This window comes from Prunus dulcis, chromosome 1 (genome assembly GCF_902201215.1).
Source record: "Prunus dulcis chromosome 1, ALMONDv2, whole genome shotgun sequence".
Taxonomy (NCBI): domain Eukaryota; kingdom Viridiplantae; phylum Streptophyta; class Magnoliopsida; order Rosales; family Rosaceae; genus Prunus; species Prunus dulcis.
Genome location: NC_047650.1, coordinates 42,633,976 through 42,703,320, shown reverse-complemented (window position 1 = coordinate 42,703,320; position 69,345 = coordinate 42,633,976). Strand labels below are relative to the sequence as shown.

The following is a 69,345-nucleotide window of genomic DNA, read 5'->3' as shown; positions in this document are numbered from 1 at the left end:
ATCAATTAGATCAAATTACAAGACAGTTTTGCACTGAGGCAGTTCCAAGACATATTTGCATTGGAGCAGTTACCTTTGTTCGTGCATTGGGCTTCGTTGGGCCGCTTTGTGCAACATTTGCTCATTGTCTATTGAACCACATTTGCCTGGTTGTTGTTGCTGATGAGCAAGTTTTACTGTAGTACTCTTTTTTCTTAACCGAATATTCCTCAATTTGGGAGTTTTTAAAGGCAAAATTTTAATGAGGCCACAATTGCTTCATCATTGGATCTAGTCATTCATATATTTTTTTACTCCTCATTATTTTACGCCGTGGATCTTTTTAAGATCACGTTCTTGTTTCTGGCTTTCTCGTTGGGTTTTGGATGTTTTCATCATCTCCGCTGTTTACTCTTGGTGTTCTAATAAAGCATCTTTTCCAAAAAAAAAAAAAGAAAAAAGAAAAAAACAGTTGCTCTGTTGCAGCCCGATCCGAGAGTCGAACTTGGGCTCAAAATCAGCGCCGAAGCCTGACGAGTAGCGAGCCTATAACGAATGGCCACGTTACGTACTCAGAACGCCATGCAATCACAGAACACCATGTCATACTATGACGTGGCGACCAACACTCAATTACCAGAAAAGCCCTTGGACATTTCAGACAAAGACCAATAGAACCGTTAAAACAGTCTCCTTACTCTCACAGACACAGAGTCGTCTTCTTCGTCAGTCTTCGCTCTCAGCCGAAAAACCTAAAACGAACAAAAGGAAAATCCCACATGACCTTCGTTCTCTGATTCATCAATGACGGATCTGTTTGGACTCGCATGCCTTTGAAGGATCACAACTCTTTCTGTTTCATTTGGTAACTGCAAATGGGGACCCGTTTTAAATTCGTGTTTTGTGCTGTGACCATCGTGATTTGTTTGGGAGTGTTTGGAATTGGTTCGGTTTCTGCTCAGAATCGAAGACCTAAGAATGTTCAAGCTGCGGTTCGGGCCAAGTGGTCCGGTACTCCATTGCTCCTAGAAGCTGGGTAGGTTGCATATGCATTTAAGAATGTGAATGCTTGCTCATTATTCTCATTTTTTAAGTCTGTTAAAGTTTGCGTAAGTTTTTCTTTCCATGATTTAATGCAAAGCGCATGCTTTGACGAATAGGAATCTGCTTGCCCTTATTCAAAAGAAAGGGAAAATGATGGTTGAATAGGAGTGCGTTTTGGCAACCATGGAATGAGCAATGCCTCAACAGATATAATTCCAACATGGTAAAAGGAAGTTAAAATGGCGAGAGTTAGGCGTCGAAATGTTAGAAAGCAGAAGAGTAAATGATAGCTAACAGTTTTTTTTTGTATGGAGATAGTCAATCTTAAACTGATTTGGACACTTTTCTTTATTCTTTCTAGTATATGTAGAAATTTAAAGAATTCATTAATTTTATGTAGTTTAGACGGTAATTGTTGTGACATTATTCAAAAATCAATTTTTTTCCCTATAGATGACCAAAAGTATGAGTCCTTTAATGGAGAAACTAGCATTGGGGCTGTGAAATGTGTCCCATGAGTTTTCCACAATCTTTCCAAACAGAAGGAGTCACTGAATCTTGAAGGGGATCATGGTCTTGAATGTAAGTTTAGGCCAGAATAAACGTGTCATAAACACAAGTGCTTTGCTCCCTCTGGAAATTCTAGAAGGGACGAGAGTTTTGAGGTGGTTTTGAGTTTTGGGATATAATTTTGTCTTGGAACTTGGAAATGCATGCATGTTCAAGTAGGATTCATCATAATATTGTGCTCATATGATGGTCAGAACAGAATCATATCTTTCTGATGATTATTTGTTAGATAAGTTAAAATTTGGTGTTGAAATGTAATTGAAATCAGTAAATTAAATTTCCCCTGAATTTTGTAAGTACAGTTTATTTTCCTATGTTGTGCCTTTCTTAAGCTATTGTTAGCTTCCGTCTTTTGTCTTATGCAGTGAATTACTATCAAAAGAACAGAAAGACCTTTTTTGGGACTTTGTTGAGGTCTGGCATCAGAGTGAGAAGGATGATGTTAATTCTCATAACGCTAAAGATTGCTTAAGAAAAATTGTAAAACATGGCCTCTCTATTTTAAGTGAACCACTGGCATCTCTGTTTGAATTCTCTCTTATGCTGAGATCTGCATCTCCAACATTGGTGCTTTATCGACAACTAGCTGAGGAGTCTCTATCTTCTTTTCCTCCGGTTGATGAAAGTAATTCGAGCGAGCATGCAGAAGGTAAAAGGTCAGATCCCTTGAATGTTGGTCTAAACCCAAAAGGCCCTAATGGCAAATGTTGTTGGGTGGATACTGGAGGTGCACTGTTCCTTGATGCTGCAGATTTGAAAATTTGGCTTCACAGTCCCAGAGAGTCGTAAGAACTGCTCTTTCATTTTGCTTTGTTATCTATCTCTGCCTATCACTCTAAAAAAGAAGCCATATTGTGCGCAATTCCTCACTTTATATTTCTTGGCTTTCAGTTCTGGAGATTCATTTCAGCAGCCTGAAATTTTCGAATTTGATCACATCCATTTTGATTCAAGTGTTGGAAGTCCGGTTGCTGTTCTTTATGGAGCTCTTGGAACTGATTGCTTTAGGGAGTTCCACCTCACCCTAGTTGAAGCTGCAAAAGAGGTTCGCAACTTGTGTTATCCACTTTAATATCCTCTTGGACATTAGAGTGATTACTCATACTACGTTAGATTTTTCTTTGTTTTCAATTTGGAATAATTGTATTAGAAGTCGCAAACGTGGGTTAGGCGAGTTGGCCAGGGCAGTGAGGCCATCCCCTTGCACCCAAGTTCGAATTCCCCTCCATGTATGTTAGATTAATTTAGAGCAATTTAGACTACCGCTGGTGTTCAAAGAAAAAAAAATTGTATTAGAAATCTAGAAATGGCTATCAATCATATTATAATACATCAGGGAAGGTGAATATAGCCCAATATATTTAGGTGTAGCAAGGTAAAAATAATTTTGGATTCTTAGAATTTTTTTTGGTCACTTGAGCAACATATATTGCTTACATACCAACTGGTTATAGAAATTAGAGGCTTATATTACCACGTAGCTTTCTTTTGTTTTTTGACCTGCATTTCATTTAAGCTTATAAACCATAGGGCAGATTTAAAAATGTTTCTAATAGAGGCGGTAGGCGTTAGACATTTGAAGCAGTGACTGAATCTACACTTCTCACCAACAGAAACACTTTTTGCAACATAAGTGTAGTGTATTTTGTTTCTGATCTTGCTACAAGCGTAGAACTAATGTAATAGCATTGGCAAATACCAATTTTTCTGTTAATTGTAGGGATACTCTTTGAAACACATAACGCCTGGATGTATGGTAGTGAACATGAGGGAGATAATTGACTTAACGTGTCAGCTTTGTGTTCTTTTTGTTCATTTTCTACTTCTTCCTTTTTTACACAGTACGTACTAACTTGTCGAAGTGTAATGTGCCACTAATATTACCAAATTATCATGATGCTGTCATGTTTTCCAGCTGTGTACTAGCTCTCTAATATGCATACATTTATATGTATATATATATTAGGTGAGTGTTGCATGCATCATTTTATGCACATCATACATACCTTTGATTGTTTGCTAATTTTTTCGTGTGATTTTATGCTATATTTGCTCATACATTGGCTAACTTCCAGGGAAAAGTTAAGTATGTTGCTAGACAAGTATTGCCTTCTGGCTGTGATGCGGAGATTGACCATTGTGGTGCTGTTGGTACAAGAGATTCGGTAAACTTGGGTGGTTATGGAGTAGAACTTGCTTTGAAGAATATGGAGTATAAGGCTATGGATGATAGTACTATAAAGAAAGGTTAGAATAATTGATCTAGCTCTTGCCCTTGAGCACCCCTGCTGTGCTTAATCTTTAGAAGTTAAAAGTTAGTTTTCTCTCGGGAAAGCTGATGCTGGTGAAGAGTTTCTCTGTTCAATCTTTTACAACTTAATTTGTGTATTAGTCTACTGCCTTTTGGGATAGTTATTTTACTGCATGAGTAAACACTTTAATATTTTTAAGCGTCTTAATCTCAGAAGTTATTTTTGATAATTTTTCCTTAATTTCTGTTTGCCGAATTACAGTTTCTCTTTCACTTGATTTTATTTACCGACTTTTTCATGGGTTGTAGAAACAGTTCCAGTTCTTTCAATTGGGTTTGTACATGCATTACGCATCATTTTGGTTTCATGATGTTGAGTTCAGTTGGAGTCAATTCTCAAGGTGGGGGATTTCTAATTTCTTCCATTTTGGTCCTCTTCCCACTATCCAGTGGTACATGAGTTGGACATCTTTCATTCATTTATTCTCCACTTTTCATGTGGCTCTTTAATTTAGAATAGCTTTTGCTTTTAGGCAAGCCTTAGAATATGTCATCTTTTTTTCTTTTCTCAAAAGTTAGATAGCAAGTGAGTTGAGTTGCATGACTTTGAGAAGAAAACTTTTGGACTTAAGTATATAACATAGAAAAAAACTAGGCTAATCCATGAGCGTGTTCTCTGCGTGTATAGGGTCTTTGTTGTTATAGTTGTGGATATGTGATAAAAAAATTCAAATTAAATTAAATGTTCAAGGTTGTTGGAACTCTTTTTTTTTTAAAAAAAAAAAAAAAAAACTATTTAGATCACTAAAGAATTCTATTCGAAATTTCTATGCTAAAAAATCTAAATTTCCATTTTCATAGAAAGATAGATTTTGTTAATCACACTCAAAGAGTATATGAATGGGGGCAAGATGTCCACTACAATGACCTACAAAACCTAATCTGCTGATTTACAAAGAACTGCCACATCCAATAACTCCAAAGTTATATTTGCAGAAACAAATTCAACAGAACATCAATAACTGAAACCAAATTGAATTTGATATGTGGAAGGTATGCTTTTTTATTTATTTATTTATTTTATATTATAGGATTATTCATGATTTGGTGTGGAGCTGTTGCAGAGAGTTTGAGGGCATTTGATTTTCAGGATGTTTCCTTCTAAGATATTTTATATGGTTGGAAAGCAGTTGCTTTTTTATTTATCAATACGTACTTTGTTGGTAGGAAGTGTTATTGAGTTTCATATGTAGAATTGTTAGTACTGATCTGTTGAAGGGGATTGTTTCTTTGTATTGTTTTGTGTCTATTATCTTTGGTGGGTTTGTTACGGTATCAGTAAAACTCTTACTGATACAACACCAACTCATTGCGATATGTTTATTAGAAAAATAATACGACTATGAATAGCTTAATTCTCACAAAGTCAATCACAAAAGTGAGTCAGTGCAAGAAGGTTTCTAAAGACTTAGTAAACTCTAAGAAACTCAGACATGTAGTAGTCTTATAAAAAATAAAGAGAGACATTGGAATGCGTGAATAAAAATAATATATAATTTTTTGGGGAACAGAATCACATGATCCCCTCGAGCAGTTTCAGAACAACTGATACAGTTTTACTCTTTATAAACCAATGCTACACTCTTCCAGAAACTGCTCGAGTGGAATTTGATTCTGCTTGAGTGAATTACAGAAAACCATTAATTCTGCCTGAACGAATCGCAGAAAACCATTTCTTTGTTTGGTTTTCAAGATAAATCAACACTTATTTGAAAGGCTACACATCTTTATTTACATGCACAAATGTGTACCAAAGTCATACTGCCCCACTTAAGACTTGAGATTCGTCCTTAGTTACCTCCACATCCACACACATGATGTAAGCTTGATTCATTTGTAGCTTGAAGGCTGTCTTGAGTAGTAGCTTGCACACTAATTGCTCAACTCGGCTTGAATAGCCTTGACTCTATTTACAAAGACTTAGGTTTAGGATAGAAAATTGCAAAGTTCCAGTAATATGAATTGTACACTATTTTGTATAGTTTATTTTTCTCTTTTTTTTCCCTCACATCTTTATATTATTCTGTTTTGTTATTGTACCAAGTAAAATCTTTTTTGTGCTTTTACTCATGTGTTTTAGGTGTTGGAGTCTTTTTAATTTCTTTTGTGGTTAAGAACCTCATGAGTTTGAGGTTTATGCTGCAGGGGTCACTTTAGAAGATCCGAGGACTGAAGATCTAAGCCAAGAAGTCAGAGGGTTTATATTCTCCAAAATTCTGGTTTGTTATCCTTTATATAATAGCACAAGTTACAGTAACTTTGTGTTTGTAATATAAGATACATAAGTCTATGCATGGTTGGTGTGCTTCCTCGCTATCTTTTTGTACATATTGATCGTTGTGGATGGGAAACACTGCAAAGTTATTGAAAGCAAATAGTTTCACATGGAAGCCCTTGTAATTTTTCCACTGAAAGACTGATTTCTAGACAATTCCCAACCTATAAGGGTATGGAGCCACCATCGAGTTTAGTGTAGCATGTCAAGTGGAAAAGGCTGATAGGGGTCACCATTCCACGAATGAGAAAAATGGAGCGTAAGAATGTTCAGTCTTATACTGGAACAAAAAATTGAAAATTTTCCTTTTTTGTCCCCTTTATAGAAAGCAGAAAAAGATGGAACAAAATAATGTTTGGATTTATCTGATTTGCTACGCCCTTGCTTTTGGTGAGTTTTGAAATTGAGAATGAAATTAAGTTGCAATTCAGATTAGGGATAAGTGATATATATATATATATATATATATATATCATGCACATGTGCATTTTTTATTAGTAAAAGTGGAATGTGTATATATGAATAGTATGTATATTTGTCATTAGATACGATCGTGGTTTTAAATGTTTTACACACATATTGTGAATATTATGCTTGAATTTTCATGATCCACAGATATACCATCTGTTATTAACTAAGTTAAAAGAAGTTATGAGGAAGATGAGTAGTAAAGGCTACTGGACTCAACTGAAATTTGAGAAAAGAAACTAGTGGACACATAGAAAATTAATCTGGGATTGAGAAATTTATTGGATGGTCTTGATGACTTATAAATTAATAGGGTTGGTTGATATGTTTAGCAAGCTCTAGAGGATTAGTAAAACCCAGCATCATGATACTTATAGACAGATATAAGCATAACCGAAGGCTGCACCAACTGCTCTTTATTAAGCTTGTGAGTTTTATGATGTTGTATATTCTGAAATAAAGCATATGGTTTTGTGTTTTAACCCATGCGGGCAACATCAGGGTATGACCAACGGATCACTAAACATGTGAAAAAAGAAATTGAACTAATTTTGTTCCAAGAAGATTAATTGCAAAGCCCTCTTCAAAAGGTTTGATTGATAATTTGAGAGAAGGGGACCTCACATGCTTTTAATTTTGTAGAAAAATCATTTTATTGACATTCTTTAGGAAAGATGATTGATTCTGTGACTAAAGCTGGAGTAGTGATTAAAATCAGAAGTTAAGGTAGATACCATTAACAAGAAGCAAAGTTTCTCAAAGATGGTGCAATTTTCATATGAAGATTATTGCACCAATTTGGAGAGGTAATGGAAGGCACCTTTGACTTGCTGCTTCTGAGTGAGTTTGTGCTGACTTGCCATTAACTGATGCTGTATTTAACAATTCAATTTTATCAAAAAATGGAATTCTATAACTTCGTATGGAATTGTTGTAATGTGGGGAATGGATAATTTGAAGTTCAGAACTTCCGCCCAGTCACCATAAAGGATGACATTATTTTGCTCCATCTACTTGCAGGAACGCAGACCTGAACTCACATCAGAGATAATGGCATTCAGGGATTATCTGTTGTCTTCAACAGTATCTGATACACTTGATGTTTGGGAACTAAAAGGTATCTGCAAATTAAGGCTTTAGTCTTTGTTTCTGATGAAGTGCAGTATGCTAAATAGTACTCTTTTGAACAGATTTAGGACATCAAACTGCACAGAGGATAGTTCATGCCTCTGATCCCTTGCAAGCAATGCAGGAAATTAATCAAAATTTTCCAAGCATTGTCTCTTCCTTATCTCGCATGAAGGTAAAGCATTTTTGTACAGTTTGAATTTGACATGAATCTTATAAAATTTCTTCTTCCTCATGGTGAAAATATTTCCAGAATAGATATTTTGTTTTTGCTGTTGTCATCAATTCACCAAGCCTTTTGCTTTACAGCTCAATGATTCAGTTAAAGATGAAATAAGTGCAAACCAGAGAATGATCCCACCTGGCAAGTCCTTAATGGCTCTGAATGGTGCTTTACTCAATATTGAAGATATTGACCTTTATCTGTAATGTTTTTTCTCTTACTGATTTTCTTTTTATCATTTCACACTGAAGAACTTGCGTAATTCTCACAATTTGTATTATCACACTGATGGTGATGCATGTGGTTGTCTGTTTTAACCAATTTAGATGTATAGGATTTCTTTTGACTTGACAAATGTTTGTGTGATCTAGAGAGACTTTAAGTTGCTTTAATTGTATTATGAGCTTGAGGAGGGTGACAGGATAGTTTTTCAATCGTACATGATATGGTTTAATATTATTTTGTAATCTTTCTTTCTTTTCTTTTGTTGTGAAAAAAAAAAACTTCTTGCAGATTTCAATTACCATTAGGTGTCTAATTTTGTTTCAAAAGTTTTATATTATGACTCAATGGATAAACATAACCCATACTCCCGTCATTATGATGTAAAAAGGCCCTATAAGAACCCTAGAAAATAGATATATAGAGCCCTTCTTGCAGCTGTAGGATGAGTAACTGCTACTAAGATCACTGCTGGAGCCTGGAGCCTAGATTTTCTAAAGGCAAATCAAGGAAAGTCTGTAGGATAGTTTAGAAACTGAAAACTCTCTCGCCTTTAAAAATAGTGCCATGTTAAATTGCTCTTCCATCTACTTCTGCTGCTGCTGAAAATTTTCCAAATCTTCTCTTAACCATATTGCCTGCAATTCCTTGATTCGTCTCTGAGTTCTCACGAGTCCACTCTGGATTATTTCCTTTCCAGCCATGGACCCACAACAAGCACAGATCTGAAATGGCCCCTGATTCCACCTCATGTACACAGACCCAATAAGAAAAACAACCCCAAAAAATAGATATAAATATAACCCTTCTTGCAGCTGCAAGATAATTAAATGTTACTCCAATCACCGTTGGAGCCTAGATTTTCTAAAGCGAAATCAAGAAAAGCATGTAGGATAATTTAGAAACTGAAAATTCTCCCATATAAAAACAGTCCTAGGTGAATCTGCTATTGCATCTCATTACCAGTATGAATACATCTTATTATGTTCTACTAACCATGTATCTGATAATAGATTACCTTCATAAGAAATCTCACCACATTAAAATTTCACATCATTCACCATTAGCTTGTTCAAAATTGTATTCATCAACCCTTTTAAGAGTCTTGTGATGTTGTCCTATTCGAGTCTGTCTTTCATGCTTGTGCTGATCTTTATGATCCTCCGTGGGTATATTTCGTGTTGCATGTACCATTTTAATCTGTTTGGATGCAGAAATGCTTTGTAATATCAGTGAAATGATGCAAAACATGGAAACATCAACTCATGGAAATGTCACAATTTATTAGTAATGAAATTCAGTTGTATGACATGTTTTGCCTTTTAGATGAAGAGAAGTTTTTGGGGGTTATGGTCTTGCCTTCTGAAGGTGCTTTTGTGAAAGATAGGCAAATTTTAGATGCAGTATAGGTGGGTAGATTGTGTAGTACTTCACTGTAATTGATTTGCTTGTTGCTCATAAAATAAACTCTTGAAATTGCACTCCTAACCTTGCCTGAGTATTTTCTGTTAAAGCAGACTACTTGTATTGATTGAATTTACCTTTTTCTTTGCCTATAGATTGTCCAAAATCTTGAGAAAACCATGCATTGTTGTAAATTTGAATGTCATTTATCAATTTTAGTGGAGAACGTTTGATTGAAAATGGTATCAATTGTTATTACAGTAAGAGGTGCTTGAGTTGGTATCTATATGTCCAGCTCTGTTCCTGTCACCTTTATACTTTTCTGTTGTTCATTTGACACGACTGTTTACAAGTTTAATGCTCAACTTAGTCTGTTCAACCACTGACATTGCATTTCCTTAATATTTCGTAGGTTGGTTGACTTGGTACATCAGGATTTATCATTGGCGGATCAGTTTTCAAAATTGAAGGTGAATGGAGTTAAATCTTAGCTATGATTAGCTGGAAGAGTGCACATCATGGGCTCATATGTGGTTAATTCATGCAATTGACCTGTTCACTCCCATAAAATGAAATGCTAAACCTTCAATTTTAGGATTCACACAATATTAGTTTTTATGTCTTAAATCGGAGCATCTTTTTAAATTATTATTATTTTTTTTTTGAAGGGGGTATGAATTTGTGTTATTGGCCCCCTTTCCCTCCCTTTTTTACAAACTATTTGTCTTATGGAAGCAATTTTTGTTTTTATATTTTTATATCTTTGTGAAATGTGATTAAAAGAATGGTCTGGTGCTTCTAGATTAAAATGTTATTTAAAGGTGATCTGAGTTAGGGATATCACCTTCACTTTCATCAATCTTCTTTTTCAGTCAGTTTGCTACTTTTGAATAGAGTACATTGCTGGGGATCCTTGGGTTGGTATGACACTCATTTGTACTATTTGTTCCTACTTCTGGATGGCTAAAATATTTAACGTGGTTGAGGCTGAGATGGGCAGATGCACATCCAATTCATGGGTTAATTCCAACTCAGATATTAATTTTGGGCTGGGTTGGGCTTTGTCTAATGTCTTTGTATATCTGACTTTGAGCTGACTAAGCTCCTGGTGTAGTCCTGTAGGTCTTCTTTCAAATTTGATATATAGTAGTGTTGAACAGTGTTGTTCAATGAATTATACCATAGATTTGAAGTTAGCTTGATATATTGTTACTATCAATTATCACAGATTCCTCATAGCACTGCAAGGAAACTCCTGTCGACTGTGCCTCCTCCAGAATCTAATATGCTCCGTGTAGATTTTCGTTCAAATCATGTTCATTATCTAAATAACTTGGAAGAAGATGCTATGTATAAACGATGGAGGAATAATCTAAATGAGGTGGATATATTGCTTCTTTCAGCCCTTCTGTCTCAACTTTGGATGACATCATATGCCTATGTTTTTCTGGAAATATGATCTCTACAATATATTTGGGTGTAGATTTTGATGCCAGTGTTCCCTGGACAGCTACGTTATATCCGTAAAAACCTTTTCTATGCAATTTCTGTTATTGATCCAGCAACTGTTTGTGGTCTTGAGGTAAGTTTTATTCTCTGCGACGTGATAAGTGATATTCGGGTTTCATATTATCTTGCTGGGTTGTACTTATTGGATGATCTTTTTTTGTTCAAATCTTGCAGTCCATTGACATGATTACGTCTTTGTACGAGAATAACTTCCCTATGAGATTTGGGGTTGTACTGTATTCTTCTAAGTTCATCAAGCAGATTGAAACTAGCGGCGGTGAAGATGACAGTAAAATTGAGGAGGATATATCCAGCTTGGTAATTTCTTCTCTACCTTTCTTATTTTGTCACTCTTTTGTGTATTTAATTTCCTCCTATGCTTTAGCTGTTGAGAGTATTATCCCAAATCGTGGAATTAAAGACTTGCATAATACCTTAAAAGATCTTGTTCCTTTCAACCCATTGACAATTGGTCACACATTCTAGCATGATATTAGAGCAGACTATCCACGTGTTGGCTAACAGCCACATGTGCTCTCACGTCACCAAATAACATGTGTTGTCCATGTGTTAGTCTTAAGAGATGCTACATGTGAGGGCGTGTGTTGAGAGTATTATTCCACATCAGAAATAGAAGCCTTGCCTTGGTGGTTTAAATGATCTCCGGTGTCTCCACACATTGCCAATTGGTTTTGGATTGGATGCTCACATTCTAATATTAGCAACCTTCCGTATGCCCCTATCATACAAACTACTTTTCATGTCTTACAGTAGCGATTCTTGAAAAAGGTTTTCCTTGCAGAGGCTCCTGGATTATAAAGAAACACTTTTTTGTGTGTGCAGATTATACGTCTCTTCATTTATATCAAGGAGAATCATGGAATTCAAACAGCTTTCCAGTTTTTGAGCAATGTAAGTGTCTGCTGTGATGCTTCTGTCAATTTGTCTCCATATTAGTTAATAATAATTGCACTAAAAAGATATTTCAATTGAGATATAATAATTGCTTCTCATATAATGCTTTTTTGTAGCTTTTTTTGCTGTCATAATGTCACAGTATTTCAACTGTTGTCATCTTTTATTGCATCCTTTTGTTTCACGTGTTCATTGCATTGTTTTGTTTTCTTGTGTTGTGCTGTGTGCTAAGTCTGCTCAAATGTTCCTACTGCTTAATTGACTAAAGCACCTGATCCCTGTCTTGATGTGTTATTTTCAATTTTTTAATTTTATCTCTACTCCTTACTTCTTTGTATTCTGGACTGGTTATTAGAAATAGGCTTACTTTATACAGTATTGCATATGGTGGAGTTACTTCATCCTTAGAAAAAGAGGCACATTGTATCCTGTACCTGGACACAGTGCCACATTCTTTTTACCACTAAATAAGATTTTACATCTTAATATGTTTGTATAAGTAGGCCTCATGTTGGACTAATTCGGAGGGACAAATTAGATATAGAAAAGTGCCATGAAGAACTTCTCTTGTAACTTGAATGATTTTAGATGGTCCCTGTATTCTCTGGGCATCTTTGCGTTAATGTTGCTTCTTGATGTGCACTAACATCTTCGCACACTTTTTTTGACTTGTAAGATAATGCCATGTGAAGCAATACTCCTTAATTTTATGCCTAAACAAGACTGTTTCGTTTATTCTGCATGTCAGATAAATAAATTGCGGATTGATTCTGATGGTTCTGATGATGATGCTCTTGAAATGCACCATGTCGAAGGAGCATTTGTAGAAACTGTATTGTAAGTGTTTATACATATTTTTTACGGCTGATTTGAATTCCAATACTAGTATGTTAATCATGATTTCCTGTTAAACAAATATATGTATTCCTTATTTTATTTCTGGGTGAGCTGAAATCTGCTCTTATTCTCCTTTTGTAGATCCAAGGCAAAATCTCCACCTCAAGATTTATTACTGAAGCTGGAGAAGGAGCAAACTTACAAGGAACTTTCTCAAGAAAGCTCCATGTTTGTCTTTAAGCTGGGTTTGGCTAAGCTGCAGTGTGGCCTGTTGATGAATGGGCTTGTGGTGGATTCTAATGAGGTATTGTTTAGAAAAAACAGCGTTTGTCAACGAATACAATATCATTTTTACCGTTTTGATGTTAGATAAGCTGAATAATGCACTTAGAAATTGAGGGCAACATAGTAATTAAACTCTATTTTCACTAGCTCCCTAACCTTCTCTATCCTACTTCTATCTACAATAACTTATTTTGAAACATCCATAGCATGTGTAGCCTCTTCTAGTTCTTGAATATGTCCACTGTTCCTAGATGGTATAAACCTTAAGTCTTTTTGGTTTACATTGATCAGGAGGCCCTTATAAATTCCATGAATGATGAGCTACCCAGAATACAGGAGCAAGTTTACTATGGGCATATAAATTCTCGAACAGATGTTCTTGATAAATTTTTATCGGAAAGTGGTACTACTCGCTATAATCCACAGGTGAGCATTTTAGAATAATTGTATTCAAAATTTAGAAAGCTTTAATTAGAGTCATGATTGTCTATGTATTGCAATGATTTAACATGATGTATATTTTTTTCTTTTATTTTATTTTTGTTTTTGATTTATGTAGATTATTGCTGGTGGAAAACCAAGGTTCGTTTCTCTGTCTACATATGTTCTTGGAGGAGAAGGTGTCTTAAATGATATTAACTATTTGCATTCTCCCGAAAGTAAGCTGTTTCTAAGTAAAAACCTTTAGTTCGTGCATACAATTTTGCTCAGTTAATTCTAACTGGTGGGTCATTTGATTCCACCCAGCTATGGATGATTTGAAGCCTGTGACTCATCTTCTAGCTGTTAATGTTGCATCAAAGAAAGGGATGAAGCTGCTTCATGAAGGCTTATACTATCTGGTTAAGTTTTGAACACTTGCATAATTTAAATTAATATTATATCTTTGCTGTCATAATTTCACCCTAAACGTGTTCATCACCATCATCATAATTATAGATGTTGTTTTCTGTTTTGTATTTATTTATTTCATTGTAATTCAGATGGATGGGTCTAATGCTGCTCGAGTAGGTGTGCTTTTCATCGTCAATCAGCATGCTGATGTTTCTAGTCTTCTTTTCGTGAAGGTGTTTGAAATCACCGCATCCTCGTATAGGTTTGTATGTTTATCAGAGCATAATGGGAATGTTATATCAAAGCTTAATGGGCAATGAATAGATAACTCATGTTAATTTTTCATGCTTCTTGTGCAGCCATAAGAAAAAGGTGTTAAACTTTCTGAGTCAGATGTGCACCTTATATGAGCATAATTACTTGCTTGCACCATCTAAAGCTGCTGAGAGCACTCAAGCATTTATAGATAAAGTCTGTGAGTTGGCTGAGGCTAATGAGTTATCATCAAAGCCCTACAGATCTGCTCTTTCTGAATTTTCTGCTGACAAATTGAGAAAATATGTGAATAAGGTATACAATTATCTGTGTGGTTTGGCTTTTTATCTTTAAATTCTAGTGTGTATAAGTTCACTGCTTTCATCAGATGCCTACTGACTTCTGATAGACATTGGCCTGCTGTAGGTCCTCGCAAATAGTTCTGTGTATAGGGTTCTTTTGATGCTTTTGCCTTTTTTTTTCATCCTTTTTTCCTTTTTTGGCCTTGCAAGTTATTAAGAAATTATTTTGTCTTTATCTGTTCAGACATTGGTAATCTACTGTGAGAATGTTCTTGTGATAGCTGTGCATGATGGTTTTCAGGTAGCACAATTTTTATATAGGGAACTTCGCCTTGAATCTGGTGTTAATGCAGTCATTACAAATGGAAGGGTGAGTCTTCTATGTTGACATTCTACTTAGTTGGAAGTCATATTAAATGTTATTTCAGCTCTTTTACTTAAACATAGTATGAAGTTTCAATATTTAAAAAAAAAATAATTATCTTTACAATTAGATTCCATGTCTAGGCAACTATCCCTATATTAATGAAATCGTTTTGTGTGATGATATAGGTGACACCTTTAAATGACGAGAGCACCTTCTTGAGCCATGATTTACGTCTTCTAGAGTCTCTGGAGTTTGCACAGAGAATAAAGCACATAGTGGAAATTATTGAAGAAGTGAAGTGGCAGGATGTGGATCCTGACACCCTAACAAGGTTTTTTAGTCAAGCTTCTTTACTTTTACTGTGCAATGCGCTCTGCTTACATCCTAAATTAGCTGCAAGTTTTTAACCCAACCATTGTGGAGACCAAAGATAATTATGCATCGTTTTTTGGCTTGATCCTGTGTATTTGAATTTAAGATGTCTAAGCATGTTCCAGTAGTTTTCTTGTAAGTCAACAAATTTTAATTATTTCTATATGAACGTAAACTAGAAATTCATTCTGAAAGAGAGATATTGGCTTTCTGCTTCTGCCTTCTTGCATAGGATACCTAGTGAGGAAGTTTGTTGGTTTCCCTTTGCTGCCAAAAGCTTAAGCTGTTAGGACGTGGGCCAACAATTACTTTATATTCTAAGACATATTTTATATGACATGCTCTCCAAGGTGGCAAACAATTTTACAGATTTCAAGTTTCTTTTTAAAATTTATTTATTTATTGTTTTTGAATCTCAGTTATTGCATGCCATATTCACAAGTTTGGTCCATGACCAGTTCTCCTTGAGGATTGTATTACATGTATTCAGTTTTGAGTTTTGGGTATTGGTACAAGTCCTGATCTTGGATTTCCCTATTTTGTTGGACTTTCCATATATTTGGATGATCCAGTGCAAATGAATTTGATATAAGGGAGCCGTCCATATAATTGGGGTGACTGGGGATGACTGATAATGTCGATAATGACTCTCAGTAGGGATCACTGATAAATTTTGGCCATTTGTAACTGACATCAATCTTTTTCGTTCACCATCTTATCTTTTATTCGGGTAATGACTAATTGTGATTTTTCAAATCGTACTTGCAGCAAATTCATTAGTGATACTATCATGTGTGTGTCATCTTCAATGGCTATGCGGGATCGAAGTTCTGAAAGTGCACGCTTTGACATTTTGAATGCAGAATATAGGTAAACAGATAACTGGTTCTTTGAGTGTATGTATAGTATGGCACAATGACAACTAGATGTCTCATTGTAATTTAGTTTCATAATACCATGTAAACAACTTTAATATTGTCTTTAGATATCTAATATTTAAGAAAAAGCATGAGTGAGTGTGGTCTTTAGTGGCAGTTCACCTGGATATTTGATGTTGGGTGCAAATTTTATGGGCTTGTTTGGGAGTGATTCTGAATAGGCCAATAATCACTTATAGAATTGCTTATCCATATAGTCACTTTAAGTGGTTTTAAGTGATTATATAAAGAAGCACGTGGGAGGTGCTTCTCCCTATAAGTGATTTTGGGCCAGAATCACTCCCAAACGAGCCCTTATTGTGAACAAAGAGCCCAACTAGTACACAATTGATATTAGATTTGCAGCCCAACTCCTTAAAACTTAAAAGTACACAATTGATGTTAGATTTGCAGTTTAGATTTGTAGAAGGACCTTGATTTGCAGCCTAGTGGTCTTAGGTTCAAACCCCAATGGCACCTTGGTACTGTGTGTGTGAGAGAAACCCCCCTCCTCCTTGTAGTTTAGATTATCGCTTGTATTAAAATAAAAAAGTAAGCAATTCATTGTAGTTTCTAATATTTAGTGAAAACGGAAATAAAAGGAGGCATCTTTTGTAACTTTCCCATATTTGTATCTGATTGTAGTCTTAGTTTCTGTTGTGTACAAAAGTATAGCTTTTGAAATATATGAACCATAGTTAAGAGAGAAGCGCCTTGGTATAGTTTGTAGTGGTGATTCTCATGGATATGTTGGGGTCTGTAAAAAGTTAGATTATGTATTTTGTTGTTCCATTATATCTTACACTCCTTTTTTTCTTTATCCTTTACAGTGCCATTGTTTTGAACAATGAAAATTCTAGTATTCATATCGATGCAGTTTTTGATCCTTTAAGTCCATATGGCCAGAAGCTATCATCAATTCTTCGCGTTCTTTGGAAATACATTCGGCCCAGCATGAGGATTGTACTAAATCCAATGGTGAGATAATACTTGCTCAGTTGCTTAAACTTCATAAATGTGATACATGAATGCCTTTACCTATTATGTGTTCTTTCCATTCTACAGTCTTTGGTACAGAAACTCATACATATAGAGTTAAATTTTCAAACACAAACTAGCATGCAACTTAATACGGAACAAACCACCCTTTTGGAGTGCACCTCACAATCGGATTTCATGATCCGAACCATTCATTTTTCTAGAAATCTGAATGAATCGAATGATTTTATTCTTCTCATTCTGAGGTATTTATAAGATGTACAAAGTATACAAAAAAGGTAAGGATACAAAGTCAACTATATTAAATAATAAACCCTAAACCTAATATATCACGTCAACAATTTTCAATTAGCTATTTGATTATTATCATAAACTCTTAAATATTGTTCTTGATTCCATCTGTTTATCCGGCAATCATTGCCTCGGAGCTTTTTGTTTTGATAGAGGACCCTGAAAGACAACACTTTTTTCTACATTTTGTCCATCCCTGGTCTCTCATAGCATGCAAAAGGACTCAGCAAAACTTGTTCTGCTGCATTCTATTTTCTCCTCTGGTCATATTCATCTTTCCTTTTTGTTCAGTTCTTTGTTTGAATCATAAACTTAGATGATCTTGTATTTACCAAGTATGGTATTGTCTAGATTTCTGCTATCCCAAAGTTTGGGGATGGCAATTTTTGTCACCACCCACAAATGGAAATTTTTTTTTTTTTGTTTTTGGAGAAGAAACGAAATTTATTAAGTAAAAGAACACGGAGGTGGATAAGGCAACCACAACCGAAGAAAAAAAAAACAAAAAAACAAAACAGAAACAAACAAACAGAACCAACACCTCCCAAACTAACAGGGAGGAACAAAACCGAAAAACCACAGAACAACACACCCCCAAACCCTCATTTAACCGCAGCTGCCATATCCCTCATAATTGTGGAATAAGAGTAGTCTTTAAAATCTTTTGTAACAGAAGCCCAAAAAGCTGCCCAGTACTTAACTCTATCCCAAAGATCACTCAGTCTCACTCCCTTATAGTCTTCAAAGATTCTCCTATTACGCTCCATCCAAATGATCCAGAAAACAGAGTGGACCAAACAGCCCCATAAGGTTGAAGTGAGCTTCCCCAATCCCCAAACCACAAAGTCAGAACAAAGAAAATCAGAGCACCCTTTCAGAATCACCCAAACAGTCCCAACCTCCCTCCACAAGAGCCACCAAAGACTCAAGGAAAAAGGACAATGTAAGAAAAGGTGGTCCACACTCTCCTCACAAAGCTTACATAACACACACCATTGAGGAGACAGGTACATAAAGGGTCTTTTCCTTTGGACAAGATCCGATGTGTTAACTTTCCCAAGCGCCACCAACCAAACAAAGACTTTGACCTTAGGGGGAGACTTGGCCTTCCACACAAGAGAGAAAGGAGGAAAGGTCTCTGCCCTCCCCTTGTTGCGCAAAAAGGACTGAAAGGACTTGCATGTGAAAGATCCCGAATCCTCTAGATCCCACCTTCTCCTATCCCTTTTAGAAGCACACAATCTGATACCTTCCAGAGTTTCCAGCAACTTGATCACCTCGGCAGTCTCCCTTTCATTCAGATTTCTCCTAAACCCAAAGTCCCAATTATGAAGAAAAACCTGAGTATCCATAAAACAGTCAATGCTTAAGGTATGCTTTGAAGACAGCGCAAACAAGCGCGGAAAAATGTCCTTCAACACCCCCTCCCTCACCCAACTATCCTCCCAAAAATCTGACCCTATTCCCATTTCCCACCTTGAATCTGCAGCACTGTTATAAATCCCACAAATGGAAATAAATCTGATCAAATGTTATAAATGTTTAGGTTTCCTTGCCAGAGTGTTTGGTTTACCATCCAGTTGACCTGCCAACAGAATTAAAAAGTCACATTCAAGTTGATCTACCAAATGAATAATTGACTTATGATTGGTATAGCCTTTTTATTTTTATTTTTAAATGGAATGAGAAACAAATTTTCATGAATGAATAATTGACTCATGATTGGTATAGCCTTTTTATTGTGGCTTTATCTTTTTGAGGTTTGACCCTTTTCCATAGGTCACGGTGTGTTGTTACCTGTTTGATTTGATATTCAAGCAGTTTATGAGTTTTGATTTACAAATAATAGAAAGCCTGTCCTTTGCCTTTTCAGTGTATCCATGTGTTGATACAGTACTGTTTATGACTGTTGCCATCGATAAACCAAAGATGGTCTTTTGTTTGGTTTTGGTATTTTTGTAAATTCATGGCTAGGTGTATATGTTTCTTTCATTGCTTTTGTTAATACAGCACAGTTAATATTCACCACATTCTAACAATTGAGTTCTTTTCAGAGTTCTCTTGTCGATCTTCCTCTGAAGAATTATTACAGATACGTGGTACCAACAGTGGTATGCTAGATGACTAGTTTTCTATAAGCCCAATACTTTTGTTTCCATTGGAATGTAGACTCCTGTATTAGACTCTTTGTCATCATATTTGCAGGATGACTTCAGCAGCACCGACTACACAATAAATGGGCCAAAAGCCTTTTTTGCAAACATGCCACTGTCCAAAACTCTCACAATGAATCTTGATGTTCCTGACCCATGGCTAGTTGAGCCTGTTATTGCAGTGTGAGTTTCTCCATTAACACAAGTTTGTAGTTTCTGTCATACTGTCATTGACTCTGATTCAAACAAAATGTAGAAGAATTTACGTTATGACTACCACTTTTTATGCTTTGTCCTTTACTAAATTTATTTCTAATTATACACAGCCATGACTTGGATAATATTTTGCTCGAGAATCTTGGTGAGACACGGACATTACAAGCTGTGTTTGAGCTTGAAGCTCTTGTCCTTACGGGTATGATTGTGTTCTCTTGAGATGAATTGTAACTCAGCATTACCTTACAATTTTACTGCAAGTTAAGGGTGCGGTGAGGGTTACTACTATGTTGTCATATGTACTGACAAGTCGTCTTAACCAGGTCATTGTTCTGAGAAAGATCATGATCCTCCCCGTGGCCTTCAGTTGATTATTGGTACTAAGAGTACACCTCACCTGGTTGATACTCTTGTGATGGCCAATCTGGGATATTGGCAAATGAAAGTGTCTCCTGGGGTTTGGTACTTGCAACTTGCTCCTGGTAGAAGTTCGGAACTTTATGTTCTGAAAGATAATGGTGACGGAAGTGGAAGCAAAACATTTTCCAAACGTATCACCATAAATGATTTGCGGGGTAAAGTAGTTCACCTGGAAGTAGCGAAGAAAAAGGGAAAGGAGCATGAAAAATTGCTAGTGTCTGATGTCGAAGACAACACACAGGATAATAAGGAGGTGAGTGCTTCTTGTTATTACTTTTGAAATATTGTCCTAATTCCTACTACTGTTGTGACCAAATATTGTCTTAGTGTGTAGTCTTAGAAATGTTATTATTTTTATTTTTCTTTCCATTGTTGTAGGGAAGTAGCTGGAACACCAACTTCTTGAAATGGGCTTCTGGTTTTATTGGTGCTGCTGAACAATCAAAAAAGAGTGGAAGTACTTCAGTGGTAAGGAATCTTAGTAATTCCTTTCTTTTCTTCACGGGATTGTATTAACATTGTTGAACTGCTGTTATTCTGTTTTTGGTAAAATTGCAATGTACCACATGTCATTTCTTCAATCATTGCAATGGGCAGCCATAACAAACTATAGATTGGTACTTAGTTAATGGAAATCAATAACAAGTTGTATACATAAACATAATAGAAATATATAATTTAGTATTGGTCCGAGTCAGGTTAATATTTGTCTCTACTGGTGGATACAAGTAACCTGTTAAACTTAATGAATTATATACATACCAAGAAAAGGCCAATTATATAATAATTGGAATGTATCAGTTCGGTGTTTTGGGTTTTAGTCTGTATATATAAAGCAAAAGGACCATGAAGGTTAGATTTTCAGAAATAACTTAAAATTACCCTCAGTTTAAAAGAAATACTACAGTTGCTCCCCAATCCAACATTACAGAAGAAAAGGATAATCTTTAAAGTCTGTTGAAATGAATGGCCTAGTGAAGACCAAAACCTTAACTCTCACAAAGATCATCTGCCCTTGCCACTCCATAATCTCCAAAGATCCTCTGATTCCATACAAATTATCCATAGTACAGCCAAGACATTACCACTACCATTGAAGTATAGTCTTTGTCCCTCCGCGAAGTGCAGAATGTTTTTAACTTAGCCAAGATTAACTCCCTGTTGCAGTCACCCAACTCACTCCAGCGTCCTTACACAAAGTTATGCAATAATCCTGAGGCTACTTGAGAATACACGAAGATATGATCAGTGCATTCCCTCTGTATCTTACTCATAATGCGCCATTGAGGAGTAATAGCAGCTTCTCTACCCTGAAGAAAATAACAAGTATTTCCCCTCAGGTGAGCCCCAAGCCAAGCCAAAATCTTTTCCAAGTTGTCTGCACTGGGGAAAAAAAAAAAAAAAGCCAGAGCTGCATCATTTGTATTTAGGAAACTAAAGAAAGGTTAGCAAGAAAATTCTCCTGAGAAATCCAACCTCCATCTTCTCAAATCAGGTTTAGCTTTAACAATTCTAGTACTCCAACAATCCCAGTAATGAAGATAACTCAACCAGCTCTTCAACCTTTTCCAAGAAGTTCCACTCAACCTGCTTATAAGCTTTTCCAAAGTCCATTTTGAAAAATATTACCACATTTTTGTTTATTTCTCACCTACTAATTTGTTTGCCACCAAAACTGCATCCAAGATCTGTCTTTCACAAATGCCACTTGAACATCTGAAATGGTGACACATAGAAAACCTCCCTTTGGCACAAAGCAAAAACCTCATACAGGCTCATCACTAAACTTATTGGTCTACATTTTCCTTATTTACTTTTAATTAAAAGCAATCAGAAGTTGATTTAGTCCAGTTCATCCAAATGGATTGCATTAGGTTTAGCAAATGTCTTGGTCTTTATGCAACTTCTTCCTCCTTTTTTTTTTTTCTTTTTTGTGTATGTATTTTTCGAGTTTCTCAAATACTGCTTCTGACTAATTTTAGATATGCTATTACTGATTACAGTTTGCATAATGTGTAACCTTACTTTAATTAAACATTATATCGACTCTGGTTATGTTTGATAGTACTCTCTATTATGGTTTTGGGTAATGATAGTCTTGCAACTTTTCCTTCTTAGGAGCAAGGAAAGGATGTACGACATGGAAAAACGATTAATATTTTTTCTATTGCTTCTGGACACCTGTGAGCATTTCTTCTGTCTTGATTTTGATCTTCTTTATGCTTTCTTTTACAGTCTTTCTTTGGTGAACATAATTGAGTCCATGATTGCTTCTGCATCATTATTTTGTTTATCAACATTTTAAAATTTTAAAATTTCTGCCTTGTATTATAAATGGAAAGTACAATATTCACTTCTTCGATGATCAAAATGTCATAAAGAGTCATGATGTAGTAGGATACTACTAAATATCAAGTACTTCCTTAAAAAAAAAAAAAAAAAAAAAATCTAGTACTTAACTCCCTCACACAAAACTTCATTCTTGTTCAGATTGTGATATTCTCTGTGTTTAATATGTCTTATATGTTTGATTGTATGTGCACTATAATATTTAAGCAAGATTTGAAATATCTTGTGGCTTGAAAGTTATGCAACTAATAAATTGGTTGGCCCACCATGCTTGATATGGTCCTCATTTTCCTAGAGGATAGATGGAATCTTACTATTTTGGGAACTCAGTAACTTTGAAATTTCCTTAATTCATGATCATTGTTTGGATTATTGTAAGGGACATCTTGTTCATCCTCCTTGCACTCCTGTTATTTCTATAAACATTGGTTTCTTATGAAAAATCAAAGATTGAGTATACATGTTGTATTTAGGAATTAGTTTTTAATGTCTTCCAGCCTGGAGGTGAAAGCCACAAATGATGATCCAAAATGACATTTGTGAACTTCCATAAGCCGTTGTCTCGAAAGTACACGAGCCTGGAGTTCATAAATATTTGGCAGATGGTGTGGTCAATTTCATTGGGACCCCAGTGGGGTGTGAATGCAATTAAGTCAAACCTCAGGGGTTCTGAAATTGACCCACAGATGGTGTGCCATACGATACAATTAAAGTGTTGAAATTGGTTCTTTATATGCCTATACACGTTGAATTCAAAAATTGGTTTTTGGACGGATCTCAGATAAATTCTCCCACCCTCTTTGTTGCATACCGAAATAATTTGTCATTTTGCAACTTTTACAATTAGATAATCGTAATAGAAATAAAAATGAGAATGGTTATTACAACTATCATGATGATAGTAATCACAAGAAAAATTGTCATCATTATTCTATGAGATTGGCTTATTTTAATTTTTCCGTTAAGCATGAAATCTTTTAATGACTTTCTTGTGATATAATTTGGCAGATATGAACGTTTTCTAAAGATCATGATTTTAAGTGTCTTGAAGAACACCCGTCGTCCAGTCAAATTCTGGTTCATAAAGAACTATTTGTCTCCTCAGTTCAAGGTTATAAATGTTTAAGTTGTACATTTGTCAAGGCTCGTTTGCAGAGAAAAAAATGAGACTGCTTACTTGGATACTTGGTCATTATTATTATATGCAGGATGTCATTCCACTTATGGCTCAAGAATATGGTTTTGAGTATGAACTAGTTACCTACAAGTGGCCTACATGGTTGCACAAGCAGAAAGAAAAGCAAAGGATTATTTGGGCCTATAAAATCTTGTTCCTTGATGTTATCTTCCCCCTTTCTTTGGAAAAGGTATTGCCATTTAATATTTTGTAAGACAACTTGCTGTCTTAGTGCTTTTTCATATGTATATATATATTTGACATCTTCAATATTTGCCAATATCTGCAGGTCATTTTTGTTGATGCAGATCAAATTGTTAGGGCAGACATGGGAGAACTCTATGACATGGATATAAAAGGAAGACCTCTTGCATATACTCCATTTTGTGATAACAACAAGGATATGGATGGATATCGGTTTTGGAGACAAGTAGTTACCGATAATGCCCTTATCTTTTTTCTTTTCTTCAGTTTCTATATTTTTTTATGCATTCATGAAGTTTGTCACCAATTTCATGGATCCATGTCTGCTAGAAAGAGTGTTATGGAGTAGTTTGGTAATTCATCATTGGTTACTTGCTTCTTATCTTTCTTTTTTTTCTTTTTTTGGGAACAGGGTTTCTGGAAAGAACATTTACGGGGAAAATCTTATCACATAAGGTCAGTTAGTGCTTATGTTGAAATTGATCATAAGTTGGACATGTTAAGTAATAATATATTTGTAGTAGTTAACTATTGTTTTCAAAAGCTTAGTCTGTGAGAATGTGAGCCAGCATTTATTTGATGGTCTAGAACTACCCCTCACATGTGGACTTCTCCCTACCACTAGAGGGCTCAACATGGGGAATTCAACTTATGTTGAAAATTTGCAAGTATAAGGATTTGAACTTACAATCTTTTGTTCTGAATACTTAATAAACTATTTTTAGCTAATCATGGTTTTCAAAAGCTTAAAACTGTTAGGATCTGAGCCAAAAATTATTATTCTAACAAGAGGGAGAAACTTGTGGAGCTGATGTATTGATTTTGTGCAGTGCTTTGTACGTTGTTGATTTGAAGAAATTTCGAGAGACTGCAGCAGGAGATAATCTGAGAGTTTTCTATGAGACTCTTAGCAAGGACCCAAACAGTCTATCTAATCTTGATCAGGCAAGTAGTTAAGCTCATAATTCACAGTTCTTTTGGTTGCATGATCACGTATTTACGCTATGTGACGAGAATTAGTGTGCTTGTGCATGTCTTTGTCTGTCTGATAGTCTATTTGTCTTTTCATTTTAAGGCATAAAAAATTGATTTTCGAAGATGAGACAGAGACATACGGGCCCCACTTGGGCACTGAATGTTTATATTTTAACAGTACTGTCACATGTGGGCCCAGACTCCTCAAGTAGGGCCCAACATGTATAATATTTGATTAATTAGGCAATGAAAATGTTTTTATGAATTTTACATAACTTTATCTTTGTATACGTGCAAACAAAGAAATGGATGTGTGCTTGCTGCCGTTCCAACGTAGCAGTTAATGTTACAAACTAACGACCCTAATCATTGAGTAAAGATACCCATTTCACTTTTCCCCATTTGCACCATCAGCAAGCTCCTATCTGGAGGAGAAAACAAATAAGAACACAACAATTTTACATTGGGAACACATCATTTGGAGGCTCTTTTCAGACGTACATATTCCATTATAATTTTCATTAACCATTCTAAATGCCACTATTAATGTTACAGGATCTTCCAAACTATGCTCAACATACAGTACCGATATTTTCTTTACCGCAAGAATGGCTGTGGTGTGAATCATGGTGTGGTAATGCCACAAAGTCCAAAGCAAAAACCATTGATCTTTGTAACAATCCCATGACTAAGGAACCCAAGCTTCAGGTAGATGTTTGTTCCTTTGGTTTGTGTTTTTTCCCCTACTGAGTACACACACCTTGGCCAAGTTATCATTGAACTTTTTTCTTTTCAGTGTTCTGATGTGCAATTACTTTTCCTGAATTTTATTGAATCTTGCAGGGAGCTAGAAGAATAGTTTCTGAATGGCCAGATCTTGATTTGGAGGCGAGGCAATTCACTGCGAAAATCTTAGGTGACGAACTGGACGTCCAAGAGCCCACACCACTGCCTAATCAATCGGAGAAATCAGTGATTGGCAGTCCAGCAGAGGACCTTGAATCTAGGGCAGAGTTGTAAATATAATATAAAATACACTATGGTTTGGTATAAATAGAGCAATTATGCAAAAGATCTTGGGTAGCCGGTACACTTTGCATAATTTGACCTCAAGGTGACAGACAGCCTTCCAAACGGTGAAATTGTTGTATCCTAAACAAGAGATTTTGGCCAGCAAGAAGACCATGTGATACCTGAAAAGAGAGGCTTTGCAGGCTTTTCATTTTCATTTTCTATTTTTGATTAGCTGCTGAGCCTCGTTCAGGCTTATTAGCTAGTAGCCCTAGATGTACTATTTTTGGCCCTGGATGTATTTTAGAAAAGAGATTTTTGTTGCTATATATTAACCAAGAATACAAGAGATTTTGCGATCTTTCAATATTTGATGACAATATAAATGAAGGCTATTGTTTACAAATACTGATATATAATATATTTTCCTATTTCATTTCACCCGACCTCAGCCCCTGAAATTCTCCTCACATTCAGATTATTTTGGGATGCAATTGTGACAGCTTAACCCTATTGACAGCTCTAGATAAATATTATTTGCTCCCATTCTTTCTTAATTCGTCCAAGAAAAGCCCTTCGGCCGTATCATCTCCTCCTTGGCTCCGGCGACTGTGACATACTCCGCCTATGTGGTAGACAAAGCAACTGTCTTCTGCAATTTAGAGACCCAACTTGCCATTTGCTTAATCTTAAATTTGCCATCGTGGCAGTATTTTTCTACAATTCTATATTGCTTAGAGCCTCTTTTTGCATATTTTCCTTTGATTGAGAGAAATTTTTAATAACCATGAGTAAAAAGGGTACTTGTCGCAATAAATTTTTGTAAAAAATGGTTCTAATTTGTTTAAGAAAAAAGTGATCGTCTCCTTTGTGTTCTGATAAATGCAGTGCAGTGCAGTTGAGGTGACTGGCGTGAAGTTGTTTCATTGCTGAAGGGTGATAGTAAGCACTTATTGGAGGTGTGCTCTTTCGCCGTGGAGGAAACATTATAATGTTGGTGACACCGACTCGGTGTGTTATTTCTTAGTTGCTTTACTTTTCAACCACTAGCTAAGTGAACAAAATAGAAAAAAAGGAAATTATTGTATAAACTTATTCAATGAAAAAGGGATGGTTTCATTTTCCCGCTTATTTTTTCATCACTTTAAAAACTTGTTTCCGAACTTGAACTTATTAAACATAGAAAAGTAAATGATGTCTCATTTTTCCTGTGAACCAAACACCTCTTTTCCTTAGAATCGACGTTTTCTTATTAGTCCCTATGGCGAACTAGGTAGTCGACGATTCACAAGAAATGGGAAAAAGAAAAGAAAGCTAAAAAGTTTAGCAATGACAATATATAAAAATAAAACATACGAACGAGAATAGAAATTCATTTTCATTACCATAACTTGCATTTCCAAACGTTATATTTGAAATATTTTATTACCATTCCCTATATAATAATATGCTTAGGATTGACATTTCCAATGAATCCATTCTTTGACAACAAATTGTACCTAATAAAATAGGTAAAATTCAAATCTAATGTAACAACCCCCATAAATAGCATGTTCACCTCTCATTTTATAATTACAACTTAGAAATTCGTTTATTGCAAAATCAAGGCAATTTTTACAATCTGCATTAAAAAGATCTCTAGTGCATTCAACTGTAGCATAAAGGGTTTTCTTATATGATACTTTTTGCTTCCCCCGAGCATACAATGGTCCATACACAAGTTTAGAACTTAATCGCATGAATAGTTTACAAACTTTAATCGACAAGGGATATTCACTGCATTCGTGATTCGTCTCATAAAACGCATTATCCTTGTCAACTATACCAAAGAAATTTGCATCTGAATATTTTAAAAGGCATACTCTCATCCAAATTATAGCTCCTCGACTGAGAGGGCAAATCTTGCGAAGCTCTAAGAGCATTTCCAGCAGTTTGCCCTTTGCCACGGCAAGGGAGGGCTAGGGCAGCTACTATTCACGTGAATAGTGGCTGCCCTTGCCATATTGAGTAATGTGTGTTTCCAGCAGTTGCCCTTTGCCATGGCAAAAACCATTCATTTTTTTTGTTTTTTTCACAACTTTTTTTTTTCCTAAACAATTAATTTGGATAATATTTTCATATAAGATTTTATTTTATTAGTTGTATTGGTTGGTATTTATAGAAGAAAAAAAATGTATGAGGATTTGGTGTTCAAAATGAAGAGTATTGGTTGGTATTTATAGGGAAAAAAAGAAGAAGTAATTTTTTGGTTTTTTTTGTTTTAATTTCGATTTTTTTTTATGGCACAAAAATTGGCTGTCATTGGATTGATGGAAAACTTTGATCGCAATGCACGCGCCAACTTAAAAAAAAATTTGGACACAGGGCTGACGTCATCCTTGCCCTCGGGCCAGCCTTGCCCTTTGGCCAACCCAGTCTGCTAGGTCCCACCATCTGCCCAAGCTTGCTTTTGTCGCTAGAAACCACTTTTTTGCCCAAACACCACCACACACCCTCCCCCCCAACCCGAGTCCAGCCTTAGCTATTGGAAATGCTCTAAGACAGCTTTGAAAAACAATGATGTTGAGTCTCTGTTCTTTTGAATAGATTTCCAACATTGTGCTAGTTGATACACAGAAGTATTTTGTTCTATTGTAGATGTATATGTACCATTAATGAACCCATTTCAGTATCTTGAATCTGAAATTTCCTTAGATAATATTTCTGTGAGTAGAATGTTCAAGTTTTCCTCATAATAACCATTGACTAGAAACTCTATCGGATTGAAACATTTATATGCCAAAACACGAGGCTTGTATTTCCCAAAGATGTTTTGGAGGAAAGCAGAAAAAGATAAAAGACACAAAAGGATTATTGGTGTTGAATAACACATGCTCAATGGATTGAACTAGGATTCTATTAAATTGTTAAAACAAAAGTGTGTGTGTGTATGAGATTCATGATATCATAGTTCTATTTATATGATATGTAATGTTATAAGATAAATAGAAGTTATATAGTTTCACCATCATATATGTTTTGGCCAATTCATTCCATAAAGAGTTATGCTTGCTGTGTGTGCATATATGAAATTGATTTTAAAACCTTTTTATTCTGAAAAATAGAACTTTAAATTCTTGAAGGGGTAAAGACATTGTGCTTGGTTCTCTGAAAGCTACAGCTACAACATTAAATTATTGTAGCTTTGCATGTACTTGCAATATGGTATAGTGGTAAAAATTTTAAAATTGACTATAATAACTTTGTTATATTTAAGATGGTGACTAAAAAAGTGGTGGTGGAAAGTATTATACTAACCCCTTTTTATTGACGGCTTTTCGGACTGAATAATGAATGCATCCATCTCCTTTTTCTCAAAAAATAAAAATAAAAATCAATCAATCACAACACAACACAACACAACAATTAGTTAGTACAGCGTGCTCATCCCCAGCGCAAGCCCATTCTGCATAAACGGGGTTTAACAATTTCTTCCAAAACTGCCCCTTTTTCCTCTCGCTCGCGAGCACTCTGTCTTCTACAGTGCAGCCCCTCTCTTCCTCTCATTTCCTGTCTCTCAAACTTTGTCTTCTCAGGCCATCACAAAGGTTCTGAAAACCCGTCCCTCTCATTCTCTCTTTGGTCTGCCTTCTCGGAGTTCCACTCAGTGCAAGAGAGGGCGCTGAGTTTCTGCAAATTTCTTTGCAAAGTATCGGAGAAAGAGGAGAAGAGTTTGCTGAAAATATTCGCACAAGTCGAAAGGTTTCATATTGTGAACACCTTTTTCATGTATTTGTTGAATTTTTTGGCTTTTCAATGTTACATATGATGGGTTGTTAATCCCGAATTGAATGATTGATGGGTTTTGAAAATCTGTATAAAATATTTCTTCGTCTGGGTGGAATAAGTACTGCGTTTGTGTTTTGATATTCTGAATGCATTATGTTTTGTCAATTTTATTATATTTTGTTTATGAATGAATTATTAATTGTCGGAAGAGCCATTTGTCCAGCTGAGACGATCAGAAAGGTTTATGAGGCTGTGGAGTCTCTAGCTTTAACCAAAAAGGAGACCAGAGAGTTTCTACAGAAACTTGTAATCCTTGTAGACATAACGCTTGAAGTATTCTGTGTTTGAGGAATACTTGTGAGAAATCTATTCACCTGAAAGATGTAGTAAAGGAGCTCTAGTGTGAATAAATACTGAAAATACAATCTTTATCTAGGATAAAAAGCTCCAGTATAGGTCACCCATGAATCCTTGGTTGAAGCAACCATGAATCAGAAATTTTTTCTTTTGCCAAAAATTTTGATCGAGTCTGTAATAATAATTTCATCCCATGGTTATGTTTATTTTATAATTTCTTATAGTTTTTTTTTATTCTTTTAATGATTGAGATGAGATAGTTTTGGTCCCAGTCTCAGTGACACTGTCATAAATGGGTAATTTGTGCATTTGCAGAGAGTGAAAAACAGCAGGCTAACTGAGCAAAATGTGGAGGCGAATGGTATTTCTGCCATCAGCTCAGTTGCAAACCCTTGCCTCATCATCAGCTTCATGGAGATCCTCATGCCTCAAACTCAGCTTTCAACCCCTCATCTCTTCATCTTCCTCTTCCATGATGCCATGTCAGAGATGCGCTGCTCTCTCCTCATCCCGCGCCACCTTCACTTCCTCTTCCAGTGCATCTGCCTTTGCTACAGGTCACGAGCACGATGACATTGAGGCTGAGAATGAGGTTGACAACTTAACTACAGTACGATTTCTTCTTTATATTTTTTGTTGCAATTTTACAGTAAGCTTTAAGCTAATGAAGTTTGCTTAGTTGTGGGCTACTTAATGATTTTGTTTCATTGTATGTTTATATACGGAGGAAGAGTACATCTTACCGAGTGGAACTTATTGTCAAAATAATGTGCAGTTGCAACAGAAACTAAATGGGGCTCGTGCAGATGGTTCAAGGGATCCCCAGCAGAGCTCAAATCAGTATAATCAAAGTTACAATGGGGTTTTCTGGAGAAACACAGGCAACATGAATAACGTAGTTCAACAAGATGGAAATTTTAGTGGGCATTATCGGCAAGAAAATGGAGGGCTGCTGCAGAGCCCTAAACTGGATGGGAGAAATTTAGGAAATGGAAGTATAGAGAATCCTTATGCATCTCGGCAGGAGGGATCTATAGAAGTCAGACAGAACCCAAATGCTTTTGGTTTACAAGGCAATTTAGGGTCTCAGGGAAACCTAAATCAGAATGATATCCAACATTTTGCACAAAATCAGCAAAATTTAAATGGTTACTACACAAGGAATGACGTGATGCGTCATCAGAACTCTAGTTATGGACAGTATCAGCAGAACCCTAGTTGTGGACAATATCAACAGAACCCTATTTATGGACAAAATCAGCCGAATCCTAGTTATGGAAAATATCATCAAGCCCCTAGTTGTGGACAATATCAACAAGCCCCTACAAGTTATGGGCAGCAAAGCCAACATGTTGGACAATATCAAACAAATCCGGATCCTTTTCAAAATACAATAGTGGATTCTCAAGTAGCAAGTGAGTCTAAATCTGAAAGAAAGCTTATTGAGGCTTCTGAAAGTAGCCCATATAGTGGTACTCTTGAAGAGTTGGATAAGTTTTGCAAGGAGGGCAAAGTGAAGGAGGCTGTGGAGATCTTGGGTATGCTAGAGAAGCAGCAGGTTCAGGTGGATTTGCGTCTATATTTTCAGTTAATGCAGGCATGCGGGGAGGCTAAAGCTCTAGAAGAAGCAAAATTTGTTCACGAAAACATTACAAGATTACTGTCTCCCTTAAACGTGAGTACATACAACAGAATTTTGGAGATGTATTCCAAGTGTGGTTCTATGGACAGCGCATTTATGGTTTTCAACAAGATGCCAAACCGCAATTTGACATCTTGGGACATTATGATAACATGGCTTGCTAAGAATGGCCTTGGGGAAGATGCCATTGATTTATTTACTGAGTTCAAGAAAGCAGGTCTGAAACCTGATGGCCAAATGTTTATTGGTGTTTTCTATGCCTGTAGTGTATTGGGAGATACTACAGAAGGACTGCTGCATTTTGAATCAATGAGCAAAGATTATGGCATTGTCCTGAGTATGGATCATTATGTGAGTGTAGTAGATATGCTAGGAAGTACAGGCTATCTGGAAGAAGCTTTGGAGTTCATTGAAAAGATGCCATTGGAACCTAACGTCGATGTTTGGAAGACCTTGATGAATCTCTGCAGAGTTCATGGGCAGTTGGAGCTCGGGGATCGGTGTGCTGAGCTTGTTGAGCAGCTAGATGCCTCCAGCTTAAATGAGCAATCAAAGGCTGGCCTTGTTCCTGTAAAAGATTCAGACCTTGTAAAGGAGAAAGAGAAGAAAAAATTAGCAGCCCAAAATCTTTTAGAAGTCAGGAGCCGAGTCCATGAATATCGAGCAGGAGATACATCTCATCCTGAGAATGATAAGATTTATGCTCAACTTAGGGGTTTAAGGGAACAAATGAAGGAGGCGGGTTACATTCCAGAGACTAGATTCGTATTACATGACATAGATCAGGAAGGCAAGGAAGATGCTCTGCTTGCCCATAGTGAGAGACTTGCTGTTGCTTATGCCCTCCTCAGCAGCCCAGCTCGTTCACCTGTTAGGGTAATCAAGAATCTTCGTGTTTGTGGTGATTGCCATAATGCATTGAAGATCATCTCAAAAATTGTAGGCAGAGAACTCATCATGCGAGATGCTAAGAGATTCCACCATTTCAAAGATGGCTTGTGCTCTTGTCGAGATTATTGGTGAACAACATGAAAGTTGATTTATCTCAGGTAAATTTTTTTCTCTGGACTTCTTTTTTTAAACGACAAAGTTTTTTATAATTAAAGTACTTATAATGCAGCTATGAGAAAAATAAATATTTCTAATGATATAATGCTTTCGAAACTGTTTGGAGGAAGTGGATAAGGGGGTGCTTGAGTAGCTAATTTTTCAGTCTTACTTAATGGGAGACGAAGGGTAAATTTGGAGCATATAGAGGCTTAGACAGGGAGATCCTCTGTCTCCTTTCTTATTTACTGTTGTGGTAGATGGGTTGAGTAGGTTGGTGGAAAGAGCTAGGGAGTTGAAAACGATAAGGGGTTTGGTAGTTGGAAGAGAAGAAGTGGAGATTTCCCATCTGCAATCGGTTTGCAGTGTGTCTATCTATTATTACTCTTCACTTTTTGTATTCCTGTTCGTGTGCCAAACAGAATTGAAAGTGTGATGAGGAAGTTTTTATGGGAAGGAATTTCGGAAGGAAGAAAGATCATTTGGTTAATTGGGATTAAATATTGCAGGTAAAGGAAAAGAGGGAGAAGGGGGGGGTGGGGGGCGCATGGTAGTCCAATTGCATTTGTGCAGACTTTTCTTCTTTTCCTCTGAGTTGGGACTTCAGTTTTCGTATACACTTGAATGATCATGAGGTGGGGGAGTTAGCAGAGCTATTGCTGTCTTAGAGATTGTTTTATTGGTGCAATCTCGGCCAGATACTAGAATATGGAAGTTAGAGTCTTTGGGAGTGTGCTCTTGTAAATCTTATGCAAAAAAATTAATATATAACTCTTCTCTTTCTTTCTTTTTCTTTTTCTTTTTGTGGCTTCATACAATTTGGAAGGACACAGTACCTCCAAAGTTACTGGTGTTAGTTTGGATTATAGCTCATGGGAATGTGAACACTTGTGATGTGGTTCAGTGGAGACAGTCTTATTGGTAGCTCTCTCCCCACTTGTGTGATGTGTGATGTGTAGTAATGCTTCTCAGAGTTCAGATCACCTGTTGTCCCATTACTTACGACCTTGTGGAGAAGACTGGTTAAGGAGACCAATTTGAGATAGGCAGCTCCAGCCTCTTGTTTTGCATTATTATGTGAGAGGTATAAGTTTTTTGGGTGGAAAAAATGTGGGCTTGGTGTTAGGGAGATGTGCTATCATCGTAATCTTTTGGGTGGTCTGGATGGAGAGGAATAGAAGAATTTTGAGGGTGCAAGGGACAAGAGGTGGATCTTCTATGGGGTAGAGTTCATGTGTCTCTTCCGGCATCGGTATCTTCAGAGTTTAGGATACTTCTTTTCAAGCTTTGTTCCTACCCTAGGTGTAAAACCTCATTTGGAGTCACTTTTGTTCTTGGGCATACCCCGAAAAACGAGCAGAAGTGGCCGGAATCTCATCTCGAAATCCGGCCAAATTTCAATTCGTGATTTGGGTTATCTACGCTAGAAATTGATCCAATCCTACCCAACCATCAGCTAGAGCTCGAGAAGTAGATGAGATCTTCTATGGGGTAGAGTTCATGTGTCTCTTCAGGCATCGGTATCTTCAGAGTTTAGGATACTTCTTTTCAAGCTTTGTTGTATGATTGGAGTTCTGCTATACACTATTTTTTGTTGGTCTGCTGCCATGCATCTTTATTTCTTAGCTATGTTCTAGAAAGGAAAAAAAAAAAAAAAAAAAAAAGAAAAAAACCCTCTCTCGCACTCACTGACTCTCTCACTCTCACTCTCACTATCTCTCAGCTCCCAAATGGTGATTTTGTGATTTTCAATTCTCATTTCTTCAGTTTTTTTCCATGTACGTGTTGGTTTTTGTATTTGAATGGATACTTTATGAATGGGTTTGGACATTTTGATTTTGCATGCAATATGTTTGATTACTTATGCAATAGTGGCTTTTTCTTCTAAAAATATTGAAAGTATAATTTTGTTTGGTTGGATATCTGCTGAGTTGGATATTGGTATTTCTTTTTGTCACTAAAATATTTTTTCACAGGGTTTTTTTGGGTCTGTTTTTCACAGGGTTATGTTTTACTTTTCGCAAGTTGATACTTCAGGAAGGGAAGTATAATTTTTGTTTCACTGCCTTAGCAGAAATAGAAGTATAAATGTAGATTCTACACATACTTAGTAGAAATAGAAGTATAAACTCTGTATAAAGATGCATATGACCTGGATGGTTTGGCCCTGTTGCTCTCTCTAATGGTTTTCTAGCTATACTAGTGATTATGTTTTCTGTTCTTGATTCCACATGTTTATGAAGTGGATTTCATGGAAACAAATTGCAATTCCCCAGACTGAGTGCTTTGATGGTATTTCAAATTTTCTTGACAGATTTTATGTACTCTATAGTATGGGAGCTAACCGTGGGACTGTAAATATATCCTTTGTGTGGTAAATTTGTAATGAAGCAAAAGAAATTGGATATGATTCTAACTTCTCTGCTTTGCTGGTTCCATGTCTGCAGGATTGATACCAACACCAGAGCCAACCCCTGCCATAGCTGCCACCATTAGGGAAGCTCTGAAATGACCATTTTGACATGCTTGTGGGAATTTTCTGCACGGAAATCTGGCTGACCTTTCATTTAAGCAGAAGAAGATTCATATATGCATACTAGCACCATTGGCTAATGCTCCTCAAGTAGTGGCCTGTGGACATGACAGCAAGTACAATGCTGCATGGATGTACTTTGACATCAATGCATGTATGATTTTTTTAAGTTGATAAATGAATGATGACTAGCTGGGAATTCATAATTAGTGAGTAAATGAATTTGTTTAGATTAAGAAATAATTAGTGAAGATTAGACGACGGCAGGGATGTAGTTTCGCTTAAACACATACAGATATATCCACTAATTTATGTCATATGTTATTTTTTATTTTATTAGAGTTTGTTTTTTTGTGAGCATCATGAGAGTGCAATGGGCGACGTTGTAATGGGCGTTAAGGACTAATTAGACAAACCTTTGCCATCATGCTAATCTTTGGAGACTTTGATTTTGCTCCACCTAATATACATGGGCAATGTTGTTGATATTTTTTTATCCTCATAAATCCCTTAGTGAAGTTTCTGCTGGACCTATGACTTATGGCACTACCAGATTGAATCCACTTGGTGGGTTCAGGCAAGAGACCTAAATGGTACAGCTGATTGAAAAGTTGCTTGAACTTAGTTTTGGAAGGCTGCATACCTCTTGCCCTGTTCCTTCCTACTATTAGAAAGATTTTGAAAGCTTCTTTTTGTGTGTGTTTGTTTCTGTTGAATCCAAGCATATGAAACTGTTAAAGAATATGCAGAGGGAGAAGGGCACAAGATTAGTTTAATTCCTAAACAAGAAAAACAGCCCAAATGCACCACTTTTGGATTTTAATTCATGAATCTTTGCACAGAATGGCAGAAAGATAACACTTCATCGCCTGCGGTGTGGCATGATTTTTTGTTTTATTTTTTTATATAAGCGATATTAGAGAGATCGAACCTAAGACTTAGGATGTTCGGGGTAAATGTTCTTAATCACTTGAACTACAAGACTCTTACATGTGGCATGATATTATCGGCCAACAGGTTGCATGTCATAGTGGGGCCTTTTGCTTGCTTAGGGTTCTAACCTTTTCATTGGGCTTATTGCATGACATTGAAGTGGTGAGACCTGGTTGCTCAATAACCCAATCGATTTCATTTCTTCAGGTTCAGGATATACAGTTCGGTATGAGCGACCGTTGAATATATCTAGGGCTGTGTCTTCTTTTCTTCTATGTTAGTTGTGCCCCCTTTTTGGCTTCTTTACAAAAAAGAAGAAAGCATATTTCTAAAGGAAAAAAGAAAAGATACACGCATAACTTGGTGTCAAAAGTGTGCGATGATTTCACCAAAAAATTAAAAAGAGTGTGCGATGAGATAAGTCATTTTGTGCCGTTGGATTCATCTAATGGGCGATTTCAAAAGAGCCCTTAGAAGAAACGGGCTCAGGTAAGCTGCACGGCCTTTAGAAACTACTCGTCAACTTCTTGACCAAAAAAAAAAAAAAAAAAAAAACGATTGTCGACTTCTTCTTCTTCTTCCTCTTGTCTCGCTCTTTCCCAATTGACGAGAAGATGTGGAGGAACTCGCTGAGATTCTCGCCCAAGCTCGTAATATCCAACAACTCATTGCACCTCTCTTCCATTTCCTCCTCGGCAGCGAACGACGTCGCTCGACCACCACTGCTCTCTCACTCTTTCTCCCAATCCTACTCTTACTCCCCCTCACCTTCACCTTCAGATTCTCTGAAGCTAGGGTTTCAGCGCCCCGATGGATTCCGAGCACTCTCGGCGGCTACTGCTGTTGATCTCGCGTCTGGGGCCTCCAAAGCTTCGTACTGGGCTCGCCACTATGGTCGCTGCTATTGGGAGCTCTCCAAAGCTCGCCTCAGGTACACATTTACACGAAATTCTCATTCTTTTCATTTCTATTAATTTGAAAATGGCATTTCTGGGTTTTTATTTATAATTTTTTAAAACTGATTGTGAAGTTGGGTTGTGTTTGTTCTGATTCAGATTGCGTAATTGTATTCTATAAAACGTGATTCTTTGATCGCTGTTACAGAATTTTTTATTGATGTTTTCTTACTTCTTTGATATGGTAAAAATGGTATCATTTTGGAAGAAGAGAATTATAATAGTGGGGGGTGATTCTTTAATATGTGTAATTTTTTATTAGAAACAAAATTTTATTTCAATTACACAACATTACAATTTTGGTGGACAAGTTGTCCACCTTAAACAGTAAAACAATGAAAACTAGACTACAAAAACAACTCATTTTCTTCCACAACTAACATACTGGTGCTTGTGAAGTTTTTGTCATTTGGATTTTGTCTTACAATTTTTTCACTTTTAATCCAGCATGCTAGTTGTTGCAACTTCTGGAACTGGATTTGTTCTTGGAAGTGGCCATGCCATTGATTTTTCTGGACTTTGTTGGACATGTGCTGGTACCATGATGGTTGCAGCATCTGCTAATTCTTTAAATCAGGTTTGCTCTTTGATGACAGCTTTTTTCACGCACACATACACACTTATATATATAACTTTTATATTATGGCAATGTTCACCATGTTCAGTCAAATTTTTCGTTTCTTATTTTATTTTTATAATGCAGTTTATTAGTTATTTAATTTTTGTCCATTAAGGTTCGATCTGTCAGATACAAGTAGGAATGAAGCTTAAAGCCGGGACTCTGACTATATGGATTAATTAGAACCTTTTCAAGAGGAATGAGTTCTAAAGTTTTATACTTCTTTTAGGGGTGCAGTTTATAATTTTCATTCTTTAGATTGAATATAGTCTTTGTTTCTTATCTCAGAAAAAAAGAAAAGAAAAATGTAAGCGTCAATAGTCACATTTAGATTTTGAGGTCATTAAGCTATTTGTTTTAATTCAAAATTGAGTTTGGTACTTGAAAAGCTAAAATGAGCCTTGGAAGAATGCATTCTGTTATCTTTATCTTTTGTTATTCTGTTTTTCCCTATTGATAAGCAAGTGCATGAGCAACAACATTACTTTACAGTAAAGGTTTACTTTCCTATTGAGGGTTTATGTTGATGAATGTTTACAGGAATGTATATTATAGGATACAGGATTAGATAAAGCACTTCCAAATTCATTTGATTATCTTTATAATGCTTACTATATGTGCAGTTTCTTATGCTATAGCCTATACTCAATTATTGCTTCACGTTATTGTCTTATTTTCTCTTAATTATGTTGATAAAGAAAATAACTAGGGAGAATGGAGTGAGGGTATAAAAGGCATCTAAGACAAAGCATTAAGGGAATTCCATACTTCTGTTGAGCGATTGTAGTACTTGTTTTCCTGCCACTGGTAAACATTTTTTCAGCAGTTGATGCTGAGTTGGTTTATGTTGCTTGAGTAGTTAATGGCTCATTGCCTGCAGTATCTTTACTTTTTTATTGTTAACTTTTTGGCTTGATTATGTGTTAAATCATTAAAAATTGTTTGCTTTTAGGTGTTTGAGAAGAATAATGATGCCAAAATGAATAGAACGAAGCAAAGACCACTTCCATCAGGACGCATTACGATACCTCATGCAGTCACCTTTGCATCTGCTGCTGGTTTAGCTGGCACTGCTTTGTTGGCAAGCCAGGTGGCCCCATGAATTAACACTTCTTTCTGTAAATGTTATATGGCAATAATATTCTGATTTCCATCGCATGAAATATTTAGGGGCTAATGTTGCAACTTTTATGGCAAGGTTGTTGCAGGCTAATATGTTGGCAGCTGGACTTGCAGCTTCAAATTTAATACTTTATGCATTTGTATATACTCCGTTGAAGCAGATTCACCCAGTAAATACATGGGTTGGTGCGGTTGTTGGTGCTATTCCTCCACTTTTAGGGTAATATGCCCCCTGATTTCTTTGAGCTACATGCTTCCTTCATTAGACTTGTTGGAGGAGCTTTACTTGTTGATTTGGCTATTGAAAACTTATGTTTTCAGTTAACTCATGGCAGCTGTAATGTTGGTTGTTGCAACATATTTTTGTGGCTGAAAACTGATCAATGTTCTCTGTAATCCCCACTAAGCTTTTTCTTTTTGTCTTTTGGTGAAGCAATTCCCATTAAGCTTAAATAACAAACAAGTTTGATTTTCAATATTAAAAAATTCCCGCTGTTTTACGCAATAGATTTATACATTTGACTGCCCATCCCCCAAGTATAGGTGAGTGGGTATAGTATGATAATTTTGGTTTTTTTATTTATACCTGAACCCTTATAGAGATCATTTAACAAAATACTTGATATGCAGTTAATATTTTCATTAAATGGTGGGTGGTGAAGTAGGACAAGTGGGTGGAAATAGCAGCACTCTTAACTAATACAGTGCTTGACTTCTTGAAAGATTAGCTCTTGTTTTAGCATTGCTTGAATTCTTTTGTTTCTCCTAAATATCTTCTGAGCACCAGGGTGGTGCCTCTCCACTTGATTAAATTGTTTGTTTGAAGGGAAATAGGGGAATCTGTGATGCTTGGGCTACAAAAGAGACCTTCTTACCTCTTTCAAATATTGAAATACCCACTTTCCTCATAATGAAATAAATATGTAATTTTGATTGAAATCAATCTAACAGCATACTGAACCAGTTACCAACAATTAAATTGTTATTCAGAACCGACTATTACTGCATTCTGACTCATGATTTCTCATTTTGGCTTTCAGTTGGGCTGCAGCTGCTGGCCAGGTTTCCCTCAATGCAATGCTTCTCCCAGCTGCTTTATACTTTTGGCAAATACCTCATTTTATGGCCCTTGCATACCTGTGCCGTAATGACTATGCCGCTGGAGGGTATGGACTTTCAGTTCTTTAATGGTCTTACTTTAAATGTTATGTCATTAGTGGAACAGATCCACCTATTGTACTGGGAAATTGTTTCAGAACATGGGTTTTATTTCCTGCCTTTGATTTCATGACATGGGCCTTATTGTTCATGGAAATAATTAATCAATATCCAATTATGCCCGATGAGTTCAAGGCAGAAATTCCACCTAATCCTGAACAATTTTCAGAACAAATGGTGTGAGTAATCTGTTTGTGATCCACTTTTTCCCCCTTTCAAATGATTAACTAGACATTTCAGAACGTGTGATCAAGTTATTGTCTAGATAGATAATCTACGGGGTGGGTGGGATCTTTGTATGTGTGACGGTCCACCGATTATTGATTTACTTCCCTTGGTTTGTTTGGCTCCTTCCCCTTAATCCCTTTTTATTTGTTGTATATCCAGGTTTAGGATGCTCTCCCTTGCTGATGCTTCTGGTCAGAAAACAGCCTTAGTAGCTTTAAGGAATTGTGTATACCTGATCCCTTTGGGATTCTTGGCCTATGATGGTGAGTCCGAATACTCACAGACACAATAACTTTTTCCTTTTCTAATCTTGTTTCTATGGAAGTTTTATTTGTGTTGTAGTTTAGTAGTTTTATCTGTGCTAGTATGCTTGTGAAGCTACTTGAGTATTTTTCTTCGTCTCCCTTTTCAACCAATGGTCCGTCAATTTTGTTTCTTAGTGAATAAAAGAATTTGTGTCCATTATTTGGGTGTCAACATTGGTATGCATTAAATTGAAAATAACAGACTTAGATGTGATTTACAATTTGTTAAAGCACGAAATATCATATTTTTTTAATGAAATAGGTTGTTTTCTGTCTTAGTTCAAAAAATTTGCCCCATATCATGTCTGATGTGGCTGTATTCAGATTAAATTTTGAGGCTTTACCTATTTTTTGCATGTTTCCTAAGATTTTACTCTTGGAGGTGTAATAATTCTGACAAGTTATATTTTTTATTCATGGTTTTGGTTGATAACATGTCACTGTTCCTCTTTTATATCTTGATAGACTTAATTAATTTGTGGCCCCTACCGATGACCAATTGTATGATATTGGGACAGTTGTTGATCATCTCTTCTATAAGTAGTTAATTTATTGGACATGCCATCTTGTTTACATTTTTGGTCAGAAAATGACTATGAACATTCACGAGTGAGATGTATAATCTTTGGTCCCTAATTAAGCAGGAATAGTTTAAGGTTGGGGCTTACATCTAATTCCACCAATTTCATCTCTTTGTCTGCAGGGGGTATGACTTCTGGATGGTTTTGTCTTGAATCTACTCTTCTTACTCTCGCAATAACTGCAACGGCATTTTCATTCCATCGGGACCGCACTACACATAAAGCTAGGAAGATGTTTCATGCCAGCCTTCTGTATCTTCCTGTATTCATGTCAGGGATTATGTTTCACCGTCTCTCTGATAATCAACAATGCCTTACTGAAGAGAATTCAGAGAGTAGTGTTGAGCTTTCATTGTCCTCACAAGATAGAAATGTCAACTCAAAGAATAAGCTGAGGAATTCCACTGATAGAACACAAGTGCGGCCACCTGTATCATATGCCTCTATTGCACCATTTCCATTTCTCCCGGTTCCTTCATATGTTTCTTCGTGATCGTTGATATGTTTTTCCCTGGCTTTGTACAATGAAATGCCGAAAGCTGCCCAATAAAGGTCTTTTTGTTCCAAGTCCAATATCTATTTACCCAAGTAAACCTCTCCATGAAAGGTCGAAAGCCTGTATTTTGTTTGTTGCAAGTCCCAAAGTTTTGTCTTGCTTTTGAAGTGTTTGAGGTTTAGGTATTTGAGTTAGTAATGCATTGTTCGTTTGCAATTGCCGTATACGAATAAGGTGGCCGTCTATTCATAATTATAGAAGAGCAGTTGCTCAATCGTCAAGTATTCTTGAACATGATTGGTCTCAGAATTAACATTGCAACACAAGAATGCATTAGTCTTACTGCGGATCGAATGATATAGTTGTAGAATTTCAGAATTTCAGTTTAAACCAGCTACAACCCTACAACTAAATGTGGACTATGTTGTCTTGGTGTTAGACACCACTTGGGATTAACTGTTCTACGTCATCTTGATAGTTTTATTTTGGTCTTTGTATCATGCCCATAAAAGATCTCGATAGCTGTTTCAAAACAGTTATTATGCACTCCTTACATAAGAGCGAAAAAGTAAATTTAGGTTTTACCCATTAAAAAACTTTCACTTTTGGAAAAAACCAAAGCTTTTTTTAAAAAGACAGAAAAACCTCTCAATTTTCAAACCAAAGACATGCAAATGTAAATGATTCTTTAGGAAATCAAAAAATAAATAAGGGCAATTTTGTCCATTTTGGCTTCTTTTAAAAATTTTCTCTCTCTTTTGGTTTTTTCCAAAGTCTCCCAAAAGAAAAAGTGCATGATGGCCATTTTGGAGTGCTAATCAAGATTTTCAAAGGCAAGGCGGTTTATGTCTAACAAGGTGAGGCGCAATCCTTGAGGGGTCATGGCATTTAACGTATTGAATTATTATAATTACAAATATGAAACAATTATACCCAAGTAATTCAATGGAAAATAGCTTCCTCTAAATAATAAAAAATGTAATTCAAGCATAATACTCAACCTTGAAACTGTTTTTATCATCGGTATTATCATATAATCTTTTCTAATCATAGTGTTTGTACATCGGAATTTGCAAAGATTATAATACCCGAGCTTGTAGAATAAATAGACTGATGACTGGCTTTTTTTTTTGGTCGAGACTGATGACTGAAACTTAGAACCAAGTTCTGAGTGTACGGGGCTCTTGATATGAGTGTTGGCTGCCCTTTAACTTCTATAGTGCTCCTTATATTGAGTTCCTTGAGAAACTTTGCCTTCTCTAATGCCACTTTGATACCTTTATCATTTTCCCCCAAGATTTCTGGGTTGTGTCGAACTGTTGATTTGCATATCTTCATTTCAAGATTCTTCTGTAATTAGGTACACTAAGGGGACGTTCCCTTCTACCCTCTGATTGTTTGAAATCTGGCCAATGCGATGTGATGCTCCGGTTATATCTCACCTTCAGCCTCCAACTATGACTTGGCTGTAACGTGCCCATTTGCATTTCGCATACAGGCGTAAAGGGTTTCAAGAACTATCTTGCCATACGAGTCTCTTGTTCAACAATCAGACCAGCTGAAACCAGGATTTTTTTCTACTCTCTTATCTCTCATCACTTGTCTAACCTGTGCAGATCCTTCCCACTCTTTTACGTTTGCAAATATGTTAGACAGCTGAACATAAGCACCAGAGTTCCCAGAATCAAGCTCAATGATTCGCTCTGCCATTTTCTTACCAAGATCCTTGTGTTCATGAGCCACACAACCTCTTAAGACTGAAGACAATATGCTTGCATCTGCCTTAAAAGGCATCACTTCAACTAGATTCACTGCTTCCTCGAGGAAACCAGCACGGGAGAAAAGATCAATCATGCAAGCGTAGTGTTCGATGCCTGGATCGATATGATAATCCTGTTTCATCTTAGAAAACCATTTTCTTCCCTCTTCAACCAACCCACAATGGTCACAGGCAGACAAAACCCCTGTGAAAGTAATTTCATTGGGTTCCACACCAGCAAGCCTCATTTCATTGAAAAGAGCTAGTGCTTCAATTCCATAACCATTTGTAGCGTAACCAATCAACATAGAATTCCAAGCGACTTCGTTGGACTTGGTCATTCTGTCAAATAATTCTCGCCCATTTTTAACAAAACCACACTTGCAATACAAATCAACAAGCGAGTTACAAACAATTTCATTGCAATCAAGCCCGATTTTGGTAGTTCTAGCAAAGACCTGTTCACCATATTCAAGCAACGATGTAGTGGCACATGAACTGAGCACACTAGCGAGGCTAAACTTGTCCATCGCCAAGTCCAGCTTATTCATCTGTCTGAAAAGATCTAATGCTTCAATCGGACAGCCATTTTGACTAAGGCCTACAATCATCGAATTCCATGATATCAAGCTTTTACTTGGCATTGCCTTGAAAATCTGTTTTGCGTCTTCAACTCTGCCGCAATTTGAATACACAGTGATCATAGAATTAAGCAATATTGTGTCAAAGGCTTTGAGCTCACTAAACAATCTGCAAGCGTTGTTAGGACTTCCACGCTTGGAGTATGCATCAAGAATAGCACTAGCAACAATAACATTACCAATCAGCCCAACTTTGCAAGCATGTGTGTGCATTTGTTCAGCCTGTTTAAGGATGCCTGAGATACTAATGGCAGTCAAAACACTTGCAAGTGTAAATGAATTCCCGTGAACACCATTCTTCAGCATTTCACTGAATAGAACTAATGCTCCAATGTTTTCATTACTGTTAACGTATCCAGAAATCAATGAATTCCATAATGCAACATCTGGATTACTTTTTGTATCGAAAATTCTCCTTGCATCGTCCATTCTACCACAGTTTCCATAACCTGAAATCAGGGCTGAGAGAGAGTAATCATCTGGTTCCTTCATCATATTGAAAACGTGGCTTGCACTATCTAAATCCCCACACTTCCCGTACAAATTAATCAAAGAACTAGCCAAAACAGAGTCAAATTCCACTTCATCAATAAAAATGCGTGCATGGACTTGCTTACCACAACCAAGCGCAAACAAATCACCACAAGCTCCAATGACAGTAGCCAACACAAACTTATATTCATGTGACCATGTCAACCCGTCCGAACTCAAATCCTGGAAAAGCCTTAAAGCATCTCTAGGGCATCCCTTCTTGGAATAACCATGAATCATAGAATTCCAGACAACCCAATTTCTCCTAGGCATGTCATCAAACAAACTATGAGCAATTTCCAGGTTACCCACTTTTGCAAACCCGGAAACAATCAAGTTCCACGTAAAATCATCCTTACGGGGCATTTCCTCAAACAACTGTAAAGATTTTTCTAGGTCCCCAGATTTTGTATAACCTTCAATCAGTGTGTTCCACGAGAAACAGTTTCTTTGGGGCATATCATCAAACAACTTCAGTGCATCGGTCATCCTACCGCATTTCACATACATTTGTAGAAGACGGTTTCCGAATGCAACAGCAGAATTTATGATACCCTTTTTGAGACAAATAAGGTGGAGCTGTTTTCCTAAGTATATTGAATGGTGGGTGTTGCATGAATGCAGTATGCGAAACAAAGAGTGCACGTCCATGCTCATTTTATTTTTTAACTAATTACAATCTTGTCTATCTGTTTTGGAAGAAATGTTTGGTTCAGTTCACCGCTGGGGCGAGTGGTTGGCAGCAGTTCGTACCTTAAAGTAGCTGATTGGGTCCCCTTTGTGGCGACCTCTCTCTCCACTTGTGACTTCGGAATTTTTATGGTATTGGGTGCGCAATATGGGAGGCCCGCAATTCAATTATTTGGAGTAACTCTAGAGAGAGGGAGGCCTGATGTTGTTGCTCAAAAGGCCATGCAAAAACTATTCAAGTTTTATAAGTAGGGAGCAGTGGGTATTGTGGCACGTGATTCAATTGGGAATTTTATTGCTTGGAGAGCCAAGTGATTTGATAATATTTTCTCAGCTATACACTGAGGTTTTGGCAGCTAGGGAGGGTGTAGCTTTGGTGGACGACAATAAATTTTTGCTTTAACTGGTTATTGGAGTATGTTTCATTCATATCCGTCGCACAACTAATGGAGTGGTTCGTAGAATTGTGAAGTTTGCTCAACACATTGGCAATTTTAGGATTTGATTTGAATAACCTTTGCCGATGTTTCCACTTTGGTTCATGTAGTTTTAATTTTGTAATTTAACCCCTATAGTTTGATTTTATAGTAATTTAAGGACACATCCAAATTTCCATCCAATTTCATCTAAAATACTCCTCCTTGTAAGAGAAATTTGGACGTGCCCTCAATTGCAATAAAATGCCAAAAGTGAAAACCACAGCATAGGGACTTAAGTGGAAATTTCGTCAAATTACAAGGATGAAAAGTGATTTTTCAATCCCCGTAGATAAAAAGGAAAGTTCATTATCATTTAAAATAATTAATAAACTAGCATCTTCATACGCGCTTCAACTCATGCGAAAGACTTTTTAAAAAAAAATATATATTTTAGAATTAAAAAAAATAATGGATAGTTGTGTTCCATAAAAATAGGATCTATTATTTGCCTTTTATTTTAATTTTAATTTTTTTAAATATAAAAAGGTGTGAATTTATCATATTATCCTCATTTAATTAACGATTTGAATTCTTAATGTTTGCATTAACCAATAACATTTTTTGATATTTTGAATGTTTCACTATTCCATACATTTTGCACTATATATATATATAGATAAATAAAATATTGTAAAATAATTGGATTAGGAACATCCATCCAAACATATATTTGGCAGAGACAAACGGGGCTGTCCAGACTCAAAAGACTACAAGAAATGGCTTCAATTACAGGTGATCTTCTGCTTCTCAATCCATGGCGTTCCTTCTCTTATCTCGACCAGAACGGTGCGTTTCCCTGGACTCAGACCAAGACGAAGGAACATAAGCAGAAGCATAAGTTCACACTCTCTTCCAAAACGACTAGGAAAGGTGTCGTTTTGGCCTTGCCTTTCGACCTCTCCCCTCCTCCCATCGACCACGACCTCCTGGTAAGTGCCTCCCACCGTTTCCTCTGTTTGTTTTCTCGAGAATTAGAAAAAAAAACTGAAGCACAACAAGAATGTTCAATATTTCATGACAAAATGAACGGACTGTTAGCAGGACATTGTGGCAACTGAAGGGGCAAAGGTTTCCGATGATGGGATTGTCGAAACTTTCGATAACGATGACCAAGCTTTTGAGGCGGCCGATAATGGTGTTGTGGTGCGTATTCATTACATTATTTCAGTTTTTGCATAGTTTGTGAATTGAATGCTTGTGTATTGTAAGCTTTAGAACTTGAGAATTCAATATAAAATGTTAGATTGCGCGATTTGTAAGGTTGAAAATGGTTTAATGATATCCTTGACAAGATGCATTTTTCGTCCTTGGCGAAATTTTTGTTTTTTTGTTTTTCAAATGGGTGTCTTGAGAAAAGTGATGGTCAAGTTGCTCTTTTAGTTGTATTAAGGTTTGAATTCTCTGGGTTCACTCTCAGCACTGCTGGATATAGATTTAATCACTTGCCACCATGTAAACAGGTGGTGCTGATTGAACCTAAAGACCTATCACTGGGAATGGATAGTCATAAGATTGATTCATACTTGTGTTGTGTGCATCTTACTTTTGGCGCGGCATGCTATTTCCTTTATGACATTGATTGTCTGCTCTTATGTCAATACTTAAATAGAGCGTTGATTCTTTGAATGGGGTTTAGGTGGCATCACTTTCTTTTGTGCAATTTTAGCAACTGAATAATGGTTGTTTTCATATTTATTGTGTGTGCAGCCATTAATTTTGTGACCTCATCTTATTATTCTGAATCCATGTAATGCCTCAGGTAGCGGACCTTTCACATTTTGGACGGATAAGAGGTATATTATCTTTTCCTTTACTTTTCATAAATACATATATATCAACTTATGTTGCATATTGGTATTATTGTCCAATAAGGATTAGTATTGCTTACCTCGGAGACTAGCCCGATGTACTTTATATAGAGATATGAGATTCTACTTCCCAATACATTCCCGTAAAGAACTGAGAGGAACAATCAAAGTGGACCAGTAGTCCAAAATAAATAAACTTCAAACTATATGATGTAAATCAGTCTTAGTAAAAGAACAGTAAAAAATGCACCTACCCAAACAAAACAGCACAAGAAGCAGGCAACTACAGTCAGGAAAACCTAAGAAAGAAAGGACAATCACAGAAAGCAGAAGAAACTGTTGACATGTGTTGGAATACAATAGAAATAGCAATTTTTTATTAGTAGAATTTTATATAGTTGACTTTGTTTACTTTTATTAGGTTGGTTGTTTCTCTTACTTTGTATATCATTGTAACACTTTAAATACGTCTTGGATGGGGAAGAATAGATATTCAGAATTTCTTCTATAAAAAAAATAGATATTCAGAATTATTTCCCCATATGTTTGACAGAAACCGGCACCCAAAGCAAAGCCCAAAATGCAGCTTATCCCATAGATATTATAATGAATAACTCGCAAATGTCCCACAGATAAATATGGAAACCTGTGCATAAATATCTCATACCGTATTTGGCCCCAAGTGGAAATTGCTCTAGTAAGGGGAAACTTATGCTGAATGTTGTATGTGGAATTCAAAACCATAACCGTGTTGAAGTGCTCGGCTAGGTCTAACGACTGTCTAGAAGGTTACCTCTCGTTTAGAGCTGTTGAGGGACCTTGGCCTTTGCTCTAAGACACTAGGTCGCTTGGCCTGATGGCCATGCAGCTTACCAGTCACCAAGTCAAGCTTGTGTAGCCAAGTTAAATGGAGTCAGTCTCCGTTTGTTTAACTTGGATATGCCCTGTGAGCATACAAGTAGCAGTGCTAAAGAGATGTATCTTTCTCTCACATTAATATTATTTGTACTAATTTAATCATATTGTCATCCTTTTGTACGTAGTTCATAATCTTTTGCTAATTGTTCGAGAATTAGAGTTGTCATGCATTTATTGTTTACTTGTTTGAGGTAATGCAATCAAATTTATGTCAAGTCTGTAGTATTTGGCTTTGGCGGATGCTTTAATGGGTTTTTCCCTTGTGCATATGAATATGTGGCTTCATCACGAAGTTAGTGGAGAAGACCGTATCCAATTTCTTCACAACCAAACAACTGCCAATTTTGAATACCTTCATGAAGGACAGGTATTTTTGGTCGGATGTAATCAGAAGTTGGTTGCGTATATGCTGTTGACGCAATTTTCTTCTTTTGATTTAATTCTTATATGTATACAATCATACAGGCTTGAGTAATAGGATTTCTGATTGAAATCCGTAGGGATGTGACACCGTTTTTGTTACACCAACAGCTCGGACAATAGATATTGCACATGCGTGGATCATGGTAATCTTTCTTTTTCATAATTTTTGTATGTTGTTGATTTCCCTGAAGTTTAATAGTCTTCATGTTTTTTTCATCAACTTTGTTATTTATATTTTATTTTTGTGTTCCCAGAAAAATGCAGTACTGTTAGTGGTCTCACCTGTGACTTTGAGAAGTATCTCTGAAATGCTGAATAAGTACGTGCATCTTCTTTTTTAAGTTCTTAGTGTTGTTTTAAAAAGCTTTGAAAGATGGTATCATCATGTACACCACAGCACTATCTAAGCACTAATGTAATTGAAATTTGTCAAAAGAAGAAAAACAATAAGACAAACTTTGAGGAGAATTTACATTATCTTTTGCACTGTTACCAATGGTCCAGTCCTGTTATGCCCAGCTTGCAATTCTCTCTCTCTCTCTCTCTCTCTCTCTCTCTCTCTCTCTCTCTCTCTCTCTCTCTCTCTCTCCTGGTGTTCTTATATTTTGGTGAAGTGCTTCATGCTCACTTTCAATGTCATTGAATTTTTACGAAGGCATGGAAATTTAAACAATCAGACTGAGATGAATATTTGGCATGACTGTGGGGCCAGGCAGTTCTTTAGAGAGTTTCTTTCCTGTCCAATTCAGCATGGCTACTGATAAAGAGACAGTGGGAATTTTCTCAACTGCAATATTTTTTTTTTTTTTTTTAGACTTGAATGATGTGGAGTTTAGGGTGGACATGACAATTTTCTAGGCTGGCACAAGTTGGGGGAGAGCTGGAGGATGTTCAATTGATAAACTTTTATTGGGAATAAGTTCCATGTAGTGAGTCTTATCACTGGGCCATTTTTTCAACAGGTACATATTCTTTAATGACAAGGTAGAGATTCAAGACATCACTAAGCAAACTTGCTTCTTTGTTTTGGTGGGACCTAAAAGCAACCAGGTAAGATTTTTTAAATTTTGTTGTACATGTGGCAAGCATTATTTTGGTCTTTGACCTTGCTTTTTACTAAGCTGAAGCTTGATGATGTTAATTGTTTATCATGAAATGAGAACAGATAATGGAAGAGTTAAACCTAGGTGATCTTGTTGGACAGCCATATGGCACACATCAGCATTTTAGTGTAAGCATCAATAATGTATACGAGTGTGTTGTACTTATTGATTTCATCTTCTTTAAGAATAACCGTAGGAGAGATGAAATTTAAAGTATTATTTTCAAGGGAGATTAATAAGACATCCTATTACTTTGCAGGTTAACGGGATGCCTATAACTGTGGGTGTGGGCAATGTCATTTCTGAAAAGGGTTTTTCACTTTTGATGTCACCAGCTGCTGCTGGATCAGTCTGGAAAACGATTCTTTCACAGGGTGCAATTCCAATGGGCTCTAATGCATGGGAAAAACTAAGAATTTTCCAAGGTAAGAATTTTTTATTTAGATGTTGGCACTTTCCCCCCATTTTTGAATGAAAAATGGTTGGCTACTTACCCGTAAGGAAGAACTTCTCCCTCACCCCTGAGTAACCAAGTCATGGAAATAAATGGTGAAAGTAATGCGGCTCACCTATTTCACAACATTAAATCATCATAATTAACAACTTTAATGTGATTGAACCCACCACATTCACCAACTCATAAAAAGTTATTGATAGCACCTTAACTGTAGGGAGAAAGTGCTTCCTCACCAAGGAGCTAAGCCTGTCCATGTTTAATTTCGTCAATGCTTTGACTGATGCATTATGATATATTCGCTGTCACCTATTTTATATTCTTAACTGCCAATTTAGTTTTCTTTGACAATTTAATGTAGAAAGTTTTTTAAAAGTTGCATTTCAGTGGAAAAACCTTTTTGTTTGCTTGTTTTCTATTGAAAATAATTAAAACTTGAAATTGGATGAGTTCTCGTCTGTAATTTCCATAAACTGGCTCGCAGTGGACATGCTTCATATGTTTTTGGGTGTTAAAACAGAAAGACATATTCCTTTGTTTTCATATTTTTTTCCCCTCGTGCACTAACAACAAATAAAGCATTATCTTGGAATGGAACAACTAATTAAATATAGAAGCATGTAACCAAATGTTTCTTGACAATAATAGTAGTGTGTTTTAGTCTTTTAAAGTTAAGTTTTCTGTGATTTCTCTCGTGATCATCAGCCCAGATTACTTTTTGCAGGAAGGCCAGCTCCTCAGAAGGAGCTTACTAATGAATATAATGTCCTGGAGGCTGGTCTCTGGAATTCGATCTCTTTGAACAAAGGTATCATACTCCTTACTCTTTAATGCATCTTAAAGAAAATGAGAAAATAGCTGGTCTAATTCTGTCTTTTTGCAGGGTGCTACAAGGGACAAGAGACTATAGCTAGACTCATAACATATGACGGAGTTAAGCAAAGACTTTGGGCGATTCGTCTATCTGCCCCGGCAGAAGTTGGCAGCCTCATTACAATTGATGGGAAAAAGGTAGTAGTTGTTTTACTCTCCAATATACTGTTCAAATTTTGCATGTCAAATATTTTTCTTATCATTATATTTTTAATAGGGAAGAAAGCAAAACCTCCATTCAACTTCCTGAATAAATTGGCCGCGGAATTTAACACTTAAGTCACCTTCAAAACTTTAAATAGATAATGCTTAAGAATTTTTTTTCCTTCCCTGGAAATTGTCACCAGTATTTTATGTCAGTGGTCGAGTATAGAAAATAAAGGGCAGGATTCAAGGCTGTGTCATGACAGCTTGTGAAATTTTCACAGGTTGGGAAGCTCACAAGTTGCACATCGGGAAGAAAGGAAAATGGGTACTTTGGTTTAGGCTACATCAAGAGGCAAACTGTTTCAGAGGGAGACACTGTAATTGTTGGAGATTCTGTTCCTGGAACAGTGGTAGAAGTACCTTTTCTTGCTGGGCAACGCTCACCGACAAGAAGCTCAAGTTCTTGAGGTGCATTCATCCTTTAGACCATGAATCTCAAATCCAATTATATTTGGGCTTGATTTTAATTGTTCTCTACCAATCCAAGACACAGAGGTGTTGTAACATTAGGGAAGTAAAATTGTTATGAAGCTATTCATGAAATAACGTCAAATTATATTTTCGTGTTGTTTTGTGCGAAAGAGGGGCTTACTTTTATGTTGATTGGCTAGAGTCCAGGCTTCCAGTGCTGTGGCACACTAATCTAGGCTGGTTTTCTGTTGTTGAGCTATCGACTTCATCTTCATCCTTGGTGCCAGATTCATGAAAATGTGAAGTTGTCGCTCTTGTTAGCCATCTGAAACCCCAGTTATATAGCTACCATGTGTAAAGCTAAATTTTTAATTATGTTGACTTGACATGATATTCCAAGCATATTTCAATTATAAAAGAATATCTCTACATTTTCTTTTGTTGATAGCATTTTGGGTGTCTGCCTTTCAGTATTTAGAGCATATATTGGAAAGGTAAGTGGGAACCCTAAATTGATGTAGTCATGGACAAAGGCACAACATCAGCATAGAAAACATAAGCAATGGATTAGAACTGTTTTTTGGATTTCGGAAAAAAACTGCTGAGGAAAGATTGCTATATTTGGCACAAAATACATTACAAATGCTATCTCTACTGCAAAATTCTCAGTGGAATTCTACTTGTTAAGGGTACTTTGTTCCTTGTGTACTCATATTGTATATGTAACTCTGCAGAGCTATGTACATGGGAGAAGATCAAAAGAGAACAATTCTAAATGGTTCCTCATAAGTGATGGAGAGATTTGAATTGTTAATCATAAGAACAATTTTGTAGAATGTTGATAGCTTCTGCACGTTCTTCATCACTCAAAGTTGTCGGAAAGTTTATTAGACACGTGATCCGGAGGTCACCTCTCCTTGTTGGTTCCTTAAGCAATGGCATGCCTTGTCCTTGGATGACCTTTTCGTAGCCATGATATATGATGTCATCGAATGAGAGTTTCATTTTGTCCCCTCCTAACAGAGGAACTGGAAATGAGCAGCCCCCCAGTGCATCCACCAGAGGAATCTCAACAGCCATTTCCAAGTCATCGCGGTCTGATCTTTTGTACAAGGGATGCCGCTTTTCATCTATCAAGAAGACTATGTCAGCAGGGAGGTACCCTGGTTTCTCATCTCCTTTTCCTTGGAATGTAATCTTCGTACCTTTCCTCCATCCAGGCTGCACGTTTATTTGCAGTATTTCCTCTTCTTGGACAATAATCCTGTTTCATAACGATCACACACATCAGTATAATTAATCACCTCACAAATAGTCGCACAAATGGATTAAGCGTCTCTTAACATGAGATAAGGTGAAGTAATGAAAGTAACAAACCCGGCATCGTTAATGACATCTCTTGTAAGCTTGATCTTCTTTACACATCCATGGCACAACTGCTCGAGTGTGAATCCAAGCCTCTTCTCAACTGGAGGAGCTTTCTTTCGTGCAGTTGTCCGAGAGAACACGATAGGGGTTGGGCTCCTCTTGCTAGTACTTCTTGACAGAGGTGTGGAAGGTTTGTCCGGTTGATCAGACGTGCCTGATGTTCTACTGGCACTAGGTGATAGAGTCCGCGATGGAGAGGCAGGCGCCGGAGAGGCAGGTGCTGACACTGAAGAGGCTGCGGGTGATGGAGAGGGTATTTCAGTCTCAGATGGGCGTCTCCGGCTCATATTCCTTGATAGAGTGGCATGAAATTCAGTCTCTGAGGTGCTCCGTCGGCTCATATTTCTTGATATTGAGGCAGAGGTTTTGGTCTCTGACGATTGCCTTCGACTCATATTTCTTGACATTGAGGCAGAGGTTTCGGTCTCTGACGATTGCCTTAGACTCATATCTCTCAATAATGTCGTCGGCGTCGGGGTGGTGCTCCGGCTTGCACTTCTTGAGAAGGTCCTCGGGGTGGGTGTTTTACATCTTCTACTCCCAATCCTTGAAAGACTTCGACGTGAGAAGAAGCTATCATCAATACTTCGTTGATGATCAAAACTGCCTATTGGTGTTGTTGGGTAACTAATTGTAAAATTTTCTTCCTCCTGCATCTCAGATCATGATCATTATGCAAATTAAGCATAGAATGAGATTAGAAACAAGCTATAAACTTTTCAAGATCATGATCGATGCAAATTGATATAAACATCATTAAAGATTAGAGCATCAAATTTGACCCAATATTTACGCTTAAAATAACTCCTAATTTCTAGATAAAAATTGTCACAAATGCATACAATACATGTTACCAATTCAACAATGCAGATTTGCTTGCGTACATCATGTTAATTGTATGACTTTTTGATGGATTTAAGCACATGCAGGTGTTTGGCAAATGCATATAATCCAGGATTTTTTTATTTTTTATTTTTTTTTTATAAATGAGAACGTATGAATTTATGTTACCTTGGTGGTTTCATGATTGTCTGTAAACTTGGATTGTCCATTCTTGTGATGGTGGTTGGGGGACAATTTCATAACAAAGGATTTGTATCCTTTGCAAATATTGGATATTCCGAGCATGCTGTAGAGATCCGACGTCGATGCTGAACGTGGAGGATCCCCCGTAAAAGAGAGGGGGCAGGGAGGAGGTCGATATCAGAAGAGAATGGCTGGGGATTCAAAGATGAAGAAGCGTTTCTTTAGGAGCGTTTATGAGGTGAAGTGTTTGTGTTTTTGGTGAGATGAGGAAAAAGTGTTTGTTATTGTGACATGGATGAGTATAGGTCGGGTCATTCTTTTAATTAGTTAGTTTATTTAATTTTACTCTCGTAGCTTCTATTTTTAGGTTCATTCCAAGCTAACCTAACTGCTTTTTCTACTTCATTCCCATCGGATCCATATGCAATTCTAAGCACGTTAACACATTGTTTATGAATGCATGCATGCATGCGCTTCAAATTAAACTTACTTTTACTAATCATCAGTTTAAACAAATTTATGTCACAGAGCTTCAAAACTTTTGTTTCCTCTTCGTTAGTTTGATTCAGGTCTTCATTGCTTGAACTTTACTCTAGTATGTTTATATAAAATAGATGTTTTAGTTCATCATCCTAATTCCTTAAAAAAAACCTAATTAACGTAAGTCTAACTAGAAATGCAAAAGTAAGACTAACCAAGGTGGGTCATGTTTGGAAAAAAACAGTAACTTGGGATTAGGATGATGAACTGATACATCTATTTGATATAAAATATAACATGCCTGTGCTTAGCCTGCAACCTTTTCTCCTTTTTTGTTTTGTTTTATTTTGTTTTTTTAAATAATCAGCAGACTTTTACATACTATCCCCAGTCAGCAAACCCCAGCCTCCCCACGCGCATGTATTGTTTACATTCCACCATCACCATTCCAGTTCTATAAATATGAACAAAAAAATATTTTAAAAAATCCCATATTAATGTAATTATTTATACAATGGATAAATTGATAAACTTGCTTGATCAAATGAAAAAAAATAAATAAAATAAAAAATCAAAGGAGATTCATTATTATATTCAATATATGAGCCCAAATTATATAAAAATCTTATATAAAATGAAATTTAGAAACACACCCAAAATTCATTTATAATATAACAAAGATGCTTAGAACTTCCTATAAATTACAAAATTGCCATCAATTTTTTAAAACAAGTCCAACTCCAAAACCTTAACAATCAAAATTACATTCAATATTACAAGCTGTCATTTTTTGAATTTTTTTGAGTTTGTTTATAGAAATTAAATTGTGTAGAATTTATCTATATTACTAGTGCTAAGAATGAATATATAACTAAATATCACTTTTTTCAATCTAAATACTAAGAATGAATATATAACCAAATATCACTTTTTTTCAATCTAAGTACGTGGAATAACATTAATATATGTATACTCACAAATGTATCTGCAAATATATTAATATTTTATGAATGCAAATACTAGAAAATTAAAAAGATATTGCTTGTATAAATTTAAAAAAAAAAAAAAAACATTCAGTCTACCACGCATGTTTAACGGGAAAAAAACGTACATCAGAATCTAATCTCTTAAAAAACACATTTAATTAAACATCAAAATCATACATTTCTATAATAAATAGCGCGTTTGGGCCACGCTCCTTTTCCTAGTTAGTTACTGTGACACCAACCCAGCAGCCAGAAATGAGGAAGAGGGAGGTTTGTTTGACCAAAGCTGCAATCCTCCAAAGCTCACCTCTGTAACCGAGGAAGAGTGAAAGACCAACACAACTCATTCCTTCTCTCTCTCTCTCTCTCTAGATAGTTTAGTTTCTCTCAAAATCACAACCCAACGACAGCTTATCCAAATTCAAGCACAACCCACAATCTTCTTCCCTAGATAGAGAGTGTGAGAGAAATAGTTAGAAATTAGAATAGAAGAGAAGAGATGAAACTAATTGGGTTTTGGGTGCTTCTCTCTCTACTTTCTCTCTCTACCCTGTCTCCAAGAACAACAGCAGCATCAGCCCCCACAACCAACACCACAACAACATGCCCCATGGATCTTAACTATGTCCTAAGAATCCCCTTCAACTCCTCGTCATGCAAAAACTTCCAGCCCCCTCCCAAAACCCCCCAAATGGACCTCACCAAGATCCCATGTTGCCAAACCCTCTTGTCCCTCCTTGGAGTTGCCCTTGCCCAACACCTCAAAGAGACATCCCTCTTTCAGCTTCCCAACTTGCCCACCTCCAATTCTTGCCTCCAAAACTACCAATCCAAGCTCACCTCCCTCTCCCTCCCTCCCAATCTTGTCTCGTATTGCTTTGACCCTATGCAGTTTGTCATCACTCCCAATATCTGTGCCAAAATTGAGTCTTCCCAAGATTGGGTCGCCAAGCTTGGCCAGAGTACTTCTCTTGACTCTGCTTGCAGGCCAGACCTCACTGATCTCTCCTCCTGCGGCGCTTGCGTGGACGCCGGCTTTGACATTCAGAAGAAGCTGATTTCTGTTGATGGTAACACTTCTCACACTAGAGATTGTTGGTATTTTACAATTCTTTATGCTGCTGGTATTGTCAATGAGTTTGGGCCTGAAAGTAATGGTGTTGTGTCCTGTATATTCGGTTTGTCACCGGATTCTCATGCGGGTTCATCGAAAAAGAGCAGTACCGCTCTTGTTTTCGGCCTAACTGGTGCCGGGGTTGCAGTGTTTGTCATGTCTAGTTTGTTGGGGTTGTATTTTTGGTATGATAGAAGGTGGAGGAACAAAAGGGTTGAAAGGTCCCGCATGGATTCTGGTTTTGATTTAGATGAACGAGAGTCTAGGATTAGAGTGAGACCCAACACTGGTTCGATTTGGTTTCAAATTCAGGACCTTGAGAAGGCAACTAATAACTTTTCACAGAAGAATTTTATCGGTCGAGGTGGATTTGGTCTTGTTTACAAGGGTGTTTTACAGGATGGGACTACTGTAGCTGTTAAGAAAGTCATAGAATCTGATTTTCAAGGAGATGCTGAATTTTGCAATGAGGTTGAGATTATTAGCAATTTGAAGCACCGAAATCTTGTGCCACTTAGAGGGTGTTGCGTGGTTGAGGGTGAAGACAGTTATGAGGAGAGAGGAAGTCATAGGTACCTTGTCTATGATTACATGCCGAATGGGAATCTGGATGACCATATATTTATTTCTCTGTCTAGTAATCAGAGTGGAATTGAAAGGAGACCCTTGACTTGGCCTCAAAGAAAGAGCATTATATTGGATGTTGCCAAGGGGTTAGCTTATTTGCATTATGGAGTGAAGCCTGCAATATATCACAGAGATATTAAGGCAACAAACATACTACTAGATGCGGATATGAAAGCAAGAGTGGCAGATTTTGGGCTTGCAAAACAGAGCATGGAAGGCCAGTCTCATCTCACTACTAGAGTGGCAGGAACTCACGGATACCTAGCCCCGGAATATGCTCTTTATGGACAGCTGACTGAGAAGAGCGATGTTTATAGCTTTGGTGTGGTTGTTTTGGAGATTATGTGTGGTAGAAAAGCACTTGATTTGTCTTCCTTGGGATCACCACGCGCATTTTTGATCACAGATTGGGCTTGGTCATTAGTGAAATCTGGAAAAGTTGAACAGGCTTTAGACTTTTCATTGCTGAAAGATGGTGATAATGTGAATTCAAATCCAAAGAGCATAATGGAGAGATTTTTGCTGGTTGGCATTTTGTGTGCTCATATAATGGTGGCTTTGCGGCCTACCATTTTGGATGCACTGAAAATGTTGGAAGGAGATATTGAAGTGCCACCAATTCCAGATAGGCCAATGCCTCTTGGTCACCCTTCAGGTTATGGCAATGGCAACGGTAATACTTTCAGCATATCACCAGCTTTAAGCGGGCCAAAATTGCATAGTGGAGACATGCTCAGGTAATCAAGAAAACTTTTAATATTATAGTTTCTACATTGCCTTGAAGAAAGCAAAGAGAGAAGATTAATGTTCATGGAAGATCCTCCGTGAATTGACTCAAGGTATGTAGTTGAGAATGCTGTAAATAGTACACATAAGAACTCATAGACCAATGAAAGGTCATATTACTACCTAAAAAATCCGAGGTCAGGAATTAAACTAGAAAGTCTGGGATAGGTTTTGATTTTGTTTTATAAAGCTGTAACTTCTTGTGGTTTTGTTTTGTTTACCAAATATGATTTGACTTTACATTATATATAGCGCAAAGAAGATGTAGATAATTATGTAAGAAATTCAGTATTTATTTGAATTGAACCAGCTACTCCAGAATAACAGATTGACTCAAGAATTTGGATTTGGACAATCATCTTGGTACCAATAAAAGATTCCTATTTTGTCTACTTCCATAGTTCCAGTAATCAACTGTCTACTGGGAAGTTTTCTGTGGAAATGAATCTAATGAGAAATCCAACTTGATTCTAGCTGTACTTTCACTTGTTGAAATGTAAAGATCTTGGGATTGTCGTTTTCTGCCTTTTTTTTCTTGCTTTACCAAGCTGCAATGCATGATAGGTTGTTCATTATTATGTTGAATTAGAGAACTGTTTATCACTCAATTGAACTGGCATCATTGATATCACATACAACAGGTACATCAAAGACGAAGAGTGAAGCACTTCATGGGGTTTGAGTACTTGGAAGAGTCCAACATTTCTAACCCTTTTAGTTCAACAACATAGGTTTAGTTGGAATTTTGATTGATATTGTATAGTAATGTATATACCTATAAGCTTTGTAACTTTTGGAAATAGCAAACCGAAAAAAGGGTTTGCCGTCACTTGCCAGTTTGTTTTTATCAATTAAGTTTTTTCTCATGTATGTCATTTGTAACAGTTTTTGTATAATTGAGTTTCAAGAAATATATTCTTGCAGAAACTTTTTCATCCATTCATTAGAGTTCTTCCTTTCAGAGACTGAAGTCTTTATGCTCTCTTTGGGAAACCCTTTGAAAATTGCTTAGCAAAGCAACAGAGTGGTATCAAATCTTTGGTCCTGCTAGTAGCTCTGTCCGTGTTTTTGTCATACCTCTACTGCCAGATCAGCACCAGACCCGCATCACATGTGCTTCCAAGACGGAGTTTATATGAATGGATGAAAACTAAACGTTTCAGTCACATTTTCTTTAACTTTGTAGTTTGTGACGTTTAACAGTAGTCTCTTATCTTTTGAAAATTGACAAAAACAACCTTAAAGTGATAAATTTTTTAACCAATAGCTTCTTTATTCGCGAAACTATCAAATTAACTGCAATTTTTTTTGAGCCGCTAGGTGGCTAATTTTTTGCTTATATGAATGTCAAATTGATGGCATGTTGGTTATTTTTCATCCCTCTATATTGACAAGGTTAAGGGTCCGTTTGATAATCATTTTAGGGTCCGTTTTTTAATAATTATTTTAGGGCTTGGTTGATAACCATTTTAATTTTACTTTTGTGGAAAAGATATAATGAGGAGTTTTGAGTTTTCATTTTTTGTGCTAGAGTATAGAGGAAAATGAAAGTGAGAATGTGAGTGAGGAGGATGATAGGGGAATATGGAAGCAAGGAGTAACAAAAGTGAACAAAAACTTGAAAGTGAAAACAATTTCAAATAGGTTTCAGTTTTTAGTTTTTGTTTTCACTTTTGTTACTCATCCAACCCATCCTCTCCTCTCAATCTCATCTCCACTCTCATTTTCACTTCCATTCTCCCTCTTTTTCCCTTATACTCTAGCACAAAAAATGAAAATAACATATTTAATAAGTATAGCCACTCGGCTATACCCTTTACATAATATATTTACTCAGTACAGCCGCGCGGCTATAACCTCTAAATAATATATTTAAATGAGAAATGGTAGATTCTTATATGAGTAATAAGTAAAAAATCAAAAGGGGACAATAGAGACTCGGGTAATGGCCTAATAATAATAGATAATGCTCTAAACTACTCTTAACGATAAAGGCAAATTAGGGAAATTTTATTTATAAATAAAAAAAGTAAATAATAAAAAATAAAAAAAAAAAGAAGTTGCCTAGGCGGCCAAATTTTCCAGAACTTGAATGGCGTGATTTTTTTTTAGATTTCTTTTTTCTTGGCGGGTCTGGCATCTCTGCAAATACTCAAAAATGGAGATCATCCCTCCCGTTGGTGATATGAGATATGAATCATTCTTGGACAAATCAAAGCAGGACATAGAGTCTTCAGGGTTGGTGCTGGGAGGGTCATTGTTCATCAGCTCTAAGCCACTCCTTGGTTTCCATAAATTAGGGTGAACTTGGGAGTTGCCTGCATTCAATCAATATAATCATAATCAAATGACCAACTGTCGCTTCGGTTTCAATTCGAAAGGAAAGTGAGGAGAAATCTAATAGGAAACAATTAGAAAGCATGTCATTCTTTACCACTCCACTGGAATTAAGATCCTGCGGCCATTTCCAGAGAAAATGAATGCCATTTGATGCCAACACCAAAATGGCATCACCTCCATTTGTGTAGAACAGCCTTGATATAATGAGAAGCTACCAAAACATTTTAATGGCGAAATCTGAAACTTAAATATTAGATATTCGCATGCTGATATGCTCCCAATGCATAGGCAATGAAAAACTACAAATCAGTCTCAGAATTGAGAGACCTCATATTGAATTATTTATTTTTCTTTTTCTGAAAGATAGAGTACCTTCAAACAGAATTCCAATTATGAAACCTGAATATAGTATAGCCGCGCGGCTATACTATTTAAATAAATAAATAAATAATTTTAAAAAAATGGAACCGCCTAGCCCGTCTAGGAGGCCGATTTTTCGAAAACTTGAATGGCATTTTTTTTTATAAAGATTTCTTTTTTCCTGGCGGGTCTATTGCAATTATGAAACTTAAATATAGTATAACCGCGCGGCCATACAATTTATTTTATAATAAAAAAATAAAAGAACCGCCTAGCCCGCCTAGGAGGCCGATTTTTCAAAAACTTGAATTGAGTTTTTTTTTTTTTTTCCAGATTTCTTTTTTCCTGGCTGGTCTAGCATCTCTGCAATACATTTTGTCAATTCTCAGTACCATAAGATGGGCAAAAAGAGTAAATCAAAAACTCCCGGAGAGATGCAAGATAATATAGCTGTTGGTATCGGTGGCAGCTTCTTGGGTCCTCTTCAAACAGGTTTAGATGATTCTTTCCATGCATATATTTTGCAGTCTTGTTTACTATTTAGTGTGAGTTTCCTTGTGAAAATGATTACGCTTTCTTTTGAATAAACTTTGGGTAGTGTTCACTGGTTTGATTACATTTTGCAGATCCAAAGGCTATCGAAACAGCAAGGGGAAGGCAACTGCATTTGTAAGTACTTACGTATCAATTTTTAAGTGCTTGTGCTTTCAAAATTTTGGAAAAAACTGTCATGCATGCAGGCTTTGGAAACGCCAGTTATTTCTGTGCTTATGGATAAGGTATGGGAGTGAGTGTAATTCTATTGTTTTTAATATAAGATAGTTATATTAATAAAGTAACTTGGTACCTGAGAGTTGCATACAAATTCATATTCGTAATGGCTTGAGAATATGGCAGGATAGTGGACAATATAAGGGTGTTAGATTAGCATCAGGGCAAGATTTGTTTAGCCATCAACTTGTTTTGGATCCAACCTTCACGGTTACTTTGGCACCAACTTCATCTCCACCAAACCTTCTACGAGAAGATCTTCAAGTTTTAAGTCTGAAAGATGGAAGGAAAGGAAAGGTGGCTAGGGGAATATGTATTACATCCAGTTCCTTGAAGCCAGATATATCAAATTGTGTGCTTGTATGTCCTCCTAGATGTAAGACTTTATTTAGGTTTTTTTTTTTTTTCCCTCCCAGCTTTGTGCCCTGAACAGGATACCTCAATCCGGATTATCCAGATATGTGGCAGTTTGGAAATGGATGTTTGTCCAAAGGGCATATGTTTTGTCTACGTGACCATGCTAACAAAATTTCGTCGAGAGAGGTCTTAAAAAAAAAAAAAACATTATATATATAAAAACTTAGGATTTTTAGGTTAATTAATTTTTTTTAAATTTTATTGTTAGTAATTAAATAACATATTTACCTTATTTAATTATTGAAATTAGCAATTATATTTTAATTATTATTTATTTAGTGAATAATTAGTATTAAATTTATTAATTAACTTCATGAATTATATTACTTAATAAATAGTAATTCAATTTTCCCTTTTTCTTTTTCCCTTTAATATTCACTTAGTAAAACATAAATACTAATCAAAGTAATTAAAAGGAGAGCTACTTGAAGGGTATAGCCACGCGGCTGGACTTTTAAAATATTCTATTATTCGGAGTACAGTCGTGCGGCTATTCTTTTGAGGTGGCTTTTGTGAACACCCCACATCGGAAATCCACAATCCTATAAAGGTCTTTATAAACAAAGCACTACGATGGTTTGGTAAGTGCGGTTAACATTGGAGAGTTGGGGTAATGGGCTTGGCTATAGGCTCGGCTTTGGATTTGGCGCTGATTAATAATAATTATATTATATTAATTAAAGACTTGGGCCTTGGGGCTCTTGGACTTTGGAGAGATTTAATTAAGACACCCAAACGAGATTAAGCAATTTATTTTTTTTCATGTTGACATATCCATTCAATTTAAATTTGAATGAAACTAGGTTTGAAAATTGCACAAAATAATTTAAAATAATTAATTACTATTCATTGAGCAATTTATGAAATAAGTAACATATTTAAATATTCACTAAAGAAATAATAATTAAAATATAATTATTAATTAAAGTAATTCAAAAAGGATAAGATATTACTTAATTACATATATTAAATTAAGGAAGTTGGCTAGAAGAAAAAGTAAAGAAACTAAATTTTAAAAAATAATAATAATAACTGAACACTTATCCTGACGAAATTTCGTAGGCATAGGTCTATGCCGGCAAACTTTGCCGGATTAGGTTTTCCCTGACGAAAAACCTATGCTGACGAAATTTCGTCGCGAGAGATCTTTAATAAAAATATGTATAAACTTAGAATTTTTAGGTTAATTAATTTTTTAAAATTTTATTGTTAGTAATTAAATAGCATATTTGCCTTATTTAATTTGTGAAATTAGCAATTATATTTTAATTATTATTTATTTAGTGAATATTTAGTATTAAAATTTATTAATTAACTTGATGAATTATATTACTTAATAAATAGTAATTCAATTTTCCCTTTTTCTTTTTCCCTTTAATATTCACTAAGTAAAACATAACTACTAATCAAAGTAATTAAAAGGAGAGCTACTTGAAGGGTATAGCCGTGCGGCTGAACTTTTAAAATATTCTATTATTTGGAGTACAGCCGCGCGGCTATACTTTGAAGGTATTCTTTTGAGGTGCCCTTTGTGGACACCCCACATCGAAAATCCACAATCCTATAAAGGTCTTTATAAACTAACCAAGCTTTGAATCGAATGTCATGGGGATATCAACTCAGCAAGTCCAATTTGGGCTTGAATTCATGGGGATATAATAGGAATTCATTCAAAGGATTTCATTAATAAGATTAAAATGAAATGTTTTCAAGTCACAAAACACACCGTTTCATTAAAAGGATTTCATTCCTCAAATTCAGAACGGGCGTCGTTTCATTTTGGAATTATAAGAAAGAACTGCGCCTCAGGCAACCTCAGTTGCAGCTGCAAGAGATTTTCTGGCCAGGGCTGCACCTTCTTGCGCCTTAATAGGTCCGCCAGTAACAGCTTTGGTTTGCAGCAATGGGAACCAAGGGCATGTTGTGTTTTGCAAACAGCATGGCGCCGCTATAAAAGAGAGAGAAGCTTCAAAAGTCTCCCCGGTTGGCTAAAGAGGGTAGTCTTTCTGCCACTGATCGCCATGCTGTCTCAGAAACGCAGCATAAGTAGGTATGGCTAATAAACTGTTAAAGCATTAATAAACTGTTAAAGAAAAATCGGCCTAGGCAGAAGGACACTGCTGACCAAACATGTTAAGCTACGGCTACAACATTGTTATCAAGCCATTTTGTTTCAGAGTGCCTGCTCATTTAACCAGCCAGTGTTTGAAAAATCAGCCTAGGCCCTAGGCTGCTGCCCAGAGGGTTTTTATGGTGGCTCTTTTATTTCTCTTGTTTTGTTGATTTTAGATTCACATGTTAAGCTATGGCTTCAACATTGTTATTAAGGCATTTTGATTCAAAGTGTCTGCTCGTTTAACCAGCTAGTGTTTGAAAAATTGGCCTAGGCGGCTGCCCTATTTCTCCTGTTTTGATGATTTTAGATTCACATGTTAAGCTATGGCTTCAACATTGTTATCAAGGCATTTTGTTTCAAACTGTTTGCTCATTTAACCAGTCAATGTTCCAAAAATCGGCCTAGACGACACCTAGGCGCTGGGCGCTCGCCTAGGCGGCCTGGGCGTGTCTGGGCGGGTCTGACTCGGAAAAATGAGATGATGACGATGCTATGAGCGAGAGAGAGGAGACAGCTCGGGTTAGACTTAGGGTTTGAGAAGGAAAATTGCATTTTTATGTAAAAGGAGAGATGGGGTTCCTTTGGACATCTTGCGGCCAGCCTATACCTCGAAGAAGGAACACCTTCCAGTTGCAGCCAAGACGAAAGACAGACAAAAGAGCCCTCCTCCCGTATGCATGGCTCGTGGAACTTCCTGTTCCCGTTCCCGTTCCGGAAGTGAGTAAGCTTGCTTGGGATCATGCACCTCACTCGAATAGCAATGAGTAATAAGAGTAATCTGGTCTGGGCAAGAGGAATCATCTCTTTTTGCATCAACCATTATCTCATTTGCATCAACTGCTCCATAACTGCAGAACGTGATTGGCTAAATTGTTCATAAGTAAATAAATAAATCAAGCTACCTAATATTTTGAATGAAATTTGTTCTTTATTTCTTTCTTGACAGGGAACGCGTCAGGGGGAAAGATTATTTGACTTGTTCTGTATGCAGTCAGGTTCAAGATTATTTGGTTTTATTGGTGCTGGTGCCACACTTGGACAGCTTTTTGGGTCATTGTTTACCATGTATGTTTGCTTATTCAGTCTCTTGGAATTTGATATTTGCTGTGTGTGCGTGTGTGGTGTTTGTTGTTCTTAGGATGAGCTTTTGTTATATAGTTGTTGTTTGGTCTAGTTTTTAAAGTAATTAACATGAGATATGCGGCTGTGCAGAATGTTTGCTTATGCTTACTGAAAGTGTATACTGCCTAGCTTGTTGCATGTTTGCAGCTGTTTTTAAGTTGATCACCTTTCAGCTTTCCTGCTGAAGGCAATTTATGGGTCCTATCAGTAAAGAAAGAAAGCTAGCCTCATGCCAGGGATATGTTTCTATTTCTAGACATCCTAAGAAATATTAAATATAATTGAAGCAAATCAGGGAGCATTTTTACAGAAGTAGAAGCTATAAAATAATGAAAGCAGAAGTCAAAAGAGACAGGCCTTGTGCATGTCATCAATAGAACTATCCTGTTAGACAACCTCCAAATTATATTGTGACAAAACTATGATTCCTTCGAGAGAGAATAAGCATTCATGAACAAGCATAAAAAAAATGAAGATGTTGCCAACTATTTTGAATAATTATTTCAGTCGGGGTCCAGATATTTAATTGAGAATAAATCAAAACCAGAGGAAGGGAAACCAAAAATTGTTTATGGAAAATGCATTTGGCAACATTAAAAATGAAACAGAAATGGAAGCACAGAATTTACTTCAGAAGCATCCCAAAGTCGCACAGTCGTGTCAAATGAAGAAGTTGTCAACTGAGTTGAATTTGGTCTAAATCGAACATCAGAAATTATCGAGGAGTGCCCCTCTGGTGTGCTTTCAGTTTGGAGTGTTCCCATATTCCAGACAACAACCTACTGACATGAAAAAACGAAAGAAAATCATTCACATCATTCCTTTTCTCATTGGCATTTGATAAATCAACAATTGTTTTGCACCATTTCTCAAACCTTCTGATTATTTGTTTGTGGATAAGGCAAAATCAAACAGGGTCAATTTGAGTTTGCACAACTATAGCACCATGGAAGAATCAGGAACACCACAGATTCTCTACTTATATATATCAGTTCTTCTCCTATGCGGACGTTCAGACTTTATTATCGTGCGGATGCCATTGTAAACAATGAGGAAGGGAGGTAGGGGTGAACCTTGGTTTCCAGGGTTGGACAAATCAAAGAGAAGCAGGACACAGCCTCTTCTTCAGGGTTGGTGCTGGAAAGGTCATTGTTCATCAGCTCTAAGCCACTCCTTGGTTTCCATAAATTACGGTGAACCTTGGGAGTTGCCTGCATTCAATCAATAACATCAGAATCAATTGACCAACTATCGCTCTGATTTCAATTTTTAAAGGAAAGAGAGGAGAAATCTAACAAGCAGTAAGATTTACTTTCTTTTTTTTTCTCCTGTTTTTTAGCTGGCATGTATGTTTGGTGACTTAATGCATTATAGAATGCAGTGTTAGTTATTCGTATAGAATGCAGGCTCAGAGTTAGAGTTTATAAGAAATTATGATTCTTTGCTGTGTTAATAAAATATTAAGCATCCTTATTCATAATTTTGTCTTTTGGCAATATAGGTTTTTCTTAATTGAAAATAGGTCCCTCTGTAGTTGAGGTGTTGGTAGTGACTTCTGATCTCATGAGTTTGATAAGAGTAGAAATTGCCCTGCTTTACTAATGACCAAAGAAATACTGTTTGAGGTTTAGAAAGATTTAATTTTGAATCTGGTTATTTCTTCTAAATCCTTTGATTGGCTTTTCAATGCAATTAGGCGTATGGCATACAGTTCATATTCAAATTACATAGGTATTTTATACAAGTATATACATTTGGAATTATATATATATAAGAACTTGTCTACAAAACAAATATTTGAAGCAGATTTTGGGATCCTTTTGGATAAACAAATATACAAACTGATATTTGGTGCAACCTTAATGGAGACTTGAGAATAAACTTTGAGTTAAAACTGGTGGGACTAATGTGATATGATTATGAACCGAAATCAGTAATGGAATTTTAATACTGACCTCATCTGTCAGCACTAATCTTACAGTGTGGCTATTTCCTTTGTTCTCTTGCCTTTAGTTGCAAAGCATATACTGTTGGAATATTCTATTTACAGAGTCTAGCCGAGCGGCTATAGCTGTGCTTGTGAAAATTCTATTTAGAGAGTATAGCCGGGCGGCTATACTGTTGAAAATTTTCTATTTAGAGAGTTTAGCCGCTCGGCTATACTGTTGAAAAATTCTATTTAAAGAGTATAGCCACTGGACTATACCATTGAAATATTCTAGCATATAGCCGGACGGCTATACGTTTGAAATTTCTATTTACAGGGTATAGCCGGCCGGCTAGACCGTTTAAATTTCTATTTAGAGAGTATAGCCCCACGGCTATACCGTTGAAAATTTTCTATTTATACATTATCGCTGCGTGACTATACTATTGAAATATTCTATGCTTTAAAGATAATTCCACATTGCACCAACAATAAAAATATGAATTTATATTTGCTGAATTAGATCTCTCCCGACAAAATTTCTTCGGAAGAAGTTTCTTTTAAAAAGAAATAATATATTTAGTATCTTTCGGTCAATAGATTTTTTTTATAAATAAATAATATACTTAGTATCTCTCTACATCACAACATGAAAAATATTTTTTTATTAAACTTACTTATTAAAAAAATTTATTTTTTTAAAGCCAATTATTTTGCACCCAAGTTGTAACCAATTTATCCTAATCCTTTGTACGCAAAACAATTCTTCCTGTTTTAATGAATTTTTAGAATATCCTAGTATTCCATCTTTTAAGCAAGAATTTCAAAGCACCACAATTTGCGCACACAAAAAAAAAACTTTAAAAAGGAGAGGAAGGAGATGAATGTTTTCAAGCATTCTTCAATAATAGGGAACTCATTATAACTTAACCAATGGCCTTGAAAACCAGAGTGTTGTCCAACTGTTGATTGTTTATCCAAATAAAAGTATTACCTTTAAAAGCAACCTCTATTAGCCCTGCATTAGCAATGAAATCCTGAAAGATATATGTAGTAATGACATTATAAAGTAAGTATACAATTAAGGGAGATTCTTCAATAAGTATTTTATGTTAATAATTTGTTACATATTTCTAATCTCGACTGTTGGATTGCATGTATATTGCATATTAAATCTACCAACACATCTAATGAATGCAATCCAACCTTGAGATTAGAAATATGTAACCAATTCTTAACTTAAATACTTATTGGAGAATTCCCCTACAATTAAAGTCGCCTAACCCCTGCAATCATACCAAAAATGTGTTTTAGCTGGAGGTTTTGGATAAATATATTTTTAAATCTTCTGCTGGCTACACAAATGTGCGAGAGTAAAGAGGATCCTTGAATTCTTCCTTGGCCGATTCTGGGAGTTTGTGAAATTCTATCTCCTGCTTACTAGATTTAACCAGCAACCATTCACAAAACAAGTTTAACTTTGATAACTTGAGACTATTGGAGCAAAAAATTTGTAGTTTTTGGGAATAGTCAAACATGGTTTAGATAGACTGTTAGAGATGCTCACGCTCTTAGTTACCATGTCCAACTCAAAAGTAACCGATTTATTAGAATTCTAAGGATCCTGAGCCTCTACATTTAGAGATGGTGCATTAGTTGCAGATGCTCGGGATCCAAACTCTTCTAATGACGTTTGTTTATTAAAATTATAAGTGACCTTGTTAGAATTAA

The 69,345-nt window shown here is 36.3% G+C and overlaps 8 protein-coding genes across 10 annotated transcripts in view; 5 read left to right on the top strand and 3 right to left on the bottom strand.

The window, feature by feature from the left end:
- Window positions 1-606: 606 nt before the first annotated feature.
- On the top strand, window positions 607-26,426 carry LOC117625702 (UDP-glucose:glycoprotein glucosyltransferase). 2 transcript variants are annotated; one of them, XM_034357239.1, is made up of 37 exons: window positions 607-1,015; window positions 1,959-2,378; window positions 2,485-2,638; window positions 3,669-3,840; window positions 6,050-6,123; window positions 7,668-7,764; window positions 7,838-7,950; window positions 8,085-8,200; window positions 10,037-10,094; window positions 10,853-11,005; window positions 11,108-11,206; window positions 11,308-11,451; window positions 11,977-12,045; window positions 12,797-12,885; window positions 13,027-13,189; window positions 13,462-13,596; window positions 13,730-13,829; window positions 13,918-14,012; window positions 14,154-14,266; window positions 14,364-14,574; window positions 14,863-14,931; window positions 15,114-15,259; window positions 16,069-16,170; window positions 17,048-17,195; window positions 19,562-19,618; window positions 19,713-19,843; window positions 19,987-20,075; window positions 20,200-20,549; window positions 20,675-20,764; window positions 22,415-22,479; window positions 23,654-23,756; window positions 23,854-24,012; window positions 24,112-24,252; window positions 24,439-24,482; window positions 24,857-24,971; window positions 25,557-25,709; window positions 25,845-26,426. In XM_034357239.1, exons 1-37 carry the CDS (start codon window positions 855-857, stop codon window positions 26,019-26,021), a joined length of 4,875 nt encoding a protein of 1,624 aa, XP_034213130.1. In that variant the 5' UTR covers window positions 607-854; the 3' UTR covers window positions 26,022-26,426. The 2 variants fall into 2 exon arrangements, with proteins under 2 accessions (XP_034213130.1, XP_034213136.1); XM_034357245.1 differs by lacking the exons at window positions 22,415-22,479; window positions 23,854-24,012; window positions 24,112-24,252; ... (2 more) ...; window positions 25,557-25,709; window positions 25,845-26,426 and having other exon boundaries at window positions 681-1,015; window positions 23,654-23,757.
- Window positions 26,427-29,424: 2,998 nt separating this feature from the next.
- On the top strand, window positions 29,425-35,847 carry LOC117613150 (pentatricopeptide repeat-containing protein At4g32450, mitochondrial-like). 2 transcript variants are annotated; one of them, XM_034341798.1, is made up of 4 exons: window positions 29,425-29,753; window positions 30,453-30,747; window positions 30,913-32,828; window positions 35,274-35,847. In XM_034341798.1, exons 2-3 carry the CDS (start codon window positions 30,484-30,486, stop codon window positions 32,800-32,802), a joined length of 2,154 nt encoding a protein of 717 aa, XP_034197689.1. In that variant the 5' UTR covers window positions 29,425-29,753; window positions 30,453-30,483; the 3' UTR covers window positions 32,803-32,828; window positions 35,274-35,847. The 2 variants fall into 2 exon arrangements, with proteins under 2 accessions (XP_034197689.1, XP_034197694.1); XM_034341803.1 differs by having other exon boundaries at window positions 29,460-29,753; window positions 30,453-30,729; window positions 35,274-35,664.
- A 969-nt stretch (window positions 35,848-36,816) lies between these two features.
- LOC117616018 (protoheme IX farnesyltransferase, mitochondrial) lies at window positions 36,817-42,111 on the top strand. Its single transcript, XM_034345216.1, has 7 exons — window positions 36,817-37,223; window positions 37,696-37,825; window positions 38,820-38,957; window positions 39,076-39,209; window positions 40,030-40,155; window positions 40,595-40,698; window positions 41,444-42,111. Exons 1-7 carry the CDS (start codon window positions 36,907-36,909, stop codon window positions 41,812-41,814), a joined length of 1,320 nt encoding a protein of 439 aa, XP_034201107.1. The 5' UTR covers window positions 36,817-36,906; the 3' UTR covers window positions 41,815-42,111.
- Window positions 42,112-42,826: 715 nt separating this feature from the next.
- Window positions 42,827-45,605, bottom strand: LOC117614296 (putative pentatricopeptide repeat-containing protein At1g77010, mitochondrial). The gene has a single exon (XM_034343058.1). The coding sequence runs from the start codon at window positions 45,403-45,405 to the stop codon at window positions 43,360-43,362; it is 2,046 nt and encodes a 681-aa protein (XP_034198949.1). The 5' UTR covers window positions 45,406-45,605; the 3' UTR covers window positions 42,827-43,359.
- Window positions 45,606-46,565: 960 nt separating this feature from the next.
- Window positions 46,566-52,554, top strand: LOC117614088 (putative transferase At1g60990, chloroplastic). Its single transcript, XM_034342776.1, has 12 exons — window positions 46,566-46,846; window positions 46,959-47,060; window positions 47,677-47,710; window positions 48,937-49,010; window positions 49,144-49,209; window positions 49,321-49,385; window positions 50,029-50,116; window positions 50,232-50,297; window positions 50,429-50,594; window positions 51,348-51,431; window positions 51,507-51,634; window positions 51,925-52,554. The coding sequence occupies exons 1-12, from the start codon at window positions 46,634-46,636 to the stop codon at window positions 52,108-52,110; spliced, it is 1,272 nt and encodes a 423-aa protein (XP_034198667.1). The 5' UTR covers window positions 46,566-46,633; the 3' UTR covers window positions 52,111-52,554.
- Window positions 52,555-52,723: 169 nt separating this feature from the next.
- On the bottom strand, window positions 52,724-54,820 carry LOC117614089 (protein TIC 214). The gene is made up of 3 exons (XM_034342777.1): window positions 54,554-54,820; window positions 53,492-54,192; window positions 52,724-53,378 (listed from the first exon to the last, which is right to left on the bottom strand). Exons 1-3 carry the CDS (start codon window positions 54,668-54,670, stop codon window positions 52,925-52,927), a joined length of 1,272 nt encoding a protein of 423 aa, XP_034198668.1. The 5' UTR covers window positions 54,671-54,820; the 3' UTR covers window positions 52,724-52,924.
- A 1,487-nt stretch (window positions 54,821-56,307) lies between these two features.
- Window positions 56,308-59,504, top strand: LOC117614716 (probable receptor-like protein kinase At1g11050). Its single transcript, XM_034343613.1, has 2 exons — window positions 56,308-58,512; window positions 59,203-59,504. The coding sequence occupies exons 1-2, from the start codon at window positions 56,534-56,536 to the stop codon at window positions 59,222-59,224; spliced, it is 2,001 nt and encodes a 666-aa protein (XP_034199504.1). The 5' UTR covers window positions 56,308-56,533; the 3' UTR covers window positions 59,225-59,504.
- A 9,831-nt stretch (window positions 59,505-69,335) lies between these two features.
- The window catches only part of LOC117616714 (importin-4), a 9,570-nt gene continuing 9,560 nt past the window's right edge, over window positions 69,336-69,345 (bottom strand). The window contains exon 21 of the transcript XR_004584169.1: window positions 69,336-69,345. This exon is cut by the window's right edge and continues 333 nt beyond it. The gene's annotated coding sequence lies outside the window, so the exon portion shown is untranslated.

Coding starts and splice junctions, on each gene's coding strand:
- LOC117625702 (XM_034357239.1), top strand. CDS start 855: ATGGGGACCCGTTTTAAATTCGTGTTTTGTGCTGTGACCATCGTGATT. Junction 2,379..2,484: donor CTTCACAGTCCCAGAGAGTC/GTAAGAACTGCT, acceptor CTTGGCTTTCAG/TTCTGGAGATTCATTTCAGC. Junction 20,076..20,199: donor TGAAGCTCTTGTCCTTACGG/GTATGATTGTGT, acceptor CGTCTTAACCAG/GTCATTGTTCTGAGAAAGAT.
- LOC117613150 (XM_034341798.1), top strand. CDS start 30,484: ATGTGGAGGCGAATGGTATTTCTGCCATCAGCTCAGTTGCAAACCCTT. Junction 30,748..30,912: donor AGGTTGACAACTTAACTACA/GTACGATTTCTT, acceptor AATAATGTGCAG/TTGCAACAGAAACTAAATGG.
- LOC117616018 (XM_034345216.1), top strand. CDS start 36,907: ATGTGGAGGAACTCGCTGAGATTCTCGCCCAAGCTCGTAATATCCAAC. Junction 37,826..38,819: donor CTGCTAATTCTTTAAATCAG/GTTTGCTCTTTG, acceptor GTTTGCTTTTAG/GTGTTTGAGAAGAATAATGA. Junction 40,156..40,594: donor AATGACTATGCCGCTGGAGG/GTATGGACTTTC, acceptor TTGTATATCCAG/GTTTAGGATGCTCTCCCTTG.
- LOC117614296 (XM_034343058.1), bottom strand. CDS start 45,405: ATGAGCATGGACGTGCACTCTTTGTTTCGCATACTGCATTCATGCAAC.
- LOC117614088 (XM_034342776.1), top strand. CDS start 46,634: ATGGCTTCAATTACAGGTGATCTTCTGCTTCTCAATCCATGGCGTTCC. Junction 47,061..47,676: donor CGGCCGATAATGGTGTTGTG/GTGCGTATTCAT, acceptor GTAATGCCTCAG/GTAGCGGACCTTTCACATTT. Junction 51,635..51,924: donor TTACAATTGATGGGAAAAAG/GTAGTAGTTGTT, acceptor AAATTTTCACAG/GTTGGGAAGCTCACAAGTTG.
- LOC117614089 (XM_034342777.1), bottom strand. CDS start 54,670: ATGCTCGGAATATCCAATATTTGCAAAGGATACAAATCCTTTGTTATG. Junction 54,193..54,553: donor ACAATCATGAAACCACCAAG/GTAACATAAATT, acceptor TCTGAGATGCAG/GAGGAAGAAAATTTTACAAT. Junction 53,379..53,491: donor GATGTCATTAACGATGCCGG/GTTTGTTACTTT, acceptor GTTATGAAACAG/GATTATTGTCCAAGAAGAGG.
- LOC117614716 (XM_034343613.1), top strand. CDS start 56,534: ATGAAACTAATTGGGTTTTGGGTGCTTCTCTCTCTACTTTCTCTCTCT. Junction 58,513..59,202: donor CATAGTGGAGACATGCTCAG/GTAATCAAGAAA, acceptor CACATACAACAG/GTACATCAAAGACGAAGAGT.